A 72,089-nucleotide genomic window follows, 5' to 3' on the forward strand; every position below is an offset into this window, starting at 1 on the left:
GCGCAAACTGCAAGAAGAATTAGGAGGCAAACGGAAAACCAGGCAAAAAATGGCAAAAACTAGACATAAAAAACAGGCGTAAAGGCAATACTGAATTAGGGCCTGAATCTTTGTATAAACTTCATGTGTTTGTCAATAAAAGTTTAAAAAGGTATGAAATGTATATGATTGTACTTCAGTAACTATAGAAACACCCAACTAAAAGATCTAAAAACAGTGAAGTAGGGAATTGGCTGAAAACGAAAATTTCGATCTCTCTCAAAACTTTTGGCCCCGACTGTAGAGGTTGCTAAGACTAAATCTTCCTCTGACATTTTCTATGCAAATAAGAGTTTTCCTTTATTACCACAGTGCATTCTGATTGTGTGATTTTTTAATTGTATGAAATCCGTTTTTCTCGTCCTTTTGTTTTTTCAATTTCCTACGAAATTAAGGACTTCTTTGATCCTAACCTTATATAAACAACCCCACTAAGGTAATATAATTGGACCACATCCATGTTGTTGCGATATCCCATATCCCAGAATGGTTTGCCTCTATTTCATTTTATTTATAATGGTTTCTGGTGCCCTTATCTGCATGTAGATACATAAATGTGTATTTTTTATTTTAATTGCTTGTGTGATTACATAATGGCTTGACTCACGTTATGGTATGCCCTTCCGCTCTCATAAATTCTATATTGTGGTTAATGGACACTATACAATAGACATTACTGCACATAGCAATTGCTCCACTAACCCCCCAAAAAAGCAAGTAATGATCATGCACCTTGTGACTTATAGATGATGTGAGTGTGGCCCTAATCACAGAAGTGTATGTGCTCCATTTAGCAGTGCCAGGTAGGACAAGGTTAACTCCTAGCTCTGCAGGATTTGATTAGATGCACCTGCCTAGCTTTTACTAGAACCAGGTCCTGTGTTCACTAGGTGTGTGTCACTCTGCTGGATTAAGCAGAATTGAGTGTACTGCTGGTGAGTGACCAGCCAAAATGTGAGTTATAGCTGTGACAGAGACGTGCTGGGGTCTCTCTCTGAATGGAGATTGCATGGGTCAGCTAGGAGAAATCAGATGGGTGACCCACTACCACAGCTCCTGCCTGGCTCCACCAGGCAACCAGCTACAATTGTAGTGGTTGCTGATGAGGCCAATGTACTGCGCCCTTATTCACGCAGCAGGATTGATCAACGGCGCCACATCTTTAATTACCTCTTTTCCAGGGCCCGGAGATTGGTGGAGTGTTCCTTTGGGATCTTGTGTGCCAAATGAAGGATACTGATGAATACTCTCCAAAGAAGTGAGCCTAATGTGAATGATGTGATAAAAGTCATCCTGCACAATTACACCCGGATACACGATTCTCCTGTGTATGTGGAAGATGATGGAGAAGACGGCCCTAAAACTGTCACTGTCCATCATATTCCACAAAGTCGCCATGGCTCTTCGAGACTCAGAGTGCGTCAATTGTTTGCCAACTATTTTGTAACGCTCCATCGCAAGACAGTTATTTAATTGCACATTTGTGATTTCCGTTTTTTGCATTGTGATACAAAACAATAGTTACTTTAACAAATGTGTGTTGTGTAAATTATCGTGTGTAAGCGGTGAACATCCTGTCCAATAATTTGACACACACAATGGTCACAATTGCAACACCGGTTTTTATTTTATGTACAAATATTTACAAGGATACACTATATACGTTAGCTCCAAGAAAGGATTTTTGGAGGGGCAAAAAAAAACAATTGGGAAACATTCCCCAAAAAACATTACTACATGGAAAAAAACGGGTAACCTAATAAATAGACATCACAAATTATAAGAGGAACTTGGAGATCTCGCCAGAGGTGCATGTGTGGGGGATCCTGGTATTTGGCCTGCTGGCTGAGGTGACCGATAGGGGGGTAGGTTGGGAAATAGGGTACGGCTGGAGGAGCAGCATGATAGGGTTGGGTACAATGGGACTAAGGGTAAGGATGGTCGCCCTAATATCCACGCACAAATGGGGTGTGGTGTGGTGGAGCAACATACCCATGAGACTCAGCTTGGGACCCATCTCTAGCTCGGTAATGGGTATGTTAGGCAGAATGACCCATATGAGAATGGGCAGGAGCAAGTGGGTGTTGGGAAGGCACGGGGGGTGGATTAAAATGCTTATGGCTACTGGAGTGTGAATGTTGCCACTGCTCAAACACAGTGAACAGCTCCCTGGTGTCATTTGGTGGTGTTGTTGTATTCAGACAATTTGGAGAGCTGCCCTGGTCCAAAGCCAAATGGGTTTTGGAACTTCCCTCAAATAAGTTGGCAACTGTGGCACATCATCATTCATGGTGCAAGACAGATAGTCCAACACTCTACTATTTATCACGCCAGTTCTTCTGGTGGTGGGGAGATCCTTCCGCTTCTGGCATCTTTTTGTCACACCAGAAGCTTTTGCTGGTTACTCCAGAGGCACCATTGCAGTAGTGCTTGCATCTGGCTCCTCGGGATTAGCAACTTCAGCAGGCCCTGATGGTTCAGTGGGCTCCACAACGTCAGGCTCTCCAGCAGCCTACACATCCCATGTGTTGGTTTTTGGACCTGAAATGTTCAAATAAAAATTAGTACAATACACATGTGGCAACATCCTTTTGACAATGAACATACAAAATGGTGTACTTACGGCTACAGCTCTATTATCGGAGCCAGAAAATTAAGCCACTCATAATATAGGTAGGGCCTCTTTTTGGTGCCACAGCACCACTCCTCCTTTTCTGCAAACTTTCCCTCCTATGTCGGAACCGGCCGCTTCACCACTGTCTTGTGACCCCATCCACTGTAACGTAATAATAACATACTGAATGCATGACCAGAAATTACATAGGGAAATATTTGATAAATGTGTTATGAATGTTTTCAATGGGGAATTTGCATGTTCCTTCTTCAATATAGTAATGCTAAGAGACATCATGTAACGTTTGGTTTATTACACATTGATGTTACATTATCTTATTTTGTGGTTGCTAATATCAAGTTGGTAGATAAACAAATGTTATGTTCCTCCTGAAGTTAGTGATTGACCCCCAAGGACACTTGTCGAATATTTACAGGGTGATTCACTCGCTACTCTACCCAGAAAAACTGCTGTAACTTCTAAAAGAGACGGTCGACCGTACTGATATTTGGACAGTACATTTTTTGGTTCATGAGAAGTGAGAGTGCAATGAACCTCAGCGATGAGAAACATCCTCGTGCCGAGTGGTCTTGCCAACTTGTCACCACGCCGCTCGTCTCCACCACAAGAAAAACTACAGGCTTGCAGAAAGTCTATGTGTGGTCCTTGCATTTCACTCCTGCTGAATTCCTTCTTAATTTGTTAACAATGTAGATACAGTTTGGAGGATCGCGTTTTCTTTGTGAAAACTTATTGGAAAACTGAATCCTTAAAGAGGTTCCAAACAGTGATGAGTGAGCATGCTCGCCACTATTCGGTACTCGCCCGAGCATCACAATGCTCAGGAGGCTCGGTGCTCGACGAGTATTTTTGGAATGCTCAGACAGGAGCTCGGGTCTCCGCTCCGCATTTTTGGAGCTCTTTAGACAGCTAATCAACATGCAAGGATTGCCTGCCAGTCACTGTAATGCAGTAGTCATGTTGGTTGTGGCATTACAGTGATTGGCTGGCTGCATAGCATCATTGAGTCTATAACAGACCCGGTGACCCTATGCTCGTCACTCACAGTCTACCATCAGACAAGCAGAAAAGGAGGGAGCTGCAGCTGAGCGAGGGAGATAATTGGTGGTTGTTTTAGTGTGGTTTTCCGCAGCATTACAAATCTACACTAACAGTCCTTCTGAGGACTAATTCTGATGCATATCAATTCTGGTGAAAGCAGTAGTTAGGCAGGCAGAGTATGTGAAGAGAGTATACAACAGAATAGGGTCCATTGCATGTTCTGTCTTCTGCTGCTGTTACTGATATCCATAGCCCTAGATATCAGGGCTAATAATCTTTTTGCTCTTAATCCTGATAATTTTGGTGAAAATCAATATAATACACCATTTTTACTGCTCCATTTGCTTGTTGGCAGCATACAGCCTAGCATTGCTGTATTGTGGAAGCAAAGAAACTTGTCTATTATCAGACTTGATCCTATATTACTGCAGTAATAATCCTGACATTTTTGGCAACGTGACAAATATTATACTCCATTTAAAGTCTGCCAGTTGTGTATTGAAACCTATTCACACTTTTTCGCTGAACAATACCATACTATTACACCACTGCCTAAAACTGTGGTCACCAGACATGATCCCATATTACTGCGGTAATAATACAGACATTTTTGGGAATGTGAAAAATATTATACTCCATTTAAAATGGGCAAGGCGCATGGCAAGGGAGAGGGAAGTGGACGTGGTAGTGATGTGCTCGCCGAGGCCGAAGCAGTGGGCAAGCTGAAATTGTGCCTGTTGAGGGAGCACAACAAGCACGAACATCATGTCGCTCTACCTTCCTGTCCCACTTTCGAGGGGGCCGCAGAACACCACTCTTGAAGCCAGAGCAGTGTGAAAAGGTTGTTGGTTGGATAGCAGATAATGTTTCCAGTCAGTTTGCCACCGCCACCAACCTGTCTTCCAGATGGTCCAGTCTCAGTAGCCGTGAGTCTGGACCACATATTCCTCACCCTGATCCTCCTTCCTCTCACCATGACGAGTGCCCGGAGACAAGTGACCCCACACTTGGACACTCCGAAGAGCTTTTCACTTTTCCATTTATGGATTTGGGCCTCTCGCCCAGCTCGCTTAAAGCGGGGTATGAGGAGGTCGCATGTAGCGATGCCCAAATATTTGAGCAGCCACGGTCACACAAAGGTGACAGTGGGAAAGTGCAATTACTGTCGCAATATGTGGATGAAGATGAGACACAATTGCCAGCAAGTCAGGAGGAGGCCCAGGGTGCTGAACTAGAAGACGAGATGGTGGACGATGAAGTCACTGACCCAACCTGGGAAGGTTACATGCATAGCGAGGACAGCAGCGCAGAGAGGGAGGGAGCCATAGCACCACAAAAGGCAGGACTAAGCAGTGGGGAGGCCACAGACACAAGCGGGCAACTGTTGCTCAGAACACCAACACGAGGGAAGTTGCCAGTCCAACTGTTAGGGCTTCCAAAGTCTGGTTATTTTTTAAAGACTGTCCAGTTAACCCCAAAAAGTCCATTTGCAACATCTACCATGCCAGCATCAGCAGGGGCAGCAAACTACCAGCCTGACCATCACAAGCATGCTCAAGCACATAACAGCAAAGCACCTGACTAGGTGGGCCCGAATGCCAGGGTCCAGAAACAGTGTCTGCAGTTGACACGACTGCCTGTTCCATTGTTGTGCGTGTGTAGCGCCCCGAGGGTTCGGCCGCTACAGGGGTATTGCACCTCTACCAGAGGTGTGATATTCCACTCCCGGGTAAGGATGAAGTATGGACCGGGGCTCAGTTAGCTGCATGCATCACACACACACCATTTCCGGGGGACAGCTCAACGGTGCTCCCATTTATACAGTAATGCAGGCACGACAGACCATGTCCCTGGCTGGAGTGGGGAGGGGGGAGGAAAACCCAGTGATGTAGGAGCAGAAAGGGGACGGTTTCTGAGCATAGGTAGGAGCTCATTGGTTGCTGGTCACATACTAGGGGAAGGTATATAAAGTGGGCACCATCTTAGTTCTGGGTTCAGTTCAGTCAATGGAGTGAGAGAAGGAGTTCAGCCAGAGAGGGCTGACAGGGAGCTGTGGCTCAGTCTGGGCCCAGCTCCACGAGGCAGGCCTAGAGTGAAGGCCAGAGCCAGAAGAAAGGAACAGAAAGGAACAGAAACAGAAAGGAACAGAAAAGGAAGAGAAGTACCCAAAGTGTAGAAGGGCTCAGAAACAAGAAGGCAGAAGGGACCCTAAGAACCCACGAGATATCGGGTGAAGGGTCAGGCAGAATAAGGGTATCGGATTCCAAATTGGTGGAGGAGAAACTACCCTCAGCCAAGAACCGGAGGTCGTGATCATCACTTGGTGCGACCACCTGCTAAACCTTGCTAGGAAGGCACCATATAGGATAGCGGGAAACGGGGCCCACGTTTGCCCGCATAGATCCGCGGCAGCTGGACATAAGCTTGGTCACTGGTGGGGCACGAGCCAGAGGAAGGATAGCAGGGAGTCCTGTGCCATACTCCTGAACTGCCTGGGGGTTGACCGAGCCCCTCTCCTGGTGGACGCAGCACGGCTCGGGCAGTCACTACCGGTACCGCAGTGGCTTGGAGTATACGAACTGTGAGTAAAAGACCCTGGACTGCAACACGTTGTCTTTGTGCTTTTTACTTCGCCAGCACTAACGGTACTGGGACACCCTGCACTACAATCCCCACCATCCACGCTCACTGCCCTGGGGCTGCACTCTTCCCGTGGGGAGTTACACTACCTCAGCTGCACACACCATCAGCCTCAGTGGACTGCCTTGCAGCGGCGGTTCATAATAGCCGCAATCCACGGGTGGCGTAGTCGGACATTGCTTAAAACTTATAAAGGACTGCCACTGGTCTGACCACCCTGAGCCACAGGACCGGGTCGCCACTACTACTCCCAACATTGCCCTGTTGCCCGGTCCCGAGTGCCCCACGGCCCAAGGGGCGAGTCAGCTTTGGCGTAGTCGGCAGGATCGTGACCAACCCGCCACAAGCAGGTATTGCGTGCCTGAAAAGAGACTGCTTCACTGTGTAAAAGATGGCGCCCGCCCCAGAAGAACGAGCGCCATAATGTGCACGCCAAAAGACAACAGGAAGCCGCCTCCCATCGTGGGCCAGGTCCCAGAATGGCGCCAAAGAAGGAGCCCACCCCCAACAGCCATGAGTGCGGCTGTGGAGATGTCCATCAAAGTGGGGGGGCTGCCCCTGAAAGTGATTGTCAGCAGATTGCCCCAAGACCACCCCCAATGGGGGCAGAAAGAGAAGAAAACTGCGGGGCCGGGTGTGGTCTGGATCAGTCTGTACGGACCGCACCCGGGGATGGAGGGAGAGAGCAGCACCAGTACCCTGGCGCGTGGCCTGCTGCAGGCCGAGCCACCCTGCAGCTTCACGGAGCTGCTAGCACAGCTCCCCAAGGACCCGGAGCGTGTGCAAGCTGCATTAGAAGATCTGGACCGGAGGATGGTCCGGGCGCAGTGGGATGTGATCGCCGGGTGGGAGGAGGAGTTGGCCCGGCAAGCCGTGACCCGACCGCAGGAGGCGCTACCACCGCCCAGCCGCACGCCTGCCTCCAAGGGTGGTGAAGGTGGACCGGAGTCCGGGGACGCCGCCGCGGAGGAGACCGCAACGACCGAGGCAGGTAACGGGGACGGCACCACCCCCAGCCCTGAAGCCGCGAGCCTACCTCAGCCTCCCGTTGCGAGGCCCGAAGCCCCGGGAACCGTACATGTCACCACGCCTCCGCCGCTACCAGCTAGACCTCAGGCTGCAAGCGCTGCTGTCACGCCCCGCCCCGTGCCGTGCCCTTTAACCCCGGGCGCGATTAAGAAACAGACGCCACAGGCCGGGTCGCAAGGCCTAAGACTTCTGGGCGCCGCTACCCCGCCAGCGCCCCTTGCCTCGGCTGTGCCACTCACGGGCACGACCGGAAGATGACCACCGGCCTGGTCGCAAGGCCGAGTGCCCCCGGGCGCCGCTTCCCCACCGGTGCCCTCTGCCATACAGCCCCTGGGCGCGGACTTGTTCGCCCAGCACACCGGGCCGGACGGGTAGCCCTTCATCTGGCGACCCGAGTATGTCAACCCCCGCCTCCAGAGAAACCGGTCTGTGGAGGCCGGAGCCGCACCTGAACCCCTGATACCTGTTCCGGAGCCCATGGACGTTGCCCAGCCCCCGCTCGAGGACGCCCAGTTCGAATGGGACCCCACCGGAGAAAATCTGATGGGGTTTACCCAAGAAACCCGGGCGGACGCAGCCCATCGACGAGAGTCCTGCCGTCAACAGTTGGCGATGTTTGAGAGAGAGCAGCGGGAGCGGCGTGTCTGGCAAGAGCGGCTCCAAGTACAAAGTGCGGAGCAGAAAAGGAGAGCCCGACAGAACCCCCGAGCCGCCAGCGGTCTCAGAGTCACCGGGACCGTGGTGAAATTTCAAATGGAGCACGGCTGGGGCTTCATCAAAGATCCTGAGACCATCAGCGACGTCTTTGTGACCCAGAGGGATGTCGAGAGTCACCTGCCAGAGGGACATCGAGGACGAGACCTGTACCCTGGTGACGTGGTGACCTACACCCGGCATAAGGGAGTAAAAGGGTGGTACGCCCTCCACGTCCACCGGCTAACTGAGGAAGAGCTGAAGTATTATCATGGAGGGAGTCAAGAGGGCCCAGACGGGCCTGAAGATGACCAGGAGGAGCAAGGCGCGTATGGAGGACGACTGTAGAGGGCAAGGAAAAAGCGCCAATGTACATAGTTACTAGTGTTGAGCGAGCACTAAAATGCCCGGGTGCTCGAAGCTCGGGCCGAGCTCGTCGTGATACTCGGGTGCTCGACCCGAGCAACGAGCCCAATGTTAGTCTATGGGAGACTCGAGCATTTTTGCGGTGGCACCCCCGGCAGTCTTTTAAAAGCCTAACAAGTGTCCAAAACGATAGTGTCAGTGCTCAAATGACATGGGGGCAGCATGGGGAATCGCCCCAGGAAGCATTTCTGACCCCCAGGTCACTGCTGTCAACAACGTGGTCAGAGGTATTAAGCCACTTTTACAGGCTCACAATAAAACGAAAGTGAAACTTTTTTCCTGTGAAATATGTTAAGGAACATCCTTTCCAGGGAAAAGACTTGTGTATAAGTTAAAATAAATGACCAAAAACAAAAATACTCCTCCACACCTTCGGCTATGTTCACAAGTTGCATTTTTTATGCGTTTTTGCACTTTTGTATTGCTTTCAACTATGACAAATGCATTCACCGGGAAATGTCATTTTAACATTTTACAACCTTATCTGGCCATGTGCTGTGTGACACATGCATAAAGTGCTGAAAAGACATGGGAACAGCATGGGGAAGACCCCTGGAAGCATCTCTGACTCCCAGGTCACTGTCTAAAAGTGTGCCCATCATAAGTGATCCTTGCCACATCAGAAGATGCAGACTTGCAACTATCCCCATGCAAGTTCTAGTCCCAGTGCGGTGTTCAATTGTACCTCCCCCATTCCTTGCAATACAAGCGCAAGTATGCAGCCTGCCACCCACCCACCCCCAGGCTGCAATATCATACTGCTTGCTTGCTTGAACTTGAAATTGGGCCTTTTAGGCATGTGGAGGCGGAATCTGGCCACCACGTCATGGCTGTGTTGGCGGCCTGGAATCCATACTCAGTCCCCAGCCGTCCGGCGGCCGAGTGTCCACACGGTCCCCAGCCGCCTGGGGGCAGTCGGGTGTCCATAAACGGTCCCCAGCTGCCCCCATTTCTCCTTGGAACATCCCCCCACACACTTTTCTTAGCCCGGCCTGCTTTAGGCAGCATTGGACGAGCCCACCAGAGAACCAGACTCCTCCGGTGGGCCCTGACTTCTCCATCGGTGGAGTTGAGAGTGCCAAGGTGAGGAGCATGATGATGATGACAGAAGTTAGCATCTGCTATGTTTTCTTTTAATGCAAGTGTAAGTGTGCAGCCTGCCACCCACCCACCCACCCCCAGACTGCAATTCCATACTGCTAGTTTGCACTTGAAATAGGGCCTTTTAGTTTAGAGGAGGCTGAAGCTGGCCACTACCTCATGGCTGCTTCGGCAGCGAGGTATCCATACTCAGTCCCCAGCCGCCCCTATTTGTCCTGGTGTGCCTTATACATAAGATTAAGCGCGTATACCAAAACATTACCTGTGCCCTCCCCAGTGCATTTAGTGGGAAGGAGAGCCTATTCCGCTGTAGTGTGTGCATGCCAAACCCCTGTTCATGGTACATGCGAAGATGCCTCCCACCTTGCACCTGGCGTTGCAGACTTGCAACTATCCCCATTCAAGTCCTTGTCCCAGGGCAGTGTTCAATTGTACCTCTCCCATTCCTTGCAATGCAAGCGCAAGTATGCAGCCTGCCACCCACCCACCCCCAGGCTGCAATACCATACTGCTTGCTTGCTTGCACTTTAAATTGGGCCTTTTAGGCATGTGGAGGCGGAATCTGGCCACCACGCCATGGCTGTGTCGGCGGCCTGGTATCCATACTCAGTCCCCAGCCGCCTGGTGGCCGGGAGTCCCCGCTTGCTCCCCAGCCTCCAGGGGGTGGCCGGGTGTCCATACTCTGTCCCCAGCCACCCCTATTTGTACCGGTAACCTTTCCCACACTTTTCTTAGCCTGGCCTGCTTTAGGGCAGCATTGGCCGAGCCCACCGGACTATCAGACTCCTCCGGTGGGCCCTGGCTTCTCCATCAGGGGAGTTGAGAGTGCCAAGGTGAGGAGCATGATGAGGATGATAGAAGTTAGCATTTGCTTTGTTTTGTTGTAATGCAAGCGCATGTACGTAGTAGCGGCTAGGCCTGAGGAGGTCAGCGTTTTGGCGCATATCCTACCTCCTCCGAGGATTGCTGGATGTTTTCCTGCTACTATCCAAGTTCTATGACTCCCGTTAAAACAAAGCTTCAGGTGATAAATGATGGATGAGGTAGTGGCAAAGGAGAAAGAGCAGGAGGAACAGGGACCATTCACATCAATATCACGCCAGTCAACCAGATATGTCTTGTAGGATATGTTTCTGTAAAAAAAGGAGCGGTTAGGCTACACAGTTATAGGGCATACAGTGAGTGCAATGCCTACCAAAAATTTTGAGGCACTCCAATGCCCCTTGGAAATGACATGGAGGTCAGAGGGCGTTAACTAAACCTTTTTTTCCCATTTATAGCAACTGGGTCTCCTGTGCACTGTTGGCCTAAGCAGTGAATGGAAGGCTTTCCAAAAATTATGAGGTACTGCAAGAGCCATGTGTGGCACCCCAGGGGTCTGGTCACCACAGTAATAGAGATTACGTCGGAGAGCAAGTGGGAGGTTTCCTGGTCAGGATCCCTTAAACATGCAACATCCTCCTGCCCCAGTCCTGGGAGGGGAGAATTCTGCCCTTATAAACTGGATCTGGGGTGGGGTTGAGTGAGTCAGAGAACAGAGAACAGTCAGAGTCAGAGTGAGAGCAAGGGAAAGTAACAGCAAGGAGCTCTGTAGGAGCTAGGAGCTAAAGACGAGGGGCTGGAAGCTGAGCAGAGCTGGCCCTGGCAGAAGACAATAGGAACCGGACACAGGAGTCCGAAGCTGTGAGGGCTTATATATCCAGCAGCAGAAACCAGCCGGCAGGGGATTTCAGGTCCTCTGGCCATAGAAGCCCGGAGGCTCAGTGACAAGCAAGGGACCAGCACCGCCGTCGTGGAGCGGAGGCTAACAGAAGGCCCCAAGTCACCAGCCATACAGGTGAGCACTACACGGTACACTCAGGGACGTGGGCTACTTCTACCCGCTTACAGCAAGGTAGCCAGGAAGAATGCAGACAGATGGGGAGGCCTACAACTCCACCTGGCCAGGGGAACTCCTGCTTGCTCACAGACTGACCAGGCCTCTTATGCTAGCCAGTACTCCCGGGAGGGTCTACCTTATAATCATCAGTAAAGACCCTGAACTGCACTGCAAAGACTCTGACTCATTCCTGCTGCGCTCGTGCACCATCACCCCCATCATCCACACTCACTGCCCTGAGGCTATACTCCTCCCGAGGGGAGTTATCCCATTTTATGCTGCGCACACAACACCAGCCTCAGCGGTCTGCCTCGCAGCGGTGGTACTCCCTGACCGCAATCCACGGGTGGCGCAGTCGGACAATTAACCTCAAAACCTAAGAAAGATTGCCACTGGTTTGACCAGCCTGAGCCACGGGACCGGGTCACCGCCACGGAGACTACAGACCCCAGAGACCCGGCACCGGGTATCCCACACACGTGTACACATGGCCCAGGGGGCGCGTCACATGCAGTACAGCATATTACAAACATAAGTCCCATTATTGGGGAGTGGGTGTCCCATAGTATTTGCTTATGCCTTGCAAGCAAAAGCTGCCAAAAATTAGGACGGAGCAACTTGCAATGCCCCTTACAAGAGCCATGCAGTACAGCATATTACAAACATAAGTCCCATTATTGGGGAGTGGGTCTCCCATAGTATTTGCTTATGCTTTCCCAGCAAAAGCTGCCAAAAATTAGGACGGAGCAACTTGCAATGCCCCTTACAAGAGCCATGCAGTACAGCATATTACAAACATAAGTCCCATTATTGGGGAGTGGGTGTCCCATAGTATTTGCTTATGCTTTCCCAGCAAAAGCTGCTAAAAATTAGGATGGAGGAACTTGCAATGCTGGCACCCTGGTGGTATAGTGGTGGTGGAGGCTGAGGATAAGGAGAAGAAGATTAAACAGCCGAAACGAGGAAGCGTATACCCATGTGTGGGTGTGAAGCGGTGCATGTGAATACACCTCCCGAAATAACACAGTGGATTTGACTTTATGTTACTCTGCTGTCATTTGGTGGTGATGAGAAGTCTGGCCCAATCCAGCCCTTGTTCATTTTGATAAGGGTCAGCTTGTCAGCATTGTCAGTTGACAGGCGAGTGCGCTTATCAGTTATAATTCCCCCAGCGGCACTAAAAACACGCTCCGATAACACGCTAGCGGCAGGGCAGGCCAGGACCTCCAAGGTGTACAGAGCGAGTTCATTCCAAGTGTCCAGCTTGGATACCCAATAATTAAAAGGCACAGAGGAATCACAGAGGACGCTGGCACGATTGGCAAGGTACTCCCTCACCATCTTTTGAAACTTTCCACTCCTTGTGAGAGTACCCCGCGCCTCAGGGCCTGTAAGCTGGGCGGGTGTCAGAAAACTGTCCCAGAACGTTGACAGTGTTCCCCTGCCTCTGCTGGATTGGAGTTGCATCTCTCTCGCCTGTACGCCTTGGTTGGGCAACGAAATGTGACCTCTGCCGCTAGCGTGTTCAGATGGGAATTTTTTTAAGAGATCTGCAGCAAGGGCCTTCTGGTATTGCCCCATTTTTGTAGACCTCTCCACCTCAGGAATAAGAGAGTGAAAGTTCTCCTTGTAGCGGGGGTCTACAAGTGTCACCAACCAGTAATGACTGTCACCCAACATTTTGACAACGCGAGGGTCACGGTTAAGGCAGCGTAACATAAAGTCAGCCATGCGTGCCAGACTGGCAACGGGCAAGATTTCCGTGTCCTCACCAAGATGACGATTGACCATGCTCTCCTCCTCCTCCTCCTCTCCCTCATTGTCCCCCAATGCACGTTGGGATGAGATGAGGCTTGGCTGTGTGTAATCGCCCGCTACAGCTTCTTGATCCATCTCATCATACTCTGGCTGCAATGCCTCCTCTTTAATTCTCTGCAGAGAGTGTTGCAAAAGACAGACAAGTGGGATGCTGACACTAATGATGGCATCATCGCCACTCACCATCTTGGTGGCCTCCTCAAAGTTTGTCAGGATGGTACATATGTCAGACATCCAGGTCCACTCCTGAGGTCTTATGTGTGGAGTCTGACCTGAATATCGACGGCCTTGTTGCAGCTGGTACTCCACAACTGCTCTCTTCTGCTCACAAATCCTTTGCAACATGTGGAGGGTAGAGTTCCAACGTGTGGGGACATCACACACCAGTCGGTGTGCCGGAAACTGCAAACGCTGCTGCAACACAGCAAGGGCGGCGGAAGCTGTAGCCGACTTGCGAAAATGAGCTGACAGGCGGCGTACTTTCACGAGCAGATCTGGCAACTCGGGGTACGATTTAAGAAACCGCTGAACCACGAGGTTAAGCACATGAGCCAGGCATGGTACGTGTGTGATCTCACCTCGCCTCAGAGCCGCCACCAGGTTACGGCCATTGTCACACACGACCATGCCGGGATGTAGGTTCAGCGGTCTCAGCCACAGATCTGCCTGCTCTTTCACAGCTGTCCACAACTAACAAACAGTGTGAGGTTTATCACCTAAGCTTATGAGTTTCAGCACAGCCTGTTGCCGCTTGGCGGAGGCAGTACTGCAATGCTTCCAGCTTGTAACTGATGTGGTGATATCTGAGATGGAGGCTGAACATGAGGAGGAGGAGGAGGTGGAGGATGCGCAGGAGCTGTACACTGTGGGGGCAGCTCTGACTGACATAGGGCCCGCAATCCTCGGTGTGAGGAAGATGTGTTCCGTCCCGAGGTCCGACTGGGTCCCGGCTTCCACTATGTTTACCCAGTGTGCCGTCAGAGAGATGTACCGTCCCTGGCTACAAGCACTTGTCCACGTGTCCGTTGTCAGGTGGACTCTCCCAGTAACTGCATTGTTGAGGGCACGGCAGATGCTTTGGGACACGTGCTTGTGTAGTGAGGGGATGGCACACCGGGCAAAATAGTGTCGGCTGGGGACTGAGTACCGAGGGACGGCCACCGCCATAAGATTGCGGAAGGATTCCGTCTCCACCAGCCTAAAGGGCAGCATTTCCAATGCAAGCAGTCGTGAAATGTGCGAATTTAGGACTGTGGCCTGTGGGGCGTTAGCTGCGAATTTCCGCTTTCGTTCAAAGGTCTGGGATATGGACAATTGAACGCTGCGGTGGGATGTGGACGTGGACGTTGATGCTGTTTCTTGAGAAACTGCCATAACAAGTGAAGACTGAGAGGAGGGGGCATCTTTACATGCAGTATGGACAGGGGATTGCCTTGCACACACAACAGGGGGTTCTATTGCACGCACAACAGTGGAAGAAGCAGTGGTGACACCCGCTGACACTGGTCGTGGACCCTGGGTTTCGCCCCACAAAGTCGGGTGCTTTGCTGCCATGTGCCTGATCATGCTGGTGGTGGTCAGGCTGGTAGTTTTGTCACCCCTGCTGATGCTGGCATGGCAGGTGGAACATATGGCCTTTTTGGGGTTATCAGCAGAGTCTTTAAAAAAATTCCAGACTCTGGAAGACCTACCGCTTCTACTGGCAACGTCCCTCGTGTTGGTGTTACGGGGAACGGTTGCCTGCCTTCTGTCTGCGGCCACCACACTGCTTCTTCCTGCCTGTTGGGGTGCTCTGCCTCCCTCCCCCTGTGTGCTGCTGGCCTCACTCTGCATGTCCTCCTTCCACGTTGGGTCAGTTACTAGATCATCCACCACCTCCTCCTCTTCCACTTGCGCACCACGATCCTCCTCCTCACTTCCTGGCAATTGTGTCTCGTCATCGTCCACCTCTTGTGACAGATTGCCAACGTCGACTTCCTGTGGCCGTGGCTGTTCAAATATTTGGGCATCGCAACATGGGATCTCCTCTTCCACCACTTCAAGCGTATCAGGCGAGGGGCCCAAATATGGAAATGGACCAGTGAACAGCTCTTCAGAGTGTCCAAGTGTGGGATCACTTGCTGTCTGACAACACTCGGCATGGTGGGAGGAAGGAGCATTAGGGTGAGGAGGAGTATGCGGTCGAGACTCACGGCTACTAAGAGTTGACCGTGTGGAAGACAGACCGGAGGTGGTGGTGCCCAGGTAACTGGAAGTATTGTCTGCTATCCAATTAATAACCTGTTCACACTGATCAGTTCTCAATACTGGTGTTGTTCTGTGCTTCCCTAGTAATTCGGTCAAGAAGTGGGAGCGAGAAGATGTGGCTGTTGGTTGTGGCACATTTTCACCTTGGCCACGGCCCCGTCCTCTGCGCGAACCATCACCAGAACGTCCACTTCCACGTCCCTTGCCACGCGCCTTGCCCATTGTAAATGAAGTAAAATAGCTTACACTTGCACTATCAATGGAAAAAGGGTAATAAAGAGTAGATTAGAACTGTGGAAGAGGAAAACCACAGTTATTGTTTACTGGGGTATACCACACTTTTTTAAATAGAGATATTTGCGGCTGAACAGTGAGCGACACACTCAAACTGCTTTTTTTTTAGATACCAAAGGCCCAAAACTGGATAGTATAGCGATTTGCCCCGTGGAACTGCGAAACCACACTGGGATGTCGGGCCTACACAAGACTATTTTCAACAGATATATTTTTGTGTCACAACAGTCAGGAGACACTACTGTTTTTCTTTACGGAAAAAACTACCAAAACCTGAATAATAGAGATGTTTTACCGTGGAACATCAAAACCACAGTTATAATTTACTGGTGTATACCAGGCTTTTTAAAATATATATATATTTGCGGCTGAACAATGAGCGACACACTCAAACTGTTTTTTTTAGATACAAATGGCCCAAAAGTGGATAATACAGAGGTTTGTACCGTGGAACTGCAAAACCACACTTGTATTTCTCGGGCCTACACCAGACTATTTTCAACAGATATATTTGTGTCTGAAAAATCAGGGAGACACTATTTTTTTTTTTTACAGCAAAAAATGCAAAAAGCAGGATAATAGAGATTTTTTACCGTGGAACAGCAAAAGCACACTTCTGTCTCTCTGGCCTACACCAGACTATTTTCAACAGATATATTTGTGTCTGAAAAATAAGGGAGACACTATTATTATTTTTATACAGCAAAAAATGCCAAAAACAGTATAATAGAGATGTTTTACTGTGGAACATCAAAACCACAGTAATAATTTACTGGTGTATACCAGGCTTTTTAAAGTATATATATATTTGCGGCTGAACAGTGAGCGACACACTCAAACTGTTTTTTTTAGATACAAATGGCCCAAAAGTGGATAATACAGAGGTTTGTACCGTGGAACTGCAAAACCACACTTGTATTTCTCGGGCCTACACCAGACTATTTTCAACAGATATATTTGTGTCTGAAAAATCAGGGAGACACTATTTTTTTTTTTTTACAGCAAAAAATGCAAAAAGCAGGATAATAGAGATTTTTTACCGTGGAACAGCAAAAGCACACTTCTGTCTCTCTGGCCTACACCAGACTATTTTCAACAGATATATTTGTGTCTGAAAAATCAGGGAGACACTATTATTATTTTTATACAGCAAAAAATGCCAAAAACAGGATAATAGAGATGTTTTACTGTGGAACATCAAAACCACAGTTATAATTTACTGGTGTATACCAGGCTTTTTAAAATATATATATATTTGCGGCTGAACAGTGAGCGACACACTCAAACTGTTTTTTTTAGATACAAATGGCCCAAAAGTGGATAATACAGAGGTTTGTACCGTGGAACTGCAAAACCACACTTGTATTTCTCGGGCCTACACCAGACTATTTTCAACAGATATATTTGTGTCTGAAAAATCAGGGAGACACTATTTTTTTTTTACAGCAAAAAATGCAAAAAGCAGGATAATAGAGATTTTTTACCGTGGAACAGCAAAAGCACACTTCTGTCTCTCTGGCCTACACCAGACTATTTTCAACAGATATATTTGTGTCTGAAAAATCAGGGAGACACTATTATTATTTTTATACAGCAAAAAATGCCAAAAACAGGATAATAGAGATGTTTTACTGTGGAACATCAAAACCACAGTAATAATTTACTGGTGTATACCAGGCTTTTTAAAATATATATATATTTGCGGCTGAACAGTGAGCGACACACTCAAACTGTTTTTTTTAGATACAAATGGCCCAAAAGTGGATAATACAGAGGTTTGTACCGTGGAACTGCAAAACCACACTTGTATTTCTCGGGCCTACACCAGACTATTTTCAACAGATATATTTGTGTCTGAAAAATCAGGGAGACACTATTTTTTTTTTTTTACAGCAAAAAATGCAAAAAGCAGGATAATAGAGATTTATTACTGTGGAACAGCAAAAGCACACTTCTGTCTCTCTGGCCTACACCAGACTATTTTCAACAGATATATTTGTGTCTGAAAAATCAGGGAGACACTATTATTATTTTTATACAGCAAAAAAATGCCAAAAACAGTATAATAGAGATGTTTTACTGTGGAACATCAAAACCACAGTAATAATTTACTGGTGTATACCAGGCTTTATAAAATATATATATATTTGCGGCTGAACAGTGAGCGACACACTCAAAATGTTTTTTTTAGATACAAATGGCCCAAAAGTGGATAATACAGAGGTTTGTACCGTGGAACTGCAAAACCACACTTGTATTTCTCGGGCCTACACCAGACTATTTTCAACAGATATATTTGTGTCTGAAAAATCAGGGAAACACTATTTTTTTTTTTTTTACAGCAAAAAATGCAAAAAGCAGGATAATAGAGATTTTTTACCGTGGAACAGCAAAAGCACACTTCTGTCTCTCTGGCCTACACCAGACTATTTTCAACAGATATATTTGTGTCTGAAAAATCAGGGAGACACTATTATTATTTTTATACAGCAAAAAATGCCAAAAACAGGATAATAGAGATGTTTTACTGTGGAACATCAAAACCACAGTAATAATTTACTGGTGTATACCAGGCTTTTTAAAATATATATATATTTGCGGCTGAACAGTGAGCGACACACTGAAACTGTTTTTTTTAGATACAAATGGCCCATAGAACTGCAAAACCACACTTCTATTTCTCGGGCCTACACCAGACTATTTTCAACAGATATATTTGTGTCTGAAAAATCAGAGGCACCCTTTTTTATTTGGGGGGGGGGGCGGGGACACACCAAAAGGTTAATAAGATGGGTATTTGTACATTGTGAAGGAGGGAAAAAAAAGAGGATTTAGATTAAAAAAAAAGGATTTTTCCTGGCCCCCGGGACCTGTAGCTAAGTCCAGCAATTTCAGCAACAGGAGCAGCACACAGGACTGTAATGCAGCGTTTGCTGGTATAACCACTGCGTCTCCTATACAGCCTGCCTGCCTGCCTGATATACCTGGGATGGATATTAGTCCTGAGAAGGACTGTTTGTTTGATCTGGCAGCCTTTACAGACCCTACACTAACTATTTTGCAGGATATATCTCTCCCTAAATCAGCAGCGCTGTCCCTACACTGTCTGATCCGGAGCGACTGTGCCCAAGATGGCGGCGCCCGGTTTTAAATACTCGAGGTGACGCTGTGCGGCCAGCCAATCACTGTAATGCCCACAAACAACATGGCTGCGGCATTACAGTAACTGGCTGGCAATCCCTGCATGTTCATTGGCTCTGTAAAGAGCGCCAAACATGCAGGGCGGAGATCCGAGCTCCCGCCCGAGTAACCCGGAAATGCTCGGTGCTCGCCGAACATCCCGAGTAGCGTGATGCTCGGGCGAGTACCGAGCAGTGTCGAGCATGTTCGCTCAACACTAATAGTTACCCGTCAGGGTAAAAGGGACTGTTGTGGGACTGTTTCCACTGAGTGTGTGGTCCCTGTTGGGACTGTTATGGGACTGTTACCTGCTAAAGTTGTCCCCTTCCCCAAGTTACCTGGCTGAGGACTGAGAACAGCTGCCCCTTCCCTAAGTTACCTGGCTGAGGACTGAGAGCAACCATTCCCCTTTCCAAAACTGGCCGAGGACTGAGAACGGCCGTCCTTGTAAATAGTTGCGCTTCCTAAAGCGCCCCAAACTGGTTTTATAAAAAGACTGCAACGTCTACCTCAAGACAAGTTTACTAGAGTGTTGCACCTTTAAGAAGAATGAACACCTGGTCGCAAGTTGCACCGCGGCCAGGGCACAAGAATGTTTTACTTGAAAATGTTTTATATGAAGAGGTTTTATATGCTGCTAGGTGATAATGCAAATGTTTTATATGATGTTTTATATGACAAAAGAGTTCCAGTAGTATTGACAATATATAGTGAAAGAAAAATGTTGAAAAAGAGAAAAGTGTTTCCCATAAAGGGAATAGAGCAATGTCATCCGTTTTCTAATGTAAAAAGTTATTGAAAAAGTTTTGCATGTCTTGTAAATCAAATGTCTTTGCTCTTTTCCAGCCCGAGGACGTGCTGTGGTTTACCGGGGGGTGAATGTAGCGCCCTGAGGGTTCGGCCACTACAGGGGTATTGCACCTCTGCCAGAGGTGTGATATTCCACTCCCGGGTAAGGATGGAGTATGGACCGGGGCTCAGTTAGCTGCATGCATCACACACACCCCATTTCCGGGGGACAGCTCAACGGTGCTCCCATTTATACAGTAATGCAGGCACGACAGACCATATCCCTGGCTGGAGTGGGGAGGGGGAAGGAAAACCCAGTGATGTAGGAGCAGAAAGGGGACGGTTTCAGAGCATAGGTAGGAGCTCATTGGTTGCTGGTCACCTGAGCTCACATACTAGGGGAAAGTATATAAAGTGGGCACCATCTTAGTTCTGGGTTCAGTTCATTCAGTGGAGCGAGAGAAGGAGTTCAGCCAGAGAGGGCTGACAGGGAGCTGTGGCTCAGTCTGGGCCCAGCTCCACGAGGCAGGCCTAGAGTGAAGGCCAGAGCCAGAAGAAAGGAACAGAAACAGAAAGGAACAGAAAAGGAAGAGAAGTACCCAAAGTGTAGAAGGGCTCAGAAACAAGAAGGCAGAAGGGACCCTAAGAACCCACGAGATATCGGGTGAAGGGTCAGGCAGAATAAGGGTACCGGATCCCAAATTGGTGGAGGAGAAACTACCCTCAGCCAAGAACCGGAGGTCGTGATCATCACTTGGTGCGACCCCCTGCTAAACCTTGCTAGGAAGGCACCATATAGGATAGCGGGAAACGGGGCCCACGTTTGCCCGCATAGATCCGCGGCAGCTGGACATAAGCTTGGTCACTGGTGGGGCACGAGCCAGAGGAAGGATAGCAGGGAGTCCTGTGCCATACTCCTGAACTGCCTCGGGGTTGACCGAGCCCCTCTCCTGGTGGACGCAGCACGGCTCGGGCAGTCACTACCGGTACCGCAGTGGCTTGGAGTATACGAACTGTGAGTAAAAGACCCTGGACTGCAACACGTTGTCTTTGTGCTTTTTACTTTGCCAGCACTAACGGTACTGGGACGCCCTGCACTACAATCCCCACCATCCACGCTCACTGCCCTGGGGCTGCACTCTTCCCGTGGGGAGTTACACTACCTCAGCTGTACACACCATCAGCCTCAGTGGACTGCCTTGCAGCGGCGGTTCATAATAGCCGCAATCCACGGGTGGCGTAGTCGGACATTACTTAAAACTTATAAAGGACTGCCACTGGTCTGACCACCCTGAGCCACGGGACCGGGTCGCCACTACTACTCCCAGCATTGCCCTGTTGCCCGGTCCCGAGTGCCCCACGGCCCAGGGGGCGAGTCACGTGCACGCCAATCCCCTGTCCATGGCACAGGTGAAGATGCATCCCACCCTGCACCTGTCATTCCACACTTGCAACCACCACCATCAGCAACCACGTCCACGTCCTTGTCCCAGCACAGCATTCAGTTGTCCCTACCCCAGTCCTTTGAACGCAAGCGCAAATATGCAGCCAACCACCCACAGTCCACAATACTAAACTGCCACATTTCACGACTGCTTGCACTAGAAATGTTGCCTTTTAGGCTTAAGGAGATGGAAGCTTTCTAAAACCTCATGGCGATGGCTGTCCCTCAGTACTTGATCCCCAGCCACCACTATTTCTCCCGGTGTGCCATCTCTGCCTTACACAAGCACATGTCCCAAAACATTACCCGTGCCCTCACCAATGCAGTTACTGGGAAGGTCCATCTAACCACGGACATGTGGACAAGTGCTTGTGGCCAGGGACGGTACATCTCACTGATGGCACACTGTGTTAATATAGCGGAAGCCGGGACCTAGTCGGACCCTGGGACCGAACATGTCCTCCCGACGCCGATGGTTGCGGCCCTGGGTCAATGAGGGTTGCCCCCACATTCTACAGCTCCTGCACCTCCTCCTCTTCAGCCTCCATCTCCGAAATGACCACATCAGTTGGAAGCTAGATGTCATGATCTGCAACAAGTACTAAGGAAAGATAGGGGAAAGCTGTCCCTACAGTAAGACTAAGCTGAATCCCTACGATGTAGCGAGCTGCCTGTTCCTAGTGAACAGACCCGCCTTAGTCCTCGGCTAGTCTGAACGAAGACCTATAGCATAAGGGGAGGGGTCCCTAAAAGAACTAAGGACTGGGACAAAAATGGGACACCTCCTAAACAGAGAAGTTGTTGCAGAACACAAAAAGACAAACAGACAAGAAGGTACTTGAGGTCCCAGAAGGAACAAACGAACTGACAGAGAAAGGCACAGAAGCACCTGGCTAGAGAAACAGTCAAACACTGAAGTTCAGCACAGCCAGGAGGGCGGAGCTGGAATATAAAAGCAAGTGGTCACGTGACCGCAAAAAACAAGATGGAAAAACAAACAGGAGGGTTCTAACAGTACCCCCTGTTTTATGAGGATCCTCCAGATCCTCCAGGCCCAGGCCTATCCGGAAACCTCCTGTGGAAAGCTCTAACAAGCCTAGGAGCAGAGACATCATCCGCCCTTACCCAGGAGTTATCTTCGGGACCGAAACCCTTCCAGGAGACAAGATACTGTAATCTCTCTCTATGCCATCTAGAATTCAGGATACGAGAAATTTCATATTCGCCGTCTTCCACCACAGGAGGAACTGTGACAGTGGAATCCCTATCTGATACATCAGCCTTTTTCAACAAGGAAACATGAAGCACAGGATTAATCTTCCAGGAAGAAGGGATATCCAACCTAACCACAGACCGGGTAACAACCTGAAGCACTTTAAATGGACCCACAAACTTAGGACCCAGTCTTTTAGAGGGAATCCTCAACCACAGGTTCTTTGAGGACAACCAAACCATGTCACCCACAGTAAACAAAACCTCCTTATGTTTCCTGTCAAAATACTTCTTGTTAGCCTCTTGAAGGTTGCAACGTACATTAGTCCAAACTCTCTCCAAATCACCGGAAAAATTCTCCTCCTCCGGCACCGCCGACCCCAATTTGGAGAACGAACCAAAAGACGGATGTCTCCCAGTACAACAAAAAAAAGGAGAACACCCACCAGAGGAGAATGTATGATTGTTAAGAGCAAATTCTGCGAGAAGCAGAAACTCAGACCACACCTCTTGATTGTCCGCCACAAAAGAACGCAAAAACTGTTGTACATCCTGGTTCTTTCTTTCAGTCTGTCCATTAGACTCAGGATGATACCCAGACGAAAATGACAAATGGACTCCCAACTTGTCACAAGAAGCACGCCAAAAGCGAGCCACAAACTGAGGTCCTCTATCAGAAACAATATCCGTGGGAACGCCATGAAGCTTGACAATCTCCTTAACAAATGCCTTAGCGAGTGTCTTGGCGAAGGGCAACTTAATGAATGGAACCTAATGACACATCTTACTAAAACGGTCCACGACCACCCAGGTGACAGTAAAACCCTCGGACACAGGAAGATCAGTAATAAAATCCATTGTGAGATGCGTCCAAGGCGCACTAGGAACCTCCAGAGGGCAAAGCAACTCTGCAGCAGGAGTATGTGAAGCCTTTGACCTAGCACACACAGTACATTGACGCATCCACTTGATGACTTCCTTCTGCCATCCAGGCCAGCAAAAACTGTGACTGATAAGTCTCTTAGTCTCAGAAATTCCTGGATGACCTGCCAACCGAGACTCATGACACTAACAAATCTCTCCTAAAGGCTCTAGGCACGAAAAACCTCCCATGGGGAGTGTTAGATGGAGCATCATCTTGAGCTTTCAGAATCCCATTCTCCAAAACGGAGTCCAAAGCCGCCACCACAACTCCTTTTTGTAAAATGCTCTCCTCCTCCTCGGCACCGACCGTAGGAGAGAAGCTGCGAGATAAAGCATCGGCTTTAACATTCTTAGTACCAGGGATATAGGTAACAGAAAAATTAAACCGAGAAAAAAAAAGTGCCCACCTAGCTTGACGGGCATTCAAGCGCTTGGCAGCATCCAGATAGATCAAATTCTTATGATCTGTGAACACCTAAATAGGAAATCTAGCGCCTTCCAAAAAATGATGCCAATGTTCAAACACGAGTTTAATAGCCAGCAACTCCCGATTTCCAGCATCAAAATTCAGTTCGGTTTCCAAAATTTTTTTCGAAAAGAAGGCACAAGGATGTACTCCATCCTTGTTCTCCTGAGAAAAAACTGCTCCAACCCCCACTGATGAAGCATCGACCTTGACCAAAAAAGGCTTGTTCTCATCAGGCTGCATAAGGATAGGGGCAGAACTGAACTTCTCTTTGAGATAGTCAAACACTTCAATGGCCTCAGTAGTCCACTGGACCATATTCGCCTTTCCTGGTGACATCGGTCAGAGGCTTAACAATTACAGAAAAATTCTTAATGAATTTCCTGTAATAATTGGCAAAACCCAAAAATCTCTGTATAGATTTCAAACCAATAGGCCTAGGCCATTCCAGCACAGCCCGAACCTTCACCGGGTCCATCTCAAAGCCCTCGCTGGAGATAATGTAGCCCAAAAAACTAATTCTCTGTACAGCGAACTCACATTTCTCCAGCTTAGCAAAGAGTGAATTATCACTCAATAACTGCAAAACTTCACGTACACTCTGCCAATGGGACTCTAGATCTGGTGAATAAATCAAAATGTCATCCAAATACACAACCACATTCTTACCAATCAAAGGTCTCAGGATGTCATTAATAAGGTTCTGAAAAAATGCAGGTGCATTGGTAAGACCAAAAGGCATCACCAGATTCTGAAAATGACCTTCCGGAGTGTTAAAAGCAGTTTTCCATTCATCACCCTCCTTCACTCGTAACAAATTGTATGCCCCCCGGAGATCAATTTTAGAGAACCACTTGGCCCCCACCAACTGGTTAAACAAGTCAGGAATTAACGGCAATGGGTAGGAATTGCGTACGGTAATCTTATTAATTTCACGAAAATCCAGACATGGACGTAAACCGCCGTCCTTTTTTTTAACAAAGAAAAATCCAACTGCCACAGGCAACTTAGAAGGTCTAATGTGACCAAAGCCAGGCTAGTCTGTATGTACTCCTCCAAGGCCTCTCTTTCAGGGATAGTATGATTAAACAAGCGACTCTTGGGAAGAGTAGCTCCAGGAACAAACTCAATGGCGCAATCATAATCCCTATGAGGAGATAAAACTTGCGACTCCTCCTCTGAAAAAACCCTCCAAAAATCTTGAATAGGTGCAGGTAATTCCCTTTTTTCCACAGCCGCAATGCGACCATTACAACATTTATCATAGCACTTCGGACTCCAAGACTTAATCACATTAGTAGACCAGTCCAGAAAAGGATTGTGCAGTTTTAACCAAGGCAAACCTAAAACGACCGGAGAGGGTAAATTATCTAATACAACAAAGTCCAAAATTTCTTGGTGAACTCCAATGATAGTGAGGGGAAATGCAGCAACCTTGTGAGTAATGCATTTCAAGGGAGTGTTATCAATTGCAATCACAGAAATAGGTGATGACAAAGGTTTTAATTTCAATTTAAGTTTTTCCAAAAACCCTTTATCAATCACATTAAGTGTTGAACCACAATCCACAAATACCTGAAATTCAATCAAATCTCCCTGCAGAGTAGTACTCCCAGAAAGAAATACTCCTACAGATCGTAAACAAGCTATATGGGCGTAACTGACCTTTTTTTTTTCTTTACTTAAACGAAGCTCACAATACTTAATGAAATGGTCAGCTTTACCACAATAAAGACACAATCCCTCGGCGAACCTCCAGTCTCTTTCCTGAGAGGGGAGCGACTTCACCCCAACCTCCATCGGTTCTCCGCCATCAAAACAGATTTTCTGGGGACTAGGACCTGGCATTACAGGAGTCTTTACCTCATTCTGTCTAAATCTCAGTCTCCTATCCACACGAACAGCTAATTGCATGGCATCCTGCAGAGTCTCAGGTGCGGGGAATGCAATTAGCAAATCCTTAACCCTTTCACTCAGACCAGCAAGAAATAGACATTTCAGAGCAGGATCATTCCATCTAACTTCTGAGGCCCATCTTCTGAAGTGTGTGCAATAATTTTCAACATCACCTGACCCCTGATTCAAACGCCTGAGTTCTGCCTCAGCAGATGAGACTCGATCAGGATCATCATATAATAGCCCCATAGCAGAAAAAAATTCTTCTACAGACCTTAAACATGGATCATTAGGTTGGAGAGAAAAGGCCCACCCCTGTGGTTCTTTGCACAAAAGTGACATAATAAAACCAATGTGCTGTGATTCATTCCCAGAGGACCTTGGTCTCAAATGAAAATATAACAAACAAGCATTTTTAAAGGAAAAAAAATCTTGCAGTTTACCATAAAAAACATCAGGCAGTCTTACCATGGGTTCCACAAAATGCGCTTCAGAACAGCTATTCACGTGTTGCTGGAACTTGGCTACCTCCAGAGACAATCCCTGCAGGTGTTGAGCCAAATCCTGGACGGAAACCATACTGATCCCTGAATTTTGTTTCCTTTTAGTTTTTTTTTTGGCTGGACTTACTGTTATGATCTGCAACAAGTACTAAGGAAAGATAGGGAAAAGCTGTCCCTACAGTAAGACTAAGCTGAATCCCTACGATGTATCGGCCTGCCTGTTCCTAGCGAACAGACCCGCCTTAGTCCTTGGCTAGTCTGAACAAAGACCTATAGCATAAGGGGAGGGGTCCCTAAAAGAACTAAGGACTGGGACAAAAATGGGATACCTCCTAAACAGAGAAGTTGTTGCAGAACACAAAAAGACAAACAGACAAAAAGGTACTAGAGGTCCCAGAAGGACCAAACGAACTGACAGACAAAGGCACAGAAGCACCTGGCTAGAGAAACAGTCAAACACTGAAGTCCAGCACAGCCAGGAGGGCGGAGCTGGAATATAAAGGCAGGTGGTCACGTGACCGCAAAACACAAGATGGAAAAACAAACAGGAGGGTTCTAACACTAGAAGCACTGCAGCACTGCCTCAGCCAAGCGGCAACAGGCTGTAGTGAAGCTTATTTGCTTAGGTGAGAAACCGCACACTGCTGCAGAGTTGTTGAAAGCTGTAACAGAGCAGGCAGATCTGTGGCTCTCACCACTAAACCTACAGCCAGGCATGGTCGTGTGTGACAATGGCCAGAACCTGTTGGCGGCTCTGAGGCTTGGCAATCTCGCATACGTACCATGCCTGGCCCATGTGCTCAACCTAGTGGTTCAGTAGTTTCTCAAAACCTACTCAGATCTGCCTGAGCTGCTTGTGAAAATACACCACGAGTGTGCCCGTTTCAGAAAGTCAGCTACAGCTTCCGCTGTTTGCAGCTTCTAGCTCACCGACCGGTGTGCGATGTCACCACACGTTGGAACTTAACAATGCATATGTTGGGAAGGATATGTGAGCAGTAGAGGGCAGTTGCTGAGTACCAGCTTCAATACGCCGTTCAGTATTCACGTCAGCATCCGCACATATGAGCTGATGAGTGGGCATGAATGTCTGACATCTGTGCCATCCTCCAAAACTTTGAGGATTCCACCAAGCTGGTGAGTGGTGATGACGCCATAATTAGTGTCACCATCCCGCTTCTCTGTCTACTGAAATGCTTGCTGTTCACAATTAAAGAGGAGGCATTGCAGGCGAAGCATGATGAGATGGAGCAAGGAAGTATACAGGGTGATGCTACACAGCCCAGTCTCATCTCATCTCAGCATGGGTTGGGTGATAATGAGGAGGAGTAGGAGGAACAGGAGCTGGTTTCCTGCGCTACAGCCGGTACTACCCACACAGCAGTCTGTTCAGCATGGATGGCCTGAGGAGAGGGAGAACGAGGAGGAGGATCAGGAGGAGGAGGAGAGCATGAACAGTCGTCCTCCTAGTCAGGACAGGGAAGTCTTGGCTTTTGGCAGTCTGGCATACATGGCTGAATTTATGTTCTGCTGCCTTTCACGTGACTCTCGCTTTGTACGCATTTTGGCCGACACTTATTACTGGTTGGTCACACTTCTAGACCCATGCTACAAGGGTTCTATCTCTCCTTCCCATGGCGGAGAGGTCTAATAAAATGTTGCAGTTCCAGAAGGCCCTTGTTGAAGAATTATTAAAAAAAATCCCAGCTGACAATGCTGGCTGCAGAGGTCACAGTTCTTTGGACAACCAAGGAGTACAGGCGAGGGAGACGGTTAAATTCTATTTTTCATTGTACTATATTACCTCTCTTATCTGCGATTCGTGTACAGGTGAACTATAGTGACACGCCCCCTGGGCCGTGGGGATACCCGGAGCCGGGCCTTGTAGATGCTGGGGTTGTAGTCACCGTGGCGGTGACCCGGTCCGTGACCCAGGGCGGTCAAACCAGGGTAGTCTAGGTGCACTAATATCAATGTCCGACTATGCCACCTGTGGATTGCGGTTATTGGTAACCGCCGCTGCGGGGCAGTCCGCTGAAGCTGGTGGTATGTGCAGCAAGGTGATGTGACTCCCCACAGGTGGAGTGTAGCTTCAGGGCAGCGTGAGTGGATAGTGGTGGTGATGGTGCAAGGTGTCGCGGTGTAAGAAGAATCACAGAGTCCAGATGATGCAGTCCCAGGTCTTTTTCTCACGGTTAAAGCAGTTCCAGTTACAGGGCCAGTGTAAGAGCCCACGGCGTCCTGTGCTCACGCAGTAAGGGGCTCGGCCAACTCCCAGGTAGCTATGGAGCATTTAGCAGGACCCCCTTCTATGTGTCCTCTCTGGCCTCTCTCCTTGTACCTCACACCTAGCGGCACCTCTGTCCAGTGTTCCCGGGTCTTAGCGGGCGACGTATGTTCCGTCCCTTGACCCTATGTGGCTACTTTCCTAGTGGCTGGTGTGGACGGCCTTCTGTACTTGAAGTGCTGCAGCCTCCGGTTCCCAGTTGAGTCCTGTAGTCTCTGCTGGCTGGGGGACCCGGTTCCCTTTCTTTGGCCTGACCCCCCTACCTCCTTGCTTGCTGCATGGCCCGTACCCCTAGGGTCTCTTCTCCCCTTGTCCTGGAGCCTTCCTGCTCCCTCTTTCCTCTCTTCTCTCCTTTCAGGCTCAGGCCTCCTAACTAGGCCTGCCTGTGGAGCAGAGCTCGTACAGAGCCTCTGCCCCCTGTCAGCACCTCAGTCTGACTCTCTACTTCTCACTGAACCAAAATGGTTCCTTACTTTTATACCTCCTACCACAGTGCTCCCAGGATCTACGTCCTCCACCCATCCACTACCTAGTTCCCCCTCTCTAAGTGGTTCCTCCCCACTCCAGCCAGGGATCAGGGACACTTGTGCTCTCCCGTAGGAGCATTATCACCCTGTCCCCCGGAAATGTGGTGTAGTGGATGTGGTGTTAGGGTCCTGAGCCATACTCCTTCCTTACCTGAGAGTGAGATACCACACCTCTGGGTGAGATGCAATACCTCTGTGGCGACCGAACGCTCAGGGGCGCCACAATAACAGTAGAGATAGCGTCTTACAGGCCTCTAGTCAGGGATTATTGCATTATACTCCATGCTCTTGTGTCTGATCATGTCTCACACACTACATGACCAGATAAGTTAGTAAAATGTTAAAATTACATTTACTGGTGAATGTATTTTTCTCCGTTGAAATAAATGCAAAAGTGCAAAAACACATCAAAAACACTACGTGTGAGCATAGCCCAAGGTGTGGAGGAGCATTTTTGTTTTTTTGTTATTTATTTGGCCTTATATACAAGTCATTACCCTGGAAATAATGTTTCTTAACATTTCTTCCAGGAAAATCCATTTAGTTTTTGCATGTTTTATTGTCAGTCCGTAAAAGTGGCGAAATACTCTGACATTGTTGTCTTCCCCATGATGTTCCTTTGTCATTTGAGCACTGTTTCCATCGATTTGATCAATTTTTAGGCCCCCTGCAGACTTCCGAGGGCGGATGGGGGCGCCGGAAAAATGCTTGAGTTTCCCATTGACTTACATTGGGCTCGTTACTCGGGTCGAGAACCCGAGCATTACGATTTGCTCAACCCATGAAAAGAGCACCCGTGCATTTTAGTGCTCGCTCATCACTAGTTCCAAAGTGAGTTCCTAAAGGAGTTTTGGAGGTCCAAATTTGCCATCCAAACCGTGTATTCTGTCGTTGGTGAATAATCTGGAACATACAGGAACATTACCGGATAAGCATGATGGAGGACGTCCGAAAATGTCTAAGGAAACTAAAGAAACAAATTAAGATGTGAAACAGCGACTTCTGGAATCTCCACGTAAATTGTTGCACTTGTTGTACAGGCTTCCCCAGGAGACAGGCATGTCGTATTCCACATGTCAACGAGTGGCCAAGAAAAGTCGTGTTCGCCCGTACAGAGGCACTGTCGTTTTGGAATTGAAAGGGCCCGATCAAGAGAAAAGAATTTGTTATTGCCGGGTTTTTTCCTTTGGGGTCATTTGAAGGGTCAGATGTACAGTAACAAGCAATGAACATTATAGGCACTCCGAGAAAACATACAGCGAGAAATTCAGGCTATGACCCAGACCTCCTGCGGAATACATTCAACAATAAGGAACCGTGCATGCATGGATTAAAATGGTGAACATTTTCAACACCTGCTTTAAAACATTAGTTTCTCATGAACAGGGGCGTATATAGGAATCATGGGGCCCCATAGCAGAAGTTCTAATTGGGCCTCCCCCCCCAAAAAATTTAAATAATTGTTGGGGGCACAGAAGAGCCGATCTCACAACTTTCCAGCCTTTACATAGTAATTTTCTTCCTTGCTGAACTCCTAGATTCCTCTTTCATAGCCCCATAAAATGTGATGCCAGCAAAAGTGTCCCCCCCCCCTTAACACAATATGATACCCTGATGGTGAATTCCTCCTCATTAGCCTCCACATGCACAGTGTAATGACCCTACTGTCAGGGCTGTGGAGCGGGAGTTGGTATAAAATGGACCGACTCCTAAAATATATAATAAATTGGGTACAGTAATTCAATGCAGTTTGTGGGGAATATTTTTTTCATAAGAATTTGGGAAAGTTATGAAATGTCCTATAAATGTCTGTCCTATTCCTGATCTAAGGGTTTAGACTTTTAGCTGAGATGAATCTGCGCTACAGTAAATTTATCACTTAAACATGAGCCCGTGTATGAGGGAGTCAGAGTTGGAGTCGGTGTCATGGAAATTGAGGAGTCGGAGGTTTGGCTTACTGACTCCACAGCCCTGCCTACTGTACCCCACCTCAACTCCCAGGGCAAAGTATGGTGACTCCAACACAGTATAATCCCCCAACTGTGACCCCCACACAGCCTTCCATGCAGTATAGTGGGCCTACATACAGTATAATGGCTCCCACACCTCTCCACACTCCACTGAGTATAATGCACTCCCCATGGTCCTCCATACAGTATAATGCACTCGCTATGGTCCTCCACACAGTATAATGCACTCGTCATGGTCCTCCACACAGTATAATGCACTCAACATGGTCCTCCACACAGTATAATGCACTCAACATGGTCCTCCACACAGTATAATGCACTCGCCATGGTCCTCCACACCGTAAAATGCACTCCCCGTGGTCCTGCACACAGTATAATGCACTCCCCGTGGTCCTGCACACAGTATAATAAACTCGCCATGGTCCTCTACACAGTATAATGCACTCCCTATGGCCCTTCACAGTATAATGCACTCCCCATGGTCCTGCACACAGTATAATGCACTCCCCATGGTCCTCCACACAGTATAATGAACTCCCCATGGTCCTCCACACAGTATAATGAACTCCCCATGGTCCTCCACACAGTATAATGAACTCCCCATGGTCCTCCACACAGTATAATGAACTCCCCATGGTCCTCCACACAGTATAATGAACTCCCCATGGTCCTCCACACAGTATAATGAACTCCCCATGGTCCTCCACACAGTATAATGAACTCCCCATGGTCCTCCACACAATATAATGTGCTTGACATGGTCCTCCACATAGTATAATGCACTCGACATGGTCCTCCACACAGTATAATGCACTCCCTGTGGTCCTCCACACAGTATTATGCACTCCCTGTGGTCCTCCACACAGTATAATGCACTCCCCATGGTCCTCCACACAGTATAATGCACTCCCCATGGTCCTCCACACAGTATAATGAACTTCCCATGGTTCTGTATGCAGTATAATGCAGCCCCCCATAGGGTTAAAGGCAGACCGCACCATAGGGTAAAAGGCAGCCCCCACCATAGGGTAAAATGCAGCCTCAGTCCTCCAGTATTATCAGTACTCACTGATTTACAAAAATAAATAAATAAATACATACTTACCGCTCCTCGTTCCCTGCTGCTTCAGTCTCTGCAGCGCGTCTCTCTCAACACCACAGCAGCTGCCAGCTCCAGTGTCTGACACAGCGTGGAGCGTCATCACGCCACTGCGTCAGAAGCAGAGGAGGAATGATGGGAGATGGAGTGTCACATGACGTTCCCTCCTCCATCATTGCTTTCAACCAGGGTCAGCTCCAGGTTTTCGTGGGCCCCGGGAGAAAGAGTCTCAGTGGCCCCTTTAATACATACAGCATTCATGATGCACAGATACGGCGGAGACATATAGGTATACAACACAGGGCCCAGTCTGCCCCCTCATCCTTCACATATGCAGACATGCACGTACACGCACACAGCACGCAGACATGCACACACACGCACACAGCACGCAGACATGCACACACACACAGTACACACACAGTACGCAGACATGCACACACACACAGCACGCAGACATGCAAGCACACACACAGTACACACACAGTACGCAGACATGCACACACACACAGTACGCAGACATGCGCGCACACACACAAAGTACACAGACACGCACACATGCACACACACAGTACGCAGACGTGCACGCACAGTACGCAGACGTGCACACACACAGTACGCAGACATGCTCACACGCACACAGTGCGCAGACATGCTCGCACGCACACAGTACGCAGACATGCACGCACACAGTACGCAGACATGCACGCACACAGATATGTACATATTTGAACACATTCTTAAAAACACATAAAACAGACATAAATATATATATATTTACACAGTCATACACACTGACATACACACAAGACACATTAGAAATATATTTAATATGGGGATTGGGGAATCTGTCGACAAGCCTCACTTACCTGCCCCTTGTCCTGTGTCCGGTCCAGCTGTGCAGGGCCGCCGGCTTATCTGATGGCCATCGCAGGCCCTGGACCATCAGAGAGGCCCACCTGCTTCCCCAGCATCTCCGCAGGGAGGACACCGCGGCACTTCATCAGGGCCCCCCATGGGGTCTCCAGGGCCCCCATCGGGGCCTCCCTTCAACAGGGACCCCCTCAGGGCCTCCCTTCAACAGTGACCCTCTTGAGGCCTCCCTTCAACAGGGCCCCCCCTCCATCATGGCCCCCCTCCTGCACCCCCCGGCTCCACTGTTTGATTGCCGCTGTGGTCAGGCATGGCCGCGCGCAGCACGCTGTACAGCTATGTCTTGTAGTAATGATGCGGCAGGGGTGACACAAGCACAATTAAAGGTGCAGTGCCGTCGACCCTGCCGTATCATTACTACAAGACACAGCCGCACAGCGCATGGCCATGTCTGAACACAGTGGCGGCGGCGGCAATCAAACAGCGGAGTGGGGGTTGCAGAAGGGGTGCGACTACTATGGGGCCACGCCGGCTCACGGGCCCCCTCCGGCCATGGGCCCCATAGCAGTCGCGTGGTCTGCCGCCATTGGCGATACGCCACTGCTCATGAACCAAGGTATGTAAAGTCCAAATTTCAATACGATAGATAATCTCTTTTAGAAGTTACAGCAATTTTTCTGGGTAAAGTTGCGAGTGAATCACCCTGTAAGTACAATAATCAATCTAATCATGGCAACATAATTGACCAAAAGGCATATCATAGGGTGGCAAATATTTCCCTGTGCAGCACGGTACTACATGGCGGTGTGCAGGTGGGGTTAGCAATAAATATATATATATATTTTTATAGTGCAAATATACAGTATATGTGGATATATGTTTTGACATAGTGTATATATACACTATGTGAACGAGGCCTTACAGTGAGGATATAATGACCTCTTGAAAATGCTGTGTAGCAATATAAGCCCTCTACAAAGTCACAATCTCAATGTGGTCACCGATGACTAGCATAGCTGTGGTACGTCATGTTCTTTGACTGATTTTACTAGTAAATGTGGCTGAATTATTTTTAGGGCATTTTTCTGTCTGTGTGTCACCAGATGGCAGTGTGCTGCATTAAAAGCACGCCCCATACTCTAATGTCCAAAAAGAAAAGAACAAGGATTTATCTTGTGAAATCTGCTCTATACTCACCATAATTAGGAAGAACCATGTCCCACAAAGGGTGGAACAGGGAGAAAGTGTTGGGTCCTTGCCAAATTTATTAATCTTTTAGATTTTTTACAGCACCACTCCAGCGTTTTATTTTTAATACACCGCTGGAGTGGCGCGATAAATGTAAATTCCCTGCCTCCTGTCTCATACTCACCTGCCGTCGCACCGACCCAAAGAATAAAGTCGTCTAATCACCTATACCGCACAAGGAATGGCGTAAAAAATAAATTCTTGGGTTAGGGTTAGGGTTCGGATAGGGTTGGGCTAGGGTAAGGTTTGGGCTAGGGTTAGGGTTGGGATTTTTTTCAAAAGAAAAAAAAAAAAAAGATGACGATATGGCAACTAGTGTTGAGCGAAAGTGCTCGCTACTTGAGTTTGCATTGAGTATCGCGGGAGCTCGAGTCTCCGCCCCATATGCTTCGCGACCAAAAAAACATCACGGGGATTGCCTGCCATGCACGAGCGATCGCCGCATGTTTTTTTTGGGTGTCTAATAACCATGAAACATGCGGGCGGGAACTCGAGCATGTCACTCGAGTACACGCGATACATGGTGCATGCCCAAGCACCCGATGTAAACTCAAGTAGCGAGCACTTGTGCTCAAGATTAATGACAACTTATTCAATATGATGACCTAATGTTATAAAATTTTGTGTCGTACCTCTGGGCTAAAAATGTTCACTATATTCCCCCTAATAAAATCCTTGAGGGTTGTAGTTTCCAAAATGGGGTCACTTGTGGGGGGTTTCCACTATTTAGGCACATCAGGGGCTCTCCAAACGCGACATGGCGTCCGCTCTCAATTCCAGCCAATTTTGCGTTCAAAAAGTCACACAATGCTCCTTCCCTTCTGAACTCTGCCGTACGCCCAAACACTGTATTTTCCCCACATATGGGGTATTGGCGTACTCAGGAGAAATTGCACAAAAGTTTTTGGGATCTATTTTCTCCTCTTACCCTTGTGAAAATAAAAAAAATGGGGCTAAAACATCATTTTTGTGGAAAAAGTTTGATTTTTTTTATTTTCACGGCTCTATCTTATAAACTTCAGTAAAGGACTTGGGGGTTCAACGTGCTCACCACACATCTAGATAAGTTCCCTGAGGGGTCTAGTTTCCAAAATGGTATCACTTGTGGGGGGTTTCCACTGTTTAGGCACATCAGGGGCACATCCGCTAATTATTCAAGCAAATTTTACATTCAAAAAGTCAAATGGTGCTCATTCCCTTCCGAACCCTGCTGTATGCCCAAACAGTGGTTTTCCCCCACATATGAGGTATCTGCTTACTCAGGAGAAATTGCACAACAAACTGCATGGTGAAATTTTTCCTGTCACCCTTTTGAAAATGCAAAATTGGGGACTGAAAAACATTTTTGTGGGAAAAATGTGAAAATTTTATTTTTACAGCTCCATGTTATAAACTTCTATGAAGTACCTGGGGGTTCAAGGTGCTCACCACACATCTAGATAAGTTCCTTGAGGTGTATAGTTTCCAAAATGGTGTCATTTGTGGGGGGTTTCCACTGTTTAGGCACATCAGGGGCTCTCCAAATGCAACATTGCGTCCGCTACTTATTCAAGCAAATTTTACATTCAAAAAGTCAAATGGCACTCCTTCCCTTCCGAACCCAGCCGTGCGCCCAAACAGTGTTTTTTCCACACATATGGGGTATCTGCGTGCCCAGGGGAAAGTGCACAACAAATTTTGGGGTCTATTTTTTCCTGTTACCCCTGCAAAAATGAAAAAAATGGATCTAAAGTAATATTTTTGTGAAAAAAGTTAAATATTCATTTTTTTCTTCCTCATTCCAAAAATTCCTGTGAAGCACCTGAAGGGTTAATAAACTTTTTAAATGTGGTTTTGAGCACCTTGAGGGGTGAAGATTTTAGAATTGTGTCACTTTTGGGTATTTTCTGTCATAAAGATCCCTCAAAGTAACTTCAAATGTGATGTGGTCCCTAAAAAAATGGTTTTGTAAATTTTGTTGGAAAAATGAGAAATCGCTGGTCAACTTTTAACCCTTATATCTCCCTAACAAAAAAAATTTTGGTTCCAAAATTGTGTTGATATAAAGTAGACATGTGGGAAATGTTATTTATTAACTATTTTGTGTGACATATGTGGCGCCCCTGAGGGTTCAGTTGCCACAGGGGTACTGCACCTCAGTTTGAGGTGTGGTATCTCCTCTTCCGGGTAAGGATGGAGCATCTCTCGGGACACCACTTCATCACTCAACACTACACCACTCCTGTCCTGCAGGGGGCCTAAATGCACCAGGGTGCTGCCCCGGCCCGGGATATAGGAGATGGGGGGAGTCAAAGATAGGGGGAACCATGTAGTGAGTGAGGGTGGAGGACACACTTTTAGGTAACACTTACTAATTCATATTTAATCTACAGCCATCTTAGGTTCAAGGTCTTTGATTGTGATCTTCATCAGTGATTGTGGTCTCCGTCTCTGATTGTGGTCACCCACCAGAGTTCAGTAATAGGCCTCATCCTACTGAAGATACACGGTCCTCGTTCTCTGGCCTTGAGGCGAGGAGCGGGTCAGAGTTAACCACTGTCTCTACCCGGTCAAGGTCCCTACCTAAGAAGGCCTGGAGGGGAGCAGAGGAGACAAGTTCCACAGGCAAAAGGATCCCAGGGGGATACGGACGGAGCGGCATACGCCACCTATATTTCTTACTCTGGCCTAGTCAGAGGGGCTCCTGCTGCAAGAGGGGTGACCGCCTCCCGATATCTGACTTTGTTACTTCACGTCTCAGTCAGAAAAGCCCGGAGGCTTAGTGGATCCCAGGAGGGATACGGACGGAGCGGCAAACGCCACCTGTATCTCTCTACCTGCGTTCATCCAGTGGGACCCGGCCTTACACCTAGTTCTAACCACACAAACAGTCAGGAGAAGACTTAGTGGGAGAACTCACCAAGGAGAGGAACACACACCGGAGGGGTCTCGACAGGTGGTACTGATCTACCTGGAAAGTGCTGGACCCCCTTCCTGGTGGCCGCAGTACGCCGCAAGGAGCAGAGGGAAGCTTTGTGGCTAAAGTTCATTTGAATGTGAGTAAAAACCCTGGATGACTTCACACCCCGCTTCAGCCTGCTATTTCCTGCGCGGCACTGCACCCACCATCCTTCCTCACACTGCCATGAGGCCTGCTCCGCCTGCGGGGAGCCGTTTCATCAAAGCTGTCTTTAAACACCGGCCTCAGTGGACTGAAGCAGCGCCGGTGTCCATCACTGGGAACCGTAGGTGGCGTAGTCGGAAAATACCACTCAACCCTGAAAGCCCATTAAATCTTTTATGTGACCGCCCTGGGCATGGACCGGGTCCAGGCTACGACTGCCTCCCCCGCTACCCCTACACAGACCCGGCTCCGAGTAACCCCATCTCCCAGGGAGGGCTGTGAGCGTCTCACATATCTCTCTGGTTTAAGGGCATAAAAATTCAAATTTTGAAAATTGCTAAATTTTCAAACTTTTTGCCAAATTTTCATTTTTTTCACAAATAAATGCAAGTGATATCGAAGAAATTTTACCGCAATCATGAAGTAAAATATGTCACGAAAAAACAATCTCAGAATCAGGGGGATCCGTTGAAGCATTCCAGAGTAATTACCTCATAAAGTCACAGTGGTCAGAATTGTAAAAATTTACCTGGTCATTAACGTGCAAACCACCTTGGGTTGTAAATGGGTTAAAATAGTTCACAATTGTCCTTTCAGCCTTCATTCACAGATCAAGGGTCAGGGATGAAGGTGGAAGAGGCTCATGACTCATTGTTAGAGCATTCCATCAATTTTCATAGTTTTTATACAAACAATAGTCTGTGTTGAGCAACCAAAAAAAACACGTATATTGAAAGTTCAACATAAACATAATAGTGTATTTCTCCTGGACTAAAGTCTGGCTAATTAAGATTAGACGCGGTGTCGTCACATTCACTATGGGCGTTACTTAACTTCTTTACTTGTTGACGTCTTAGAACTACCGCACTCTCTTCATTTCACATTCCCTGTTCCGTCCTGACCCATTACCTCTCTATCTTGCGAACTCGGGGCCGTACTGCTAGGCGTCCTCTCCCAGGGCCAGTCTACGGTGCATTACTCTGTCCTTCTGTCACTTTTCCTTTCTCTACTCCAGATCTCGCTATCAAATGCCTTGGTCTCCACTCACGTCAGAGACACCAACGTCACGTGGCTCTGCTGACTATTCAGACCGTAGGTCTGCTTCTGTTGCATTCTAGGCCCTATCTGTCTTCCTGACAGGAAACTGTCTCTGTCCCTTCACCATAGACCCTCCCACTCTGGGCTAGTCCCAAACATTATCCCTAACTCTCCCTACTGTCGAGCAAAATACAATCTATCATTAAGATCGCATGTCACAATACACATTACACAATACAGCAGTATGCTGTATTCTTCAAGGCGGAACGTGGGCAGTATGTCTATCTCCTTACAATCACTCAGTCTCCCACACTGCTGTCTTTTTTCCAGGTATTCTCCACTAACAAATTCTGCCACCAACTCACCACAATTCTCTCAGTTCTTCACCTCCAGCAATGCGTCAGGAACTAGTTATCACTGTTTCAGACATGACAATTATGGCTACTGTGATCAGTAACTAAACACAGGGGTCTCGTTATAATCCTAACCACTCTCCTTCTTCTGGAAACTTCTGCATAAATGCCCAGAATGTCTCAAGTACTTGGAGTGATCAGTAGATGAAGCCCAAACATCTCTCCATTGCCCAGCCGAGGGGCTGTGGACCACAATTACAGCATATACGATGTGTACCGTACAATTTATATCTTACAGTCCCAAGGTACAATGCATAAGAATATATTATTTACAGCAAAGAAACACAACTTGTATTCAGAAGGTGCTAGAGTTATCTTCTGCCCTCTTACTCTCCTAGCAATATGAAATAAATGCGAACATTTAATATATGAATGTTGAACTGTATTACTGCTGTGATGATACAGCCTATAATCTTAATAAGCCAGACGTTTAGATTTGTTAATCCAAGAGAAATACACTATTATCTTTGTGTGGACTTGTAAATGTATGTGTATTTATATGCCTGGTCAAGAAGAACAGACCAGTATTTGTATAACCCTGAATGTTGTCTCCTCTTGGGTCTAAGAAACAATGTTGTTTGTTTCTATGCTAATTGCATATTATACTAAGTCAGCTGAATGTTTATTTAAAGAGCCCCTGCTATACCAGCTATGTAAATTGATTAGCTCAAACAATGAGACCTGAGTGAGCCCTGCACCTTTACCTCTGCTCTAACCCTGACCTGTGACTGATGACCTTTACACACGTGGTCAAAATTGTTGGGACCCCACAAGGGTCACAGAAATAACTTGAATCTGACAAAAGTAATAATAAATTAAAAATCTATGAAAATGAACAAATGAAAGTCAGACATTTCTTTTCAACCCTGCTTCCACAGAATTAAAAAAAAAAATTAAACTCATGAAATCTGCCTGGACAGAAATGATGGTTCTTCTTAACTTAATATTTTGTTGAACAACCTTTTGAGGCAATCACTGCAATCAAACGATTCCTGTAACTGTCAATGAGACATCTGCACCTCTCGATAGGTATTTTGGCCCACTCCTCATGAGCAAACTGCTCCAGTTGTCTCATGTTTGAAGGTTGCCTTTTCCAGACGGCATGTTTCAGCTCTTTCCAAAGATACTCAATAGGATTTAGGTCTAAGCTCATAGAAGGCCACTTCAGAATAGTCCAATGTTTTCCTCTTAGCCATTCTTGGGTGCTTTTAGCCTGCGACTGAGGCAGCACATTTCTCTCTAGAATCCCTTGATAGTCTTTAGATTTCATTGTACCCTGCACAGATTCAAGACACCCTGTGCCAGATGAAGCAAAGCAGCCCCAGAACATAACAGAGCCTCCTCCATGTTTCATAGTAGGGACAGTGTTCTTTTCTTCATATGCTTCATTTTTCCATCTGTGAACATAGAGCTGATGTGCCTTGCCAAAAACTTCCATTTTTGTCTCATCTGTCCATAGAACATTCTCCCAGAAGCTTTGTGGCTTGTCAACATGTAGTTTGGGAAATCCAGTCTGACTTTTTTATGATTTTTTTTGATCAATGGTGTTCTCTTTGGTCGTCTCCCTTGAAGTCCACTTTGGATCAAACAACGACAGATGGTGCGATCTGACACTGATGTTCCTTGAGCTTGAAGTTCACCTTTAATCCCTTTTGAAGTTATCCTGGGCTCTTTTGTTACCATTCGTATTATCTGTCTCTTTGATTTGTCATCAATTTTCCTCCTGTGGCCACGTCCAGGGAGGTTGGCTACAGTCCCATGGATCTTAAATTTCTGAATATTATGTGCAACTGTAGTCACAGGAACATCAAGCTGCTTGGAGATGGTCTTATAACCTTTACCTTTAACATACTTGTCTATAATTTTCTTTCTATCTCCTGAGACAAATCTCTCCTTTGCTTCCTCTGGTCCATGTTGAGTGTGGTACACACCATGTCACCAAACAGCACAGTGAGTATCTGTAGCCCTATATACAGGCCCACTGACTGATTACAGATTCAAGTTATTTCTGTGACCATTGTGGGTTTTTCTTTCATTAAACGAGGTGTACCAACAATTTTGACCACGTGTGTATATGTAAATAGAAAAAGGGTTGATCTATCCTGCTGAAAAGAGACTTAGATCAGAAATTAGAAAGAGACTTTACAGGGAGAGTCAAGGTTCAGACTCTCTTCACACCATCAGCTTGATAGGATAGCTTTACCCAAAGAGACACAGATTTAGAATCTACATGATTCCAGCCTAAGGATATATGGCCCTGACGGGAAAGATACGGATCTGCTCCATTAACCATTATAGAGACATGGATACATTTGGGGAGACCAGGTTGGGACGATGAAGTCACCTGGTCCCATGGATATGTTGTTTGGGGTTGCCAGGAGGGACCCACCGGTTGCCTAGAATCCATGGAGACTTTCGGAGAAGCCAGATTGGGACCAGCCGGTCATCTGGCCCCATGGAAACTCTCAGAGAGGCCAGGGTGGGACCCTCGTGTCTCCTGGCCTTGTACCTCGATGGACTTCTAACTTCCTAAGCTTGCCACTACCTTCTCTCTGTGGGGGCCCTGGATTTCCCAAAGTCGCAGATGGTCTATCTCAGGCAGGCAGAGCGGAAGGGTGAGACTGTGTAATGTTGTACCATCTTGGGTACATGCTGGGACTGTTCTATGTGCTTATTGTCCACTTTGTCATTCATTAAAGTATTGCCACGCTGTTTTACCCGCACCTTGTGTTGTCTGAGTAGTGTTACGCCCACGGAAGACTCCGGGTCTTCACAACTGCCATTTAGACTATACTTATATAGTCCCATTGAATAGGACTGTTCTGCATGTGGACCCACAGTTGTTCAGCCTGTTTCACTGTGAATTCAAGTCTATTTCCATTGTAAATATTCTTTGTATAATTACTAGTGAATGTGTCCATGTTCTCTATAAATGGAGGGTTAACCTATAAAATAAATTCATCTGGTGGCTGAAGGAACCCCAGGTTATTTACATTGTGCGCTATATTGGCTGACGACTAGAAGACCTCCTGTGAGAGAAGGTAATCTTACAATCCAAAAAGTCATTAAAAATTGTATTTATTAAATAACTTTTCAAAATCTTCCCCAAATAAACAATTCAGTGTGGATATCATCCAAAAGAACCAAAGTCCAAAGGTAAAGAGCTATTAGTTGATGCGTTTCGAACCTAAATGATTGTTACTCATTAGGTAATCTTATCGGCAATCCTGAGAAAATTGTGCAAAAATGTGCCAGATTACCAATCACTTGAGTTTGCGCATAAACTCGCAAATTGGCCAGATCCCTCTGCCATTACTGCTGGTTGTGTCCCCTGCAAGTGTCAGAGTAGAGGAACTGTGGAGCATGAGACAAATGAGTCACTTCTCATGAGAAAGCCGTGAGGCAAGGAAGTCATGGAGTCCGAGGGCAAAAGCCAGGAGGGTACTTCATAGACAAAGGAATAATACAAATGGATAGTCAATGGATAGTCAAAGGCAAAGTCCGGGATCAGAAAACCAAGGTCAGAGTGCATCAAAGCAAAAAGGGTAATACAAACGGGTGGTCAAAAAGGCAAATCCAAGGTTCAGCAATAAAGATCATATTATCAGAATACAAAGTACAGTGCAAACACAGCACTGAGCTAAAAGCTACAACTGGCAAGGTCTGATAATAGCCAGGCACCTAATTAGCCAGGTAATCACCCAGAACAAGTGACATCTGTAAGACCCTGGAGGCCCGGCCAAACTAAGCATCTGGGCTGTCAATCACAACACGGACCGCCCAGCATGCTCCTGCTTCAGATTAGGTGATTGGGCTGTCACTCACAATACTGACAGCTCAGCACGCACTTATCCTATAGAGCGACTGAGGTGTCACTCACAGCGTGGTAGAATAGTGACAGTAATGTCCAGAGCAGTGATCAAGAGACAGCTTCAGAGATGGCATCTAGAAGGAGAGCCCAATACCAGGGAACCCAGGAGTGACGGTCTCAGGGTAGAGTGAGCTGCCTGCAAGGCCAGATTTGGCACAGTGTGCAAAGGGGACAGCTTGAATGGTGTTAGGAGCCTGAGGCAGCAGGTGAGGAATTGCTGATTGTGAGGACAGGCAGATAGGAGAGGAAGTCTCCCTACTTTATTTATTTATTTTTATTATGAGGCAAGGATTATGTTCCCAGGAAACTGGAGAGTAAACTCCAGAACAGCAAGTCACTGATGCAGAGCCCAGCTTAGCAAACTTTCTTAATGGTCACCTTATAACTGATGACGGAACATTCAAGTGTTTTGCCTCTCTGTGGGAACCAACAAGTGTACGGGCTCCATGTGGACTGTTTCTTGTTTTGAACTTCATACCAAAGCTTCTGTAAAAAGTTTAGTTTTTAAGGTTCCCATGGTGTTGCCCCCAGACCTTGCTCTGCACCATGCCTCCTGTGGGATGGCTACCACCAAACCCCTGGTTACTTTACATCCTCAGGGATAATGACCTGAGGATTCCATATTGGGAAGTCAAACGAAAAACCTGCAAGGGTAAAAGTGAAGAGCTCCTAATTCTTTAAGGCTCCTCTCATGGCTTAGTCAGAAGCCAAATCCATTACCTGACCGAGAAGAAAGTTTTTTGTTCAGTTATGGTAGGTGCACAATGAGTTTTTTTGCAGAATTTCCTAAGCAGAACCTCCAAGTTTTTGAGGAGTTTCGCGTTTATTTGAGGATTTGGAGAGTTCCCGTTCAGTTTCTGCTCCAAAAACTCAGCGAAAAACTTTGTGTGTACATAGTCTAATGGTAAAAGTCCCGGTATAATTAATTCTGTTCATTCCCGGTGACAAATGTATTTTAAAGTTCGGATTCTATACAAAAATAATGTTTCAGGTATATAATAGTATTTGTCATCCAGTTGTACAATTAAGTGTGGCACCCCAGGGGTCTGGTTTCCACAGTAATAGCAATATTACGTCTGTGAGCAGGTGGGAGGTCTCCTGGTCAGGAATCCTATGCATGCCACACCTCCTGCCCAGTCCTGGGAGGGGAAGAACTTCCCCTATATAAAACTAGGGCTGAGGCAGGGTTAGGAAGAAAGAGCAGAGAACACAGACAGAGACACAGTCTGGTCTGTAGTGGAGCAGCTTTAGGAACAAGAAAGATCAGGAGCTCTGGGGAAGTCGTGCTAAAAGGAATCAGGGGCTGGCAGCTGTAGAGCTCGCCCTGATTGAAGAGTTACCACCGGACCCGGAGTCCGAGGCTGTGGGGACTAATCCTTACCCAGCAGCAGAAACCGACTGGCAGGGGATTTCAGGTCCTCTGGCCAAGAAACCCGAAGGCACGGTCACACGCGTGGGACCAGCACCGCCGTCGTGGAGCGGAAGCCACTAGAAGGCCCCGAGTCACCGGCCATACGGGTGAGCACCACACGGTACACTCAGGGACGTGGGCTACTTTTACCCGCCTCTAGCAAGGTAGCCAGTAGAGTACAACTAGTTGGGGAGGCCTACAACTCCGCCTGGCCAGGGGAGATCCCATCTGTTCAAGGACTGACCAGGCCCCGACCGCTAGCCAGTACTCCGGGAGGGTCTATTTTTGTCACCAGTAAAGACCCTGAAATACACCGCATCGTCTCTGAGTGGTTCCTGCTACCCCCATCATCCACGTCGGCTGCCCTGAGGCCATACCCCTCCCGTTGGGGGTTATACCATCCACGCTGCCCAATCCTTTCACCGGCCTCAGCGATCTGCCCTGCAGCGGCAGCTTCATAGCTGCATTCAACGGGTGGCGTAGTCGTCCAACATCTACTGCTAATACTCAGCCACACAGTTTGACTCCCTGGGCACGGACCGGGTCACCGCCACGAGACTACTACCCCCAACAGGCCCGGCTCCGGGTAGTCCCCGCGTGTGCAACGCTACACCAAGTAGGCCCAGGGGTGCGTCAACTTTTGGCGTAGTCGGCAGGATTTCGTGCCCGCAACCACCGGGTACTGCATGCCTGAAAAAGAGACTTTTAAACTTACCTGTGGTGAAGATTCCCGCCATCCGGCGCCATCTTCTGCCTTCTTCCCGCCATCCGTGAAGTTTTCCCGCCATCCGGCGCCATCTTCTGCCTTCTTCCCGCCATCCGTGGAGTTTTCCCGCCGTTGGGCGCCATCTTGAAGACGCCGCGCAGGAAGAAGAGGGGCGTGGACTCCGAAAGCGCGCGAGAACTGAAGCCCCGCCTCACGTCCGGACGTTGCGTAAAGGTCCTGGAAGGAGCCCAGCAGACGCCGACGTCACAGGAGCGCGACGGAAGGTCCTCAACCCTGACGATCCACTGCGGAGCCGCGGCCTACGGAAGAGGATCATCGCAAGGTAGGCCACGGTCCACTAGGGGGGGAGAAAGATGTCGGATACGGAGGAGAGCTTCACTGCCTCAACCCCCGCCAGCGCCACCGCTGCTGCAGTCATGCCTTTCACCATGCCCTATATCCCGGGAGCAGCCTGGCTACCCCAGTACTCAGGGGAGTCACATACCCTGAATGACTTTAAAGAAAAGCTGGATAGCCTCTTCCAGGTGTACCCCCTCACAGAAGAGCAAAAAGTGAGCATCCTGGTGGCCCAACTAACCGGGGCAGCCCAAAGGGAGGTAAAGTCCTGGCCACCTGGGAGGAGGACTGTCGCAGGGATACTAACCCGGCTGAGGGACACCTTTGATACCCGCACCTCAGCCGAGATTAAGCTTAAGATTCTATGGGTGCAAGCAGCGAGCACATGAGAGTATAAGGGACTATGCACTAAACCTACAAGAGGCCCTGAGAGCCATTAAGCAGACCGACCCTGACAGCGTGGGAAACGAGGACAGGCTGTTGACCGAGCAATTTATAGAGGGACTATATTGCAATGTCCACCGAACCCAGTTGCGGGCCATAGCCTTACAGGATCCTCATCTGGACTTTGCACAGCTCAAGGACAGAGCCATCCGGGTGCTCCGAGAACCGACACCGGGTGGCGTTGTGACCCACAGGCGCCCAGCTATCACTTACCACGAGGAGGCGGCGCCCTTGTCGGCAGGGCCTGTGGGGGCTGATGCGCAGGCTTTGAACAATGACCCGGCTCCGGACCTGCACCATCAGGTCCAAGAGCTAGCTAAAAGCGTTGCTGCGCTAACCCGAACTGTGCAGTCTTTACAGGTTTCCACTCCAGGGAAGATCCAGCTGGCATCCGGACCGGAGGACATCCCGTGGCGTCGACCAAGGAGGACCCCACCGGCCAGAGGAAGACCCAGCGACTGGTACAACGAGGACGGACAACCTATCTGCCGCCGCTGCAATCAACCCGGACATATGGCAAGGTACTGTCCTTTAAACTGGCACAACCTGGGGTAGAGGGCCAACCCCCAGGAAAAAGATCACCAGGCCCATCGAACTGGCGCGACAAATATGTGGGAGGACGTCCCGTCTTGCCTGTGGTACTGGATGGCATCCCTATGAGTGCCCTACTGGACACCGGGTCACAGGTCACCACCATCCCGTACGTGCTCTTCAAGCAGTACTGGAATGACTCGGATATAACCCGCTATCCAGACGACGACTTGAGTATCATCGCCAGTAATGGTCAGCCCGTGCCACAGATTGGATTTAAAGAAATGACCATTAAAATCGGTAGAGTCGAACTGGCAGCACAGGGACTGATCATTGTAGACATTGACAAGCGCGAGAGTCACCCAAAGATAACTCTAGGAACTAATGTGATTGAAAATTGTCTTGCAGAGGTGATTTTCATTTTACAGCAGGTTGCCAAGAACGCCAGCTCCAGCCAGCAGCGAGTGCTCCAGAAAGAGATCCGGGCACTGATGCGACGGCAACAGGTGGAACTCTCCGGTGGTGAGATTGGTAGCGTAAGAATGTGTGACCCTTTCCCTATTGCCATGCCCCCGAAAAGTGAAATGATGATTTGGTGCCGGGCAGCTATTGGTCTGAGAGGTAGAGATTACCAGGCCATGGTACAACCAGTCTACTCAGACAGTAGGCCCACCATTTTGACAGCACGGGGGGTAGTTGATGTATGCCATGGGAGGGTGCCCGTTCGTATAATAAATATCGGGAAAAGGGAAGTATACCTGCCCCGGTATGCTACGCTAGCCAAATTATATACTATCAACCAAAATTCTATACAGTCTGTGGAACCCTTGCCTCCATCTCACCCGGAGGAAGGTAACGCTCTACGAAAATAATGGAGGATTGGTGTCAGCAACTACATTTGGGTACTGACTCCACTCCCTCCCACCAGAAACAGGGAGTCTACCGGGTGGTTCGAGAGTACGAGAGAGTGTTTAGTAAACACCCGTTAGACTTCGGGCGAGTCAAGGGGGTAGAACACCACATCCCCACGGGAGACCATCCTCCCATAAAAGAGAGGTATCGACCCGTACCCCCTGCACACTACCAACATGCCAAGGGGATGCTTAGAGACATGAAGGAGGCTGGGGTAATCAGGGATAGCTGTAGCCCCTGGGCAGCTTCACTAGTCTTGGTCAAAAAGAAAGACAACACCATGAGAATGTGTGTAGATTACCGGAAAATTAACCGTATCACACACAAAGATGCGTACCCCTTACCAAGAATAGAGGAGTCTTTGGCTGCTTTAAAATCTGCTAACTTCTTCTCCACCTTGGATCTCACTAGCGGGTACTGGCAGGTTCCTGTAGCAGAGGCGGACCGGGAGAAGACCGCATTCACCACCCCGATGGGACTTAGCGAGTTTACCTGCATGCCGTTCGGACTCTGCAACGCACCAGGAACCTTCCAGCGATTGATGGAATGCTGTCTGGGACACCGAAACTTTGAGACGGTCCTGTTATACCTGGACGATGTCATCGTCTATTCCAAGACCTACGAGGACCACCTGAAACACCTGGCGGAAGTGTTCGAAGCTCTGGCAAGTTACGGCCTAAAGGTGAAACCCTCCAAGTGTCACCTCCTGAAGCCAAAGGTGCAGTACCTGGGACACGTGGTGAGTGCTGACGGAGTGGCTCCCGACCCTGATAAGATCACCGCAATTAAGCGTAAAGGAAGTGAGGCAGTTCCTCGGGTTGGTAGGCTACTACCGAAGGTTCATTCCCGGTTTCACCAAAAAGGCAGCTCCTATGCAGGACCTCCTGATAGGCCAGTCCAGGAAGGCCAAGAACCAGAAGCCACCCTTCAGATGGGAGAAGCTGGAAGAAGAGTCCTTCCGCCAGCTGAAGATGGCCCTCACGGGGGATGAAATCCTGGCGTACCCTGATTATAGCCAGCCCTTTATCCTCTACACCGACGCCAGTAACATCGGGCTAGGAGCCGTACTGTCCCAGATCCAGCAGGGGAAGGAACGGGTAATTGCTTACGCCAGCCGAAAACTGCGACCCACCGAAAGAAACCCTGAGAATTACAGCTCATTTAAGCTAGAGTTCCTGGCAGTGGTGTGGTCAGTCACCGAACGCTTTAAGCACTACCTCGCTGCTTCCCGGTTCACCGTGTACACGGATAACAACCCGTTGACACACCTGGACACTGCAAGACTCGGTGCCCTAGAGCAGAGATGGATGGCCCGCTTGTCCAACTATGAGTTTACAATCAAATACCGGGCAGGACGCTCCAATACCAACGCGGACGCCCTGTCCAGGATGCCGAACCTACCGGACGTAGGGGAAGATTCAGAGGAACTGGAAGAAGTTGAACTCCCCGCGTTCCACCGTCATGGGACTATCCAGTATTCCCACCGTGTAAGGAGTAAGCAATCCGCTACGTTCAACCCATTACCTCATTACAACTGGGCGGAGACGCAAGACAGTGACCCTGCCGTCCGACTGGTAAAGGAGATGCTGACTCGGCCAGATGCACGCCTTGACCCAGACGCTCCGGAGGAAGCCAAGCAACTGTGGGCTGAGAAGAGTCGACTGTTCCTTTACAAGGGGAAGTTGTGCCGCAGAATGGTTAACTCCCGGACGCATGAACTAATCTGGCAAGTAGTGGTGCCAAGAAGAGACGCAGCTATGGTGATGGAGGCATACCACGACGGAGCTGGGCACTTCGGATGGAAGAAGCTGGAGTTCCTGCTGCGCGGGCGGTTCCATTGGGTAGGCATGAGAGGAACCATCGAGAGGTGGTGCAGAGACTGTGGCCCATGCAACCTAAGAAGGAGGGACCGTGCCAGCCAGAAGACTCCCCTGCAGTCCATCATCACCAGACAGCCGTTGGAACTGGTAGCCTTGGATCATGTAAAACTGACCCCAAGCAGAAGTGGCTACGTCTACGCGTTAACCATCATGGATCACTACTCCCGGTTCTTGGTTGTCGTCCCCGTCAAGGACTTAACGGCTCAAACAGCAGCTAGAGCCTTCCAGCAGCACTTCTGCCGTCCGCACGGATACCCGGAGCAGGTGCTGACGGACCAGGGGCCTGCCTTTGAAGCGGAAGTCTTCCAGGCGTTCTGCACCCGGTATGGCTGCCGGAAGATAAGAACAACTCCCTATCACCCGCAAACTAATGGACTTTGTGAGAAAATGAACCAGGTGGTGATAGGTCTTCTGAAAACATTGCCCCTGGAAGAACGTAGTCTGTGGCCTGAAAAGCTGCCCGACCTGGTGGACCTATACAACCACATCCCTGTAGGTTCCACCAACTGTACCCCGGCTTACCTAATGAGGGCAAGACCTGGTAAGCTTCCTGTTGATCTGGAGATGGGAGTCCTGACACCCGAGGACACTTCACCAGAAGCAGACTGGGACACAGAGAGGCAGCAGCAGTACCGGAAAGTACAGGAGAGCGTGGAGCGAAGTCTCTGTCAAGCTAGGGAAAGACAAGAGAAAACTTACAACCAGTATGCTCCCGCTGTTCCCCTGGTGCCCGGAGAGCAGGTCTTGAAGAGGAAAAGACGGCTCCACAAGTTGGACGACCAGTGGGAGAAGGACCCGTACACCGTACTGCCCTCAAGCCACGACAACCCAAAGATCTGTACAATCAGTAAAGACGGAGGGGAAACCACAGCCATTGTATCCCGGGATCACCTGAAGAAGTGTCCCGAACAGCTACGGAACCCTGAAGAGGAACAAGAAGACCCTCGACCCGTAGAGGAAAGGGAAGATATGGTTAGTACTGTGCTCGGAGACTTCCCTCGGTCTTGGACTCAAGTCAATGGTGCTGTTCTGGTACCCGTCCTCACGTTCCTCCAACCAGCATCCCAAGTGCCTACGGAGACACAGGTAGAGCTGAAAGAACAGCCGGTCCAGGAGGCAGAAGACCCCACACAAGCAGACCAGGAGAATCAACCCTCTGCTTATAGTGAGCCTGCCATACCCCTAGTGAGCCAAAGAGTCCGTAGACGGCTGCCCAGTTTACCCTTGACAGCTCCTATACCCTGTAGCTCAGGACCAGTCAGCCAGCTCCGTAGGTCCACTAGGGTCACTAGAGGCCAGTTGCCCATACGGTGGAGGATCTAAATGTTCAAGCTATTTTATTAATGTTTACCTGTTTATTGTTGCTTGTGTATAATTATGTGTTTCTAGTTATTTGTAGGAGTCTTTGGTGGATTTACCGGGGATCCTTTGTACATATGCTGGAGCGTAACCCAGGAATGGACTAAAGACTGTTAAGGACTCGGGGCAGGACAGACCCCTACCTGGTTACGGCTCCCGGTCTCTTGGTGAAATGGACACCTTTGTTTTCTTCAAAGACTGCACCCGGTTACGGACATGCCGTGACCATCCTAATGTGTTTTTCTTTATTGTACTGTTTCTGTTTTTACTTGTTATGTTTTACAAAAATATGTTTAGTCCCGGAGTACTAAATTTCACTAGGGGGGAATGTGGCACCCCAGGGGTCTGGTTTCCACAGTAATAGCAATATTACGTCTGTGAGCAGGTGGGAGGTCTCCTGGTCAGGAATCCTATGCATGCAACACCTCCTGCCCAGTCCTGGGAGGGGAAGAACTTCCCCTATATAAAACTAGGGCTGAGGCAGGGTTAGGAAGAAAGAGCAGAGAACACAGACAGAGACACAGTCTGGTCTGTAGTGGAGCAGCTTTAGGAACAAGAAAGATCAGGAGCTCTGGGGAAGTCATGCTAAAAGGAATCAGGGGCTGGTAGCTGTAGAGCTCGCCCTGATTGAAGAGTTACCACCGGACCCGGAGTCCGAGGCTGTGGGGACTAATCCTTACCCAGCAGCAGAAACCGACCGGCAGGGGATTTCAGGTCCTCTGGCCAAGAAACCCGAAGGCACGGTCACACGCGTGGGACCAGCACCGCCGTCGTGGAGCGGAAGCCACTAGAAGGCCCCGAGTCACCGGCCATACGGGTGAGCACCACACGGTACACTCAGGGACGTGGGCTACTTTTACCCGCCTCTAGCAAGGTAGCCAGTAGAGTACAACTAGTTGGGGAGGCCTACAACTCCGCCTGGCCAGGGGAGATCCCATCTGTTCAAGGACTGACCAGGCCCCGACCGCTAGCCAGTACTCCGGGAGGGTCTATTTTTGTCACCAGTAAAGACCCTGAACTACACCGCATCGTCTCTGAGTGGTTCCTGCTACCCCCATCATCCACGTCGGCTGCCCTGAGGCCATACCCCTCCCGTTGGGGGTTATACCATCCACGCTGCCCAATCCTTCCACCAGCCTCAGCGGTCTGCCCTGCAGCGGCAGCTCCATAGCTGCATTCAACGGGTGGCGTAGTCGTCCAACATCTACTGCTAATACTCAGCCACACAGTTTGACTCCCTGGGCACGGACCGGGTCACCGCCACGAGACTACTACCCCCAACAGGCCCGGCTCCGGGTAGTCCCCGCGTGTGCAACGCTACACCAAGTAGGCCCAGGGGCGCGTCATAAGCAAAGTTCGGAATTGTTTAGTTCTATGGATCTGTGTGTGCTGTATGCTAAAATAATGTCGCTAAGTAATTCCCAAATAAAACCACCACCATACGCTGAATAAATAACTAGTTGATAAGGAAGAACTGAAGTTCCGGAACCTAACCTGTAAATCAAAGGAAAGAAAGATTATAAAGATTGTCTTTTATTCTGGAGGACCGAATATATTTGTGTGCATTCCAATGAGAACTGTGCAATCTTCCATTGCTCCTGCAGGGGGCACTGCAGGGAGATTGAGTTCTTAACATCAGATTCTCTGTAAAAGACCCTGGGATCAGTTTACCATTTGGTGATCTCAAAGTGGACAAATCCCTAATTATCTAGTGTATTGCTATGAAATCAAATTCCCAAATATAGTCTCTTAAGTAATAGTCTCTGAACTCATCATCCACACCAGAATGCCGTAGGAACATTACACACATACCCCGCAGCACGGTCATGTCAGGACTGGTAAGAGATTTTATAAAAGTTTCTAATATGTCACACCCTAAGAACTTTTTTGATAACAATAATAACCTTGAGTAATCACGTTTGTAGGATCTCAACTAGATACCGTTGGAGCTCAGAATGGTACATAATATGTGCCAAAATCACAAAATATTCTGTCTGTGTGCGGTATTTTCTTCAATAATCTCATTTCGGGCATCTTTAGTAATCAGTTTTACATATTTTTTTGATAACATTGAATAGTTGTTCTGGAATTAATCTGGCCCTTTTGATGCCTGCTTATTAATGATGAGCAAGCGTCATCGCTAGTGCACGGTACTCGTCCGAGCATCTCACTGTTCGAGATGCTCGGCGAGTATTTCCGGGATGCTCGGACGGGAGCTCGAATCCCCGCCTGCATGTTTGATGCTGTTTTAACAGCGAATAAACATGCAGGGATTGCCTGCCACTCACTGTAATGCCGCAGCCATGTTGGTTGTGGCGTTACAGTGATTGGCTGGCCGCACAGCGTCATCAGGTCTATATCAGACCCGGTGACCCTATGCTCTTCACAGTCACTCCGGATCAAACAGTGTAGGGAGAGGTGCTGCTGAGCTAGGGAGAGAACTGGCGGTTTATTAGTGAGGTATTAGGTATTCCACAGCTATACATCTGAACTAACAGTCCTTCTAAGGACTAATCCAGCTGCATATATTATTCCTGGTGATTGCAGAAGTTAGGCAGGCAGAGTTTGTGGAGAGTGTGTAGAGAAAACTAGGGTCCATTGCACGTTCTGTCTGCTGCTGTTACAGATATCCATAGCCCTAGATATCAGGGCTAATATTATTTTGCTCTTAATCTTGATTATTTGCTTAAAAAGCAATATAATACACCATTTTAACTGCTCCATTTGCTTGTTAGCAGAATACAGCCAGATTTGGTAGATTTTATTTGCAGTGCTGTATTGTGGAAGCAGAGAAAACTTCTCCATCATCTCAGGTGATCCGATATTACTGCCGTAATAATCGTGACATTTTTTGGAGCGTGCCAAATATACACTCCAGTTAAAGTCTGCCAGTTGTGTGCTGTTCAACCTGTTCACACTTGGTCGCTGACCAATACCATATCTATAAGGCCACTGCTTAAAACCGTGGTCATCAGAGGTGATACGATATTACTGCCGTAATAATCGTCACATTTTTTGCAGCGGGCCAAATATTACACTCCAGTTAAAGTCTGCCAGTTGTGTGTTCATCAACTTATTCACACTTGGTCGCTGACCAATACCATATCTATAAGGCCACTGCTTAAAATCGTGGTCATCACACGTGATCCGATATTACTGCCGTAATAATTGTCACATTGTGCCAAATATTACACTCCAGTTAAAATGGGCAAGGCACGTGGCAGGGGACGGGAAAATGGACGTGATGCTGATAGTGCACGCAGAGGCCGAGGCCACGAGCAAGATGAAACTGTGCCTGCTTAGGAAGCACAAAAACCACCGACATCATTTCGAACTACCTTCCTGTCCCAATTTCTAGGGGGCCGTGGAACACCACTCTTGAAGCCCGAGCAGTGTGAAAAGGTTGTTGGTTGGATAGCAGATAATGCTTCCAGTCAGTTTGCCACCCCCACCACCCTGTCTTCCACACGGTCCAGTCTCAGGAGCCGTGAGTCTGTACCACATATTCCTCACCCTGATCCTCTTTCCTCCCACCATGCCGAGTGCCAGAGACAAGTGATCCCACACTTGGACACTCCGAGGAGCTGTTCACTTTTTTCCATTTATAGATTCGGGCCTCTCGCCCAGCCCGCTTCAAGCGGGGCATGAGGAGATAGCATGTAGCGATGCCCAAATATTTGAGCAGCCACGGTCACACAAAGGCGACAGTGGGAAAGTGCAATCACTGTCGCAAGAGGTGGATGATGATGATGAGACACAATTGCTAGCAAGTCAGGAGGAGGCCCAGGGTTCGTATGTGAAAGACGATGTGGTGGACGATGAAGTCACTGACCCAACCTGGCAAGGTGACATGCATGGTGAGGACAGCAGAGGGCGAGGGAGGCATACCACCACATCAGGCAGTAACAAGCAGTGGGGTGGCCACAGACACAAGGTGGGCAACTGTTCCCCTGAATTTCAACACAAGGGAAGTTGCCAGTTCAACTGTTAGGTCTTCCAGAGTCTGGCTCTTTTTTAAAGACTGTCCAGTTAACCCCAAAAAGGCCATTTGCAACATCTGCCATGCCAGCATCAGTAGAGGCAGCAAAACTACCAGCCTGACCACCATCAGGCACATGGCAGCAAAGCACCCAACTTTGTGGGCCGAACGCCAGGGTCCAGAAACAGTGTCTGTGAGTGACACCACATTCTGAATGTTATACAGTATCTTTATGTATATCCCCATGGGTAAATGTTTTTCAGCCCATGCGCTTAGTGCATGGGCATTGCCAGTATAGGAGACCCACTCCTTAACAATGGCAACAATTTTTTTTAAAGAGGACCTCCTCTATGTCTCTTCAAAGGGGTACTGTAGTGTGCCCAATTTTTAGGCAGCCTTTGCAGTCACTGCATGGGCATTACCACTATAAGAGACTCACTCCTTAATAATAGGAACAATATTTTTTAATGAGGACCTCCTCTACGTCTCTTCAAAGGGGTATTGGAGTTCATCCAATTTTTTGGCAGCCCTTGCAGTCACTGCATTGGCATTACCACTATAGGAGATCCACTCCTTAATAATGGGAACAATATTTTTTAATGAGGACCTCCTCTACGTCTCTTCAAAGGGGTATTGTAGTGCGTCCAATTTTTGGGCAGCCCTTGCAGTCACTGCATGGGCATTACCACTATAGGAGACCCACTCCTTAATAATGGCAACAATTTTTTAATGAGGCCTTCCTCTACGTCCCTTTAAAGGGGTATTGGAGTGCGTCCTAATTTTCGGCAGCCCTTGCAGTCACTGCATGTGTAATAACAGTATAGGAGACCCACTTCTTTATAATGGGAACATTTTTTTTAATGAGGCTCTCCTCATAGTGAGGGATGACTGCTGGCCCTCTAATAATAGTAAGGACCATCTAATGGCCTTGTAAAAATAGGCTTTGTGACTTTCATAGTCCCTCCTTCATAAATGAAAAAGGTGTCTGATTATGTCTCACACACGACATGGCCCAATAAGGTAGTAAAATGTTAAAATTACATTTACCGGTGAATGTATTTTTAACTGTTGAAAGCAATGCAAAAGTGCAAAAATGCATCAAAAACGCTACGTGTGAACATAGGCCAAGGTGTGGAGGAGTATTTTTGTTTTTGTTTATTTTGCTTTCTATACAAGTAATTTCCTTGGAAAGAACGTCCCTTAACATTTTTTCCAGGAAAATCCATTTTGGCTTCGTTTTTGTATGTTTTATTGTCAGTCCGTAAAAGTGGCTTAATACTTTGACAACATTGTTCACAGCAGTGACCTGGGAGTCAGAGATGCTTCCAGGAGTCTTCCCCATGCTGTTCCCACGTCATTTGAGCACTGTTTCCATAGATTTAGCCAATTTTTAGGCCCCCTGCAGACCTCCAGGGGGGCTGCCGGAAAATGCTTGAGTTTTCCATTGACTTACATTGGGCTCGTTACTCGGGTCGAGCACCCGAGCATTAAGATTTGCTTGACCCGAGCAATGGGCACCCGAGCATTTTAGTGCTCGCTCATCACCACTGCTTACAGCTATTAACTGTGGGAGAACCCAGAAGCAAGTATTAAATTTCCCTACAGTGCCTCCGCAGGAAAAATGAATTATTGCACCATGTCTATGTAAAGCACGAATATGCTGGGTCCTCCAGAGAGACAAATACTCTTCTTCGTCATTCTCTACTACATTTATTTAGATCCTGAATGAGGCACCAAACACTATAAAATTAAGAATTACCTAACAGGGTATTTGAAAATTAGTTTTCCAAACCAGACAACACCTTCATATCTTTGGAGATTTTCCAATAGTATGTAATTCTACGTGCGGCTCTTTCATTAAGTATTTATGGGTGGAATTAACATTTAATGAGGGCGTGCAACCAGAAAAATACATCATTACGTTTTTAAAAGGTAAAAATGTAGTGTTGGTTGAGTGGCAAGAGCAATCTTATTTCTCATATAACTAGCTGGATCTGTAAATATGCTGCCTCTGTGTTGTTCAAATGAAAAATAAGTTGGGTGATTATGTTTTATTTTCTTTCACTAATTTGGGAATTTTCTTTCTTTTGTTGTGATGACCATTTTTACCAAAAAATAAAGAGGAGAGGAAGCCACTTTTTAAAAGAGTTTTCCCCTTTAGACATTACCTGCTTGTTAGAATGGTGACATACTAATAAGGTGATCACAAAGTGACTTCCAGTGATCAGTTGTAATCCATGAGGAAACTTATATTACATGTTTCATTTCTCTTCAGCACTCCTACAGGGGAAAATAGGTATTACTCATTGCCCATTCAAACCAAGTAAGAAGGCAATTAACAAATATGACTTCAATTCCTGTAAAAACAAATAAAATTATAAATTAAAATGTTTAAACCAGTCTTGGTCCGTCTTCTTTACAAATTGACTCCAATGATGAAAGAACATAAGGCATGAGATCACAGAGGCTGTGCTGCTGTGATTACATGACTTCACATTGACGGTAATCCAGTAAAGATAGAAAGTTGTGAATGGACTTCTTGTGAAATTGAGTTTACTCTTCAGCTTTTAACGTTTTTTTTTTTTTTTATATATTCTATGAAATTCAAATTTAAAAAGGGTATTCCCTGTGCTGGTCATCCATTAGCCATAGTAAGCTACAAAGGTACATAGATGATATCTTATTCTGGAGGACCTGACACGATTGTGCATTACATGGCCAATCTATTGATTTTAATAGAAATTGTGTAATGCTTCATTTCTCCTGTAGGGGCACTGCAGAAAAATTGAACACTGGCCTTTCAGATTCCCATACAGATTGTAGCTGAAGCCTGGGGCGCGGGTTACAATAGCAGAACAGTTTTCAATAGTGGGAGCCTTCTAACTAACAGATATTGTCCAAGTCGGCCAACCCTAGGTTTGGGGAACAGGCGGTGGGAAGAGTTCTACTTTATTAAACTGTGAAGATTGAAGCAGAAACTTTACTCTGAAACATCTCACGCACTTTATTGTCTGCAGGGACAACTTGTGTAATAATAAGATTAATGAACATGACTCAAATATATATTAATAAATGCAAATGAAACCAAGAGCAGATACATATACCAGTAAAACAAGGTTTCTATTGTTGATGTTTCCCTGGGGGAACTTGACTCATCTTGGGAAAAAATAATAATCACCTTACAGAGGACATCACATGCTCCCGTCTGTACCCGTTTTATAGTTTCAGTCACATTTATGCCAGGACAACAGTTCTCGTTCCATCCATAATGGTCCCATAGAAGTCACGTGCCCTAAATAAACAGATGACAGGACAGTTCTGCACATTAGTCTATTCAGCCTGAATTGGAACAATAGGAATTATCACTCAGCTTATCTCATAGTCTCAGGGAAGCATAGGTGTTCTTGGGTTGATGGAACACACCCTTATTTGCATGACGTGGGATTTCTCCAGAATTAACCTTCTCCACCCCATCAATATAGCATCCAAGTATCAAAGATATTCTAAATATTTTGTAAAAAGAGATAGAGACTGGCACTAAAAATGTATTTATGTCCCATATTGGGTACTGCTATGTGGCTGCTAATATAATATTTACAATTTACAGGTTCTCTAATCCATAAAAAAACATATAGTTGGTATCATATGATGGTCACCATGGTTGGTGTTATACATGAATACTACTTTATCTGGAAATGGATGGTATAACTACTTGCAATAAGTGCATCTCTCTCTTTTTTATGGCTTGATAAAGGTCCTACGTGGCCAAAACGTTGTGATTTTTCTGTACTAATAGTTACCAAAAGAAGGACGTCTAGTGCCCTGCTCACTGGATTTCTCAGTATAGTTATATGCAGCAGCGTAATTTAAAGCTCATGGGCCCCAATGCTAAATCTCTAACAGGGCCCCCAATTATCACAGGTCTTTAATAGTGTTGAGCGAGCACTAAAATGCTCGGGTGCTCGAAGCTCGGGCCGAGCTCACCGTGATACTCGGGTGCTTGACCCGAGCAACGAGCCCAATGTTAGTCTATGGGAGACCCGAGCATTTTTGCTGCGGCACCCCCAGCAGTCTGTAGAAAACCTAAAAAGTGCCCAGAACGATAGTGACAGTGCTCAAAAGACATGGGGGCAGCATGGGGATCGCCCCAGGAAGCATTTCTGACCCCCAGGCCTCTGCTGTCAACAACGTGGTCAGAGGTATTAAGCCACTTTTACGGGCTCACAATAAAACGTTCAAAAACAAAACTGAAACGGTTTTCCTGTGAAATATGTTAAGGAACTTCCTTTCCAGGGTAAAGACTTGTGTATAAGGTAAAATAAATAACTAAAAACAAAAATACTCCTCCACACCTTGGGCTATGTACACAAGTAGCATTTTTTATGCGTTTTTGCACTTTTGTATTGCTTTCAACCATGACAAATACATTCACCGGGAAATGTCATTTTAACATTTTACAATCTTATCTGGCCATGTGCTGTGTGACTCATGCATACAGTGCTGAAAAGACATGGGAACAGCATGGGGAAGACCCCTCGAAGCATCTCTGACACCCAGGTCACTGCCTAAAAGTGTGCCCATCAGAAGTGATCCTAGCCGCATCAGAAGATGCAGACTTGCAACTATCCCCGTGCAAGTCCTTGTCCCAGGGCAGTGTTCAATTGTACCTCCCCCATTCCTTGCAATGAAAGCGCAAGTATGCAGCCTGCCACCCACCCACCCCCAGGCTGCAATACCATACTGCTAGCTTGCTTGCACTTGAAATTGGTCCTTTTAGGCATGTGGAGGCAGACGCCGGCAACCATGTCATGGCTGCGTCGGCGGCCTGGTATCCATACTCAGGGGAGTTGAGAGTGCCAAGGTGAGGAGCATGATGATTATGATAGAAGTTAGCATCTGCTTTGTTTTCTTGGAATGCAAGCGTAAGTGTGCAATCTGCCACCCCCCACCCCCAGGCTGCAATACCATACTGCTAGCTTGCACTTGAAATGGGGCCTTTTAGTTTGGAGGAGAATGAAGCTGGCCACTACCTCATGGCTGCTTCGGCAGCGAGCTATCCATACTCAGTCCCCAGTCGCCCGGCGGCCAGGTGTCCACGCTCGGTCCCCAGCCGCCAGGGGGTGGCCGGGTGTCCATACTCGGTCCCCAGCCGCCCCACGGCCGGGTGTCCACACACGGTCCCCAGCCGCCTGGGGGCGGCCGGTGTCCATAAACGGTCCCCAGCCGCCCCTATTTCTCCGCTGAACTTCCCCCTCTCTTTTCTTAGCCTGGCCTGCTTTAGGGCAGCATTGGACGAGCCCACCAGAGAACCAGACTCCTCCGGTGGGCCCTGGCTGCTCCATCAGGGGAGTTGAGAGTGCCAAGGTGAGGAGCATGATGATGATTATAGAAGTTAGCATCTGCTTTATTTTCTTGGAATGCAAGCGCATGTATGTAGTAGCGGCTAGGCCTGAGGTGGTCAGCGTTTTGGCGCATATCCTACCTCCTCCGAGGATTGCTGGATGTTTTCCTGCTACTATCCCAGTTCTATGACTCCCGTTAAAACAAAGCTTCAGGTGATGAATGATGGATGAGGTGGTTGCAAAGGAGAAAGAGCAGGAGGAACAGGGACCATTCACATCAATATCAGGCAAGTCAACCACACATGTCTTGTAGGATATGTTTCTGTATCAAAAGGAGCGGTTTGGCTACACAGTTATAGGGCATGCAGTGAGTGCAATGCCTACCAGAAATTTCGAGGCACTCCAATGCCCCTTGGAAGTGACATGGAGGTAAGAGGGCCTTAACTAAACCGTTTATTCCATTTATAGCAACTGGGTCTCCTGTGCACTGTTGGCCTAAGCAGAGAATGGAAGGCTTTCCAAAAATTATGAGGAACTGCAATGCCCCTTGAAACAGACGTGGATTACAGCATACTAAAAACCTTCTACTCATTATTGGGGAGTGGGTCTCCCTTAGTGTTCGTGTAGCACCCCGAGGACTCGACTGCTACAGGGGTATTGCACCTCGAACCAGAGGTGTGATATTCCACTCCCGGGTAAGGATGGAGTGTGGACCAGGGCTCGGTAGGCTGCATGCACCACACACACCCCATTTCCGAGGAACAGACCAACGGTGCTCCCACTAGACAGAGTGCAGGCACGACAGCTTCTGTTCCTGGCTGGAGTGGGGAGGGGAAAGTACACCCAGTGGTGTAGGAGCAGATAGGGGTGGGTTTCTGGGCATAGATAGGAGCCCATTGGTTGCTAGTCACCTGGGCTCACACATAGAGGGAGGTATATAAGGTGGGCACCATCTTAGATCAGTGTTCAGTTCAGTTCAGGCAGGAGGAGAAGAGGAGAGGAGCTCAGCCAGAGAGGGCTGACAGGGAGCTGTGGCTCAGTCTGGGCCCAGCTCCAGAGGCAGGCCTGGAGTGGAGGCCAGAAGCAGCAGAGAGAGAGAGGAGGAGGAACAGAAAGGAAAGTAAGAAAGGAACTGGAACAGAGGAGAAAGGAAGCAAAGAACACAGAGAAAGGCCCAGAGACACGAAGGCAGAAGGAACCCCATATGCCCAGAGGAGATACAGGGTGAAGGGTTGGCAGAGCAGGGTACCGGAACCCAAATTGGTGGAGGCGACTAATCCTCAGCCAAAACCGGAGGTTGTGACCACATCTTGGTGCGACCCCTCACTACATCCACCAGAAAGGCATACCGCATAGGGTCAGGGAAACCGGGAGAGGTTTCGCCAACAGAAGGCCCGAGGAAGCTGGACAAAGGTGGGTCACTGGTGGGGACGGCCAGTAGAAAGGAAGAGAGGGGAGCTCTGAACCACGCTCTGGAATTGCCTGGGAGTTGACCGAGTCCCTCACCTGGTGGACGCAGCACGGCTTGGGCAGTCATCGCCTGCAGCATTGACCTGAATAACAACCGTGAGTAAAGCTTTGGAAACTGCAATTACAAGTCTCTGTGTTTCATCGCCGCACCAGCACCATCAGTACTGGGACACTCACACCATCACTACCACCATCATCCACATTAGCTGCCCTGAGGCAATACTCCTCCCGTGGGGAGTTATTCCATACTCAGCTGCGCAACCAACATCAGCCTCAGCGGTCGGCAGCGCAGCGGCGGTCCCCACTGACCGCAATCTGCGGGTGGCGTAGTCGGACACTTATTACAACATTTAGACTGCCACTGGTTTGACCACCCTGGGCACGGACCGGGTCACCGCCACACGGAGACTACAACCCCCAGCATTCTACAACAGGCCCTGTTCCGGGTTCCCCTGCACAACACAGGCCCAGGGGGCGCGTCAACTTTGGCGTAGTCGGCAGGATTATTACCAACCCGCCACAAGCGGGTATTGCGTGCCTGAAGAAAACTGCACATGTACCTTAAAAAGAAGTCTCCCGCCATTTCCAGAAGTTTCCCGCTGTCCGGAGTCGTTTCCCGCCATCCGGAGCCGATTCCCGCCATCAGACGCCATTTTGGACCGTTTCCCGCCATCGTCATCCGTTTTTCCCGCCCTGGCAGAGCGGACGCCATTATGTGCGCACCAAAGGACAGCAGGAAGCCACCTCCCATTGTGGGCCAGGTCCCAGAGTGGCGCCAAAGAAGGAGCCCGCCCCCACCAGCCATGAATGCAGCAATGGAGATGTCCATCAACGTGGGGGGGCTGCCCCTGAAGGTGATTGTCAGCAGATGCCCCCAAGACCAACCCCCATGGGGGCGGATAGGAAAGAAAACTGAGGGGCTGGGTGCGGCCTGGATCAGTCTGGACCTGCTGCACCCGGAGATGGAGGGAGCAGAAAACTCCACCAGCACCTGCAAGCGGAGCCACCCTGCAGCCTGACAGAACTGCTGGCCCAACTGCCTAGAGAACCGGATCGTGCGCGCGCAGCGCTGGAAGATCTGAATAGAAGAATGGTCCGGGCGCAGCGGGATGTGTTTGCCGGGTAGAGAGAGGAGATGGCCCGGCAGCACGGAGGTGACCAGCAGAGGACCCCGCCGGAACCGGGCAGCGCGCTTACCACTGGGCGCGGAGAAGAGGGACCGGCAGCTGCAGATGACGCCGCGGAGGAGGCCACGGAGACCGAGGCAGGTAATGGGGACGCCACCACCCCAAGCCCGGGGAACACCAGCCTGCCCTCACCCTCCGTTGCGGGACCCGAAGCCCCGGGGACCGTACCTGACACCACGCCTCCACCGCCACCAGCTAGGCCTCAGGCAGCAAGCACTGTCGTCACGCCCCGCCCCGCGCTGTGCCCTCTGAACCCTGGCGCCGTACAGCGTGAGACGTCACGGGCCAGGACGCAAGACCTAGCACACCCGGGCGCCGCTGCCTCACCAGCGCCCCCTACCTTGGCGGTGCCACCCCCGGGCGCGACCAACAAGCGACCACCGGCCTGGTCGCAAGGCCGAGTGCCCCCGGGCGCTGCCACCCGTCCGAAGCCCACAGTGCCACCCTTGGGCGCGGACCTGTATGCCCAATATACCAGCCCGGACGGGCTACCCTTTGAATGGCCGCCGGAGTTCGCCAACCCCCGTCTCCGGAAAGAGCGACCCCTGAGTGAGCCTTTGATCCCGGCCCCGGAGCCTGCCAACATCGCTTCACCCCTGCCGGAGGATGCCCAGTTTGCATGGGACCCCACTGGCGAGAACCTCATGGGCTTCACCCAGGAGACCCGGGCGGAAGAAGCCCAGCGCCTGGAGTGCTGCCGTCAGCAGCTAGCCACCTATGAAAGAGAGCGGCGGCAGAGGCGCATCAGGGAGCAGCGACTCCAGGCCAGGAGCGCGGAGCAAAAGAGGAGGGCCCGACAAGACACCCACGCCATCCGCGGACCCAGAGCCACCGGGACCGTAGTCAAGTTCCAGCTGGAGCATGGCTGGGGCTTCGTCAGAGACCCGGAGGCTGACACCGACGTCTTCGTCACTAGAAGGGACGTTGAAAGCCATCTGCCAGAGGGACATCACGGATGTGACCTGTACCCCGGCGACGTGGTCACCTACACCCGGCACAAGGGCGCAAAGGGACTGTACGCCCTCCACGTTCACCGGCTCACAGAGGAGGAACTGCAGTACCGCCCAGACACGGAATACACTGAGGATCCGGACGGATCTGAAGAGTATGAAGAAAGAACATCAAGAGGACACCGCTACTAGTAAGTAGCAAGAGAATCTGTGTATATAGTTACCCGTACGGGTACAAGAATTGTTGCGAATTGAAGTGTGGTCCCCGTTGGGACTAGTGTGGAACTGTTTCTTGATAAAAAGTTTCCTGTGTGCGTGTTACCCCAATATCCTTTACCAGGCTGAGGACTGTGAGCAGCCACTCCCTTATCCCCACTGGCCGAGGACTGAGAGCGGCCAATCCCTTGTAAATAGTTGCGCTTTTTAAAGCGCCCCCTACTGGTTTTATACAAAAACCGCAACGTCTACCTCAGGATTAAATGGACTGTTGCACCTTTTCCTGGTCGCAAGTTGCACAGCGGCCAGAGCTCAAGAATGTTCTACTTGAAAATGTTTTATATTGAAAAGTTTTATATGCTGCTAGAATAATAATACAAATGTTTTATGTGATGTTTTATATGCTAAAAGAGTTCCGGTGGCATTAGTAGAATGTTTTATAAAAATGTTTTATACCAGTAACGTTAAAAAGAGAAGAGTACCTCCCATAAAGGGATGGGTGAAAAGTTAATGTCTTATATACGAATGCATTCTAAAATTTTGTATGTTTAAAATGTTTTTATTCTATTCCAGCCCGAGGACGTGCTGTGATTTACCAGGGGGGAATGTAGCACCCCGAGGACTCGGCTGCTACAGGGGTATTGCACCTCGAACCAGAGGTGTGATATTCCACTCCCGGGTAAGGATGGAGTGTGGACCAGGGCTCGGTAGGCTGCATGCACCACACACACCCCATTTCCGAGGAACAGACCAACGGTGCTCCCACTAGACAGAGTGCAGGCATGACAGCTTCTGTTCCTGGCTGGAGTGGGGAGGGGAAAGTACACCCAGTGGTGTAGGAGCAGATAGGGGTGGGTTTCTGGGCATAGATAGGAGCCCATTGGTTGCTAGTCACCTGGGCTCACACATAGAGGGAGGTATATAAGGTGGGCACCATCTTAGATCAGTGTTCAGTTCAGTTCAGGCAGGATGAGAAGAGGAGAGGAGCTCAGCCAGAGAGGGCTGACAGGGAGCTGTGGCTCAGTCTGGGCCCAGCTCCAGAGGCAGGCCTGGAGTGGAGGCCAGAAGCAGCAGAGAGAGAGAGGAGGAGGAACAGAAAGGAAAGTAAGAAAGGAACTGGAACAGAGGAGAAAGGAAGCAAAGAACACAGAGAAAGGCCCAGAGACACGAAGGCAGAAGGAACCCCATATGCCCAGAGGAGATACTGGGTGAAGGGTTGGCAGAGCAGGGTACCGGAACCCAAATTGGTGGAGGCGACTAATCCTCAGCCAAAACCGGAGGTTGTGACCACATCTTGGTGCGACCCCTCACTACATCCACCAGAAAGGCATACCGCATAGGGTCAGGGAAACCGGGAGAGGTTTCGCCAACAGAAGGCCCGAGGAAGCTGGTGGGTCACTGGTGGGGACGGCCAGTAGAAAGGAAGAGAGGGGAGCTCTGAACCACGCTCTGGAATTGCCTGGGAGTTGACCGAGTCCCTCACCTGGTGGATGCAGCACGGCTTGGGCAGTCATCGCCTGCAGCATTGACCTGAATAACAACCGTGAGTAAAGCTTTGGAAACTGCAATTACAAGTCTCTGTGTTTCATCGCCGCACCAGCACCATCAGTACTGGGACACTCACACCATCACTACCACCATCATCCACATTAGCTGCCCTGAGGCAATACTCCTCCCGTGGGGAGTTATTCCATACTCAGCTGCGCAACCAACATCAGCCTCAGCGGTCGGCAGCGCAGCGGCGGTCCCCACTGACCGCAATCCACGGGTGGCGTAGTCGGACACATTACAACATTTAGACTGCCACTGGTTTGACCACCCTGGGCACGGACCGGGTCACCGCCACACGGAGACTACAACCCCCAGCATTCTACAACAGGCCCGGTTCCGGGTTCCCCTGCACAACACAGGCCCAGGGGGCGCGTCATTCGCCTATGCATTGAAAAGCAAAAGCTGACTAAAATTAGGAGGAAATGCAATGCCCGTTGGAAGAATGGTGGAGGTCGCAGTGGAATAAAAAGACAATATCAATGCCCCTTGGAAAAGTGGTGGAGGTCGCAGTAGCTTAACAAGATGGTTTTAATGCCCCTTGGAAGAGACGTGGAGGTCGCAATAGAATAAAAAGACAATACCAATGCCCCTGGGAAAAGTGGTGGAGGTCGCAGTAGCTTAACAAGATGGTTTTAATGCCCCTTGGTAGAGACGTGGAGGTCGCAGTGGAATAAAAAGACAATATCAATGCCCCTGGGAAAAGTGGTAGAGGTCACAGTAGTTTAACAAGACGGTTTTAATGCCCCTTGGAAGAGACGTGGAGGTCACAGTGGAATAAAAAGACAATATCAATGCCCCTGGGAAAAGTGGTGGAGGTTGCAGTAGCTTAACAAGACGGGTTTAATGCCCCTTGGAAGAGACGTGGAGGTCGCAGTGGAATAAAAAGACAATATCAATGCCCCTGGGAAAAGTGGTGGAGGTCGCAGTAGCTTAACAAGATGGTTTTAATGCTCCTTGGAAGAGACGTGGAGGTTGCAGTGGAATAAAAAGACAATATCAATGCTCCTGGGAAAAGTAGTGAAGGTCACAGTAGCTTAACAAGACGGTTTTAATGCCCCTTGTAAGATACGTGGAGGTCGCAGTGGAATAAAAAGACAATATCAATGCCCCTGGGAAAAGTGGTGGAGGTCACAGTAGCTTAACAAGATGGTTTTAATGCCCCTTGGAAGAGACGTGGAGGTTGCAGTAGCTTAACAAGATGGTTTTAATGCCCCTTGGAAGAGACTTGGAGGTCGCAGTGGAATAAAAAGACAATATCAATGCCCCTGGGAAAAGTGGTGGAGGTCGCAGTAGCTGAACAAGACAGTTTTAATGCCCCCCGGAAGAGACGTGGAGCTCGCAGTGGAATAAAAAGACAATATCAATGCCCCTGGGAAAAGTGGTGGAGGTCGCAGTAGCTGAACAAGACAGTTTTAATGCCCCCCGGAAGAGACGTGGAGCTCGCAGTGGAATAAAAAGACAATATCAATGCCCCTGGGAAAAGTGATGGAGGTCGCAGTAGCTTAACAAGACAGTTTTAATGCCCCTTGGAAGAGACGTGGAGGTTGCAGTAGCTTAACAAGACTGTTTTAATGCCCCTTGGAAGAGACGTGGAGGTCACAGTGGAATAAAAAGACATTATCAATGCCCCTGGGGAAAGTGCTGGAGGTCGCAGTAGCTTAACAAGACGGATTTAATGCCCCTTGGAAAGAGACGTGGATGTTGCAGTAGCTTAACAAGACGCTTTTAATGCCCCTTGGAAGAGAGACGTGGAGGTCGCAGTGAAACAAAAAGACAATATCAATGCCCCTGAGAAAAGTGGTGGAGGTCGCAGTAGCTTAACAAGACGGTTTTAATGCCCCTTGAAAGAGACATGGAGGTTGCAGTAGCTTAACAAGACGGTTTTAATGCCCCTTGGAAGAGACGTGGAGGTCGCAGTGGAATAAAAAGACAATATCAATGCCCCTGGGAAAAGTGGTGGAGGTCGCAGTAACTTAACAAGACGGTTTTATTGCCCCTCGGAAGAGACATGGTGGTCGCAGTGGAATAAAAAGACAATATCAATGCCCCTGGGAAAAGTGGTGGAGGTCGCAGTAGCTTAACAAGATGGTTTTAATGCCCCTTGGAAGAGACGTGGAGGTCGCAGTGGAATAAAAAGACAATATCAATGCCCCTGGGAAAAGTGGTGGAGCTCGCAGTAGCTTAACAAGACGGTTTTAATGCCCCTTGGAAGAGACGTGGAGGTCGCAGTGGAATAAAAAGACAATATCAATGCCCCTGGGAAAAGTGGTGGAGGTCGCAGTAGCTTAACAAGACGGTTTTAATGCCCCTTGGAAGAGATGTGGAGGTTGCAGTAGCTTAGCAAGATGGTTTAAATGCCCCTTGGAAGAGCCATGCAGTACAGCATCTTAAAAACATTATTCCCATTATTGTGGAGTGGGTCTCCCATAGTCTTTGCCTATGCCTTCCAAGCAAAAGCTGCCAAAAATTAGGATGGAGGAACTTGCAATGCTGGCAAACAAGAGCCATGCAGTACAGCATCTTAAAAACATTATTCCCATTATTGGGGAGTGGGTCTCCTATAGTCTTTGCCTATGCCTTCCATGCAAAAGCTGCCAAAAATTCGGCCGGAGGAACTTGCATTGCTGGCAACACGGACCAAGGTCACCCTGGTGGTATAGTGGTATGGTGGAGGCTGAGGATAAGGAGAAGAGCAAAATACAACCAAAATGAGGAAGCGTATACCCATGTGTGGGTGTGAAGCGGTGCATGGGAATACACCTCCCGAAATAACACAGTGGATTTGACTTTATGTTACTCTGCTGTCATTTGATGGTGATGAGAAGTCTGGCCCAATCCAGCCCTTGTTCATTTTGATAAGGGTCAGCTTGTCAGCATTGTCAGTTGACAGGCGAGTGCGCTTATCTGTTATAATTCCCCCAGCGGCACTAAAAACATGCTCTGATAACACGCTAGTGGCAGGGCAGGCCAGGACCTCCAAGGCGTACAGAGCGAGTTCATTCCAAGTGTCCAGCTTGGATACCCAAAAATTAAAAGGCACAGAGGAATCACGGAGGATGCTGCTACGGTCGGCAAGGTACTCCCTCACCATCTTTTGAAACTTTCCACTCCTTGTGAGAGTACCCCGTGCCTCAGGGCCTGTAAGCTGGGCGGGTCTCAGAAAACTGTCCCAGAACGTTGACAGTGTTCCCCTGCCTCTGCTGGATTGGAGTTGCGTCTCTCTCGCCTGTACGCCTTGGTCGGGCAACGAACTATGACCTCTGCCGCTAGCGTGTTCAGATGGGAATTTTTTTAACAGTTCTGCAGCAAGGGCCTTCTGGTACTGCCCCTTTTTTGTAGACCTCTCCACCTCAGGAATAAGAGAGTGATCCATCTCATCATACTCTGGCTGCAATGCCTCCTCTTTAATTCTCTGCAGAGAGCGTTGCAAAAGACAGACAAGTGGGATGCTGACGCTAATGATGGCGTCATCGCCACTCACCCTCTTGGTGGACTCCTCAAAGTTTGTCAGGATGGTACATATGTCAGACATCCAGGTCCACTCCTGAGGTCTTATGTGTGGAGTCTGCCCTGAATATCGACGGCCTTGTTGCAGCTGGTACTCCACAACCGCTCTCTTCTGCTCACAAATCCTTTGCAACATTTGGAGGGTAGAGTTCCAACGTGTGGGGACATCACACACCAGTCGGTGTGCCGGAAGCTGCAAACGCTGCTGCAACACAGCAAGGGCGGCGGAAGCTGTAGCCGACTTGCGAAAATGAGCTGACAGGCGGCGTACTTTGACAAGCAGATCTGGCAACTCGGGGTACAATTTAAGAAACCGCTGAACCACGAAGTTAACCACATGAGCCAGGCATGGTACGTGTGTGATCTCGCCTCGCCTCAGAGCCACCACCAGGTTACGGCCATTGTCACACACGACCATGCCTGGATGTAGGTTCAGCAGTCTCAGCCACAGATCTGCCTGCTCTTTCACAGCTGTTCACAAGTCACAAGCAATGTGAGGTTTATCACGTAAGCTTATGAGTTTCAGCACAGCCTGTTGCCGCTTGGCTGAGGCAGTGCTGCAGTGCTTCCAGCTTGTAACTGATGTGGTGATATCTGAGATGGAGGCTGAACATGAGGAGGAGGAGGATGATGCGCAGGCGCTGTACACTGTGGGGGCAACTCTGACTGACATAAGGCCTGCAATCCTCGGTGTGGGGAGGATGTGTTCTGTCTCAAGGTCCAACTGGGTCCCGGCTTCCACTATGTTTACCCAGTATGCCGTCAGGGAGATGTACCGTCCCTGGCCACAAGCACTTGTCCACGTGTCCGTTGTCAGGTGGACTCTCCCAGTAACTGCATTGTTGAGGGCACGGCAGATGTTTTGGGACACATACTTGTGTAGTGCGGGGATGGCACACCGGGCAAAATAGTGTCGGCTGGGGACCAAGTACCGAGGGACCACCGCCATAAGGTTGCGGAAGGATTCCGTCTCCACCAGCCTAAAAGGCAGCATTTCCAACGCAAGCAGTCGTGAAATGTGCAAATTTAGGACTGTGGCCTGTGGGGCGTTGGCTGCGAATTTGCGCTTTCGTTCAAAGCTCTGGGATATGGACAATTGAACGCTGCGGTGGGACGTGGACGTTGATGCTGTTTCTTGAGAAACTGCCATAACAAGTGAAGACTGAGAGGAGGCGGCATCTTTGCATGCAGTATGGACAGGGGATTGCCTTGCACGCACAACAGGGGGTTCTATCACACGCACAACAGTGGAAGAAGCAGTGGTGATGACGCACCCCCTGGGCCATATTCTTTTAGGGGGAATATCCGGAGCCGGATCAGATGGGGGTTGTAGTCTTCCGAGTGGCTGTGACCCGGTCCGTGCCCAGGGTGTCAAACTCAGTTGTATGTGGCAGTCCTACAGATGTTATTAAGTTCTTTATTGTCGACTACGCCACCCGTTGTATTGCGGTCACTATGGCCGCCGCTGCAGCAGGGTCCGCTGAGGCTGATGGTGTAGGTGCAGCTTTTGATGGTATAACCCCCAACGGGTGGGGTATAGCCTCAGGGGGTCAGGTGCAGAGGATGGGGGTTGTGGTGGTGCAGCGTAGATGTAAAATGAAGACAGAGTCGGGTTGTGCAGTTTAGGGTATTTACTCACTGCTGATGTTCCGGTCACTCCAGCTTCAAGTGACCACCCGAGCCGTGCTGCGTCCACCAGGTCCTGGATCCAGCCAACCCCCAAACAAGTCCGGAGCGTGACCCTGAGCTCTCCTTCTGTCCCTTCCTCTGGCCGTCCCCACTAGTGATCCACCCAGGTCCAGCTCCCTCGGGCCTTCTGTTGGGACACCCTTGGCCTTGGGTTCCCTGACCCTCCACGTGGTATGCCTTCGGGGTGGATGTGGTGGGTGGCCGTGGCAGACACTGCCCACGGCCTCCGGTCTCTGGCTAGGGTGTGCTTTTGCCCCCACCAGCTTGGGATCCGGTACCCTTTTGCCAACTCTTCACCCGCTGATGGACTTTTGGTTCTCAGAGTTCCTTTTCTGTTTCCCCCTCTGGGTCTTTCTGGCTTTCTCCTCTCTCTCTCTCTGGGGCTGCTCTGCTCCTCTTCCTCTGCTCTGCTCTGACAAAAGGCTGACAGACTGACTCCTCTGCAAAGACTGACCCTGTTCTTTGATGGTGCCCACCTTATATACACCCTCTATGTGTGAGCTCAGGTGACCAGCACCCAATGAGCTCCTATCTTTACCCAGGCTGCTCCCCCTATCTGCCCCTACACTACTTGGGATGTTCCACCCCCCTCCCACTCCAGCCAGGAACAGACTCGGTCGTACCTGCACATTTCTAAGTGGGAGTACCGTCGGTCTGCTCCTCGGAAATGGGATGTGTGTAGTGCATGCAGCCTACCGAGCTCAGGTCCACACTCCATCCTTACCCGGGAGTGGAATATCACACCTCTGGGTTGAGGTGCAATACCCCTGTAGCAGCCGAATCCTCAGGATGCTACATTCCCCCCTGGTAAATCACAGCACGTCCTCGGGCTGTAAGACATAAACAACACCAAAACATACAAAATTTTTTTTTTTATCAACAACATCGTATAAACATATAAAATAACATACATTAGCAACAAAACATTCTTATAAAACATTCTCGTCTCCTCTGGCTCCTCCTCCGGTCACTGTGCAACGTGTGACCGGGTAAAGTGCGACAGTCTTTGGAACTCGTGGCTTTCCTATAAAACCGGTAGGGGGCGCTTTAGGACGCGCAACTATTTACAAGGGGTATGGCCGCTCTCAGTCCTCGGCCAGGTATTAGGGAGGAATGACCGCTCTCAGTCCTCGGTCAGTGGGATTTAGGGAAATACGGGTAACAGTTCACACTTGCTGGTCCCAACGGGGACTATATTAGCAACAGTAACAGTTTCAGTTCACGGTGCCCCGACGGGCAACTATATACAGCTTCTACTTCGCTGTACTTAACGACGGCGTCCTCCTGCTCTTGCTTTATGGTTACCTTTAACTCTAGTTTCAGACCCGTCCGGGTCCTCTTGTTCTTCCTCCTCACACCGCAGCTCTTCCTCCGTCAGGCGATGTACATGGAGGGCGTAGGGTCCTTTGGCACACTTGTGCCGGGTGAAGGTGACCTCGTCCCCGATGTAAAGGTCACGACCTCTGTGTCCCTCCGGTAGGTGGGACTCAACGTCTCTCCTGGTCACGAAGACGTCGCCTGGGGTGCGGTGGTCTCGGATGAAGCCCCACCCATGCTGCATGTTAAACTTTTTCACAGTCCCGGTGGTGCGGGGACTATGCGCTGCACGGGGGTCTCTCCTGGCCCGGCTCTTCTGCTCCGCGCTCCTTATTTGAGCTTGCTGTTCCCGGACCCGCCTCTCTCTCCGCTCCCTCTCAAAGTCCTCGAGCTGTTGGCGGCAGCACTCAGCACGCTCCGCTGCAGCTGCCCGAGTCTCCTGAGTGAACCCCATGAGGTCTTCTCCGGTGGGGTCCCACTCAAACTGCGCTTCTGCTAGCGGGGGCGAGATCCTCTTAACGGGCTTTGGAGCCGGGATCAGGGGTTCATCCAGGGGTCTCTCTCTCCGGAGTCGGGGATGGTGGAACTCCGGTGGC

At 48.9% G+C, this 72,089-nt stretch overlaps 1 long non-coding RNA gene across 1 annotated transcript; it reads right to left on the minus strand.

The window, feature by feature from the left end:
• Positions 1-1,845: 1,845 nt before the first annotated feature.
• LOC141153291 (uncharacterized) lies at positions 1,846-57,549 on the minus strand. Its single transcript, XR_012247277.1, has 3 exons — positions 57,443-57,549; positions 2,663-2,815; positions 1,846-2,580 (listed from the first exon to the last, which is right to left on the minus strand). It is a non-coding gene; the product is annotated as an uncharacterized lncRNA (long non-coding RNA).
• Between the last annotated feature and the right edge of the window lie 14,540 nt (positions 57,550-72,089).

The sequence above is a fragment of the Phyllobates terribilis genome, unplaced genomic scaffold (assembly GCF_046119375.1).
Source record: "Phyllobates terribilis strain yellow unplaced genomic scaffold, ASM4611937v1 Scaffold_7__3_contigs__length_470593459, whole genome shotgun sequence".
Lineage (NCBI taxonomy): Eukaryota > Metazoa > Chordata > Amphibia > Anura > Dendrobatidae > Phyllobates > Phyllobates terribilis.